The 72,089-nt window shown below is 38.3% G+C and overlaps 1 protein-coding gene across 3 annotated transcripts; it reads left to right on the top strand.

The window, feature by feature from the left end:
• Positions 1-34,840: 34,840 nt before the first annotated feature.
• SLC22A9 (solute carrier family 22 member 9) lies at positions 34,841-69,736 on the top strand. Of its 3 annotated transcripts, none has more exons than XM_054439272.1 (10): positions 34,841-35,510; positions 36,187-36,290; positions 38,671-38,825; positions 38,921-39,089; positions 40,669-40,792; positions 47,220-47,338; positions 65,897-66,111; positions 67,512-67,620; positions 68,077-68,280; positions 69,203-69,736. In XM_054439272.1, exons 1-10 carry the CDS (start codon positions 35,109-35,111, stop codon positions 69,261-69,263), a joined length of 1,662 nt encoding a protein of 553 aa, XP_054295247.1. In that variant the 5' UTR covers positions 34,841-35,108; the 3' UTR covers positions 69,264-69,736. The 3 variants fall into 3 exon arrangements, with proteins under 3 accessions (XP_054295247.1, XP_054295248.1, XP_054295246.1); XM_054439273.2 differs by having other exon boundaries at positions 35,071-35,510; positions 69,206-69,736; XM_054439271.2 differs by having other exon boundaries at positions 35,071-35,510; positions 68,047-68,280.
• The last annotated feature ends 2,353 nt before the right edge of the window (positions 69,737-72,089 follow it).

The following is a 72,089-nucleotide window of genomic DNA, read 5'->3' as shown; positions in this document are numbered from 1 at the left end:
CAAAGGAATATAAATCACTCTACAATAAAGACACATGCACCCATTTGTTTATTGCAGCATTATTCACAATAGCAAAGACATGTAACCAACCCAAATACCCATCAATGATAGACTGGATAAAGAAAATGTGTACATATATAGCATAGAATACTATGCAGCCATAAAAAGGAATGAGTTCATGTCTTTCGCAGGGACATGGATGAAGCTGGAAGCCATTATCCTCAGCAAACCAGCACTGGAACAGAAAACCAAATACTGTATATTCTCACTCATAAGTGGGAGTTGAACAATGAGAACACATGGACACAAGGAAGGGAACAATGCAAACCGGGGCCTGTCAGAGAGGGTCAAGGGGAGGGAGAGCATCAGGACAAATAGTTAATGCATGCAGGGCTTAAAACCTAGATATCAGGTTGATAGGTGCAGCAAATCACCATGGCACATGTGTACCTATATAACAAACCTGCATGCTCAGCACATATATCCCAGAACTTAAAGAAAATAAATTAATTAATTAATTTAATTAAATAAATTTGTGCCCTTAATCACCATGCTATCCTGGCTCTCAGGGCCACAATGCCACCTCTTCCACATCTTCATCTAGCAGCTCATTTGGATCCATTTTTCTAACTAAATCCTGTAATTTCTTCCAGGTTGAAATCTAAAGCAGGAGCAGATTTTTCAGCCAAGTGTTAATGAAACAAAATAACTCATTATCCCATAATGAAGAAAGACTGTCAAAGTATTATGTTTTGTTTGTACTTCCCCAAGAGTTCCATCTACCCTGGCTGGTAGTATTGCTACAAGATGACACTGTCAAGACAGAAGTGCCTGAGGAAATGTAGAGACAACAATTTAGGAAAAGAGGCCAGCCTGAAACCATCTGATAGTTTTTATCTCAGCTTCATGGCTTTTCTCTTATTGTACCTCACCTTCCCCCTGCCACCAAAGCACATTCTGGCTGCATTAAACAATTTTCAGTTCTCTGACCACCGCAAATTTTGGTGCCTCTGGGGCCTTTGGATGAGCTTGTTCTCCCTTTTTCCACATGCTTAGCTCATGGCATCTCCTTGATGATGCATTTTCTGGCCCACCCAGGTAAAAATGACCACTCTTCCTTTGGCATCTACTGTATCCTGTACATTCTTCTATCAACAAACACTTTATTGCACATAGTTATAAACTTGCATGTTTCTGACTTAGCAAGCTACAGACTCCCTAGCAATAGAGAACATTTGTTCATCTCTGCGTCACTAAACGTTTGTGTGTGTACAACTATGATCCTTCATTCCTAAAGGAAATGTCATGCCACATATATATACCATTAAAAATGATCAAACAATGTGCTAACCATGGTTTTCTTTGGGTGGCAGAATTATATGATATTCATTCTTTCTGTATTTCTAGAGTTTCTGTGATAAACACATATAACTTCACAAACAAGAAAACCAAAAATAAAAAAAAACTGACATTAAAACAAAAGATGAATAAGCTTTACAATAAAAATGAAAAAATAAATGAACAGATCAATGCACCAAGAAAACCTTGCTAATCTGATACAGGGTCCCAGATGCTGGTCTTGCATAAGTGTGCTTTTGATGTTCCTGTTTAATTTACAGAAAAACTCTGAAGTAATTTTATCACTCAGTACTGACCCTTATAATCTCACATGCCAACCTCTTCCATGATAGTGCCTGGACCTAGAGGGATTGAGTAGTTTTAATTTCTGGCCCTGTGTCTCCTGAGAACCATTCATTTTTTTCCTTATATTGCCAACTATTGTTTCATTATAAATTAGATATTCTAATAATGGACACTATTAACCTATAAATAAAAATGTGACTTTATAAGTACCAACAGAAATACCAATACATATGAGCTTGTCAAGGGGTCTTAATGAATTAAGAAACTTTCTGCTCAGTATATATTCTATCATAAAAATAAGGAGACATCCTTTGAGAATGCACTGTTCTTTTTTCTTTTTTTTACTTTAACCACATTTACTTATTTTTTTTATTATACTTTATGTTTTAGGGTACATGTGCACAACGTGCAGGTTTCTTACATATGTATACACGTGACATGTTGGTGTGCTGCACCCATTAACTCGTCATTTACATTAGGTATATCGCCTAATGCTATTCCTCCCCCCTTCCCCCACCCCACAACAGGCCCCAGTGTGTGATGTTCCCCTTCCTGTGTCCATGTCTTCCCATTGTTCAATTCCCATCTACGAGTGAGAACATGCACTGTTTGTTTTTTTGTCCTTGTGATAGTTTGCTGAGAATGATAGTTTCCAGCTTCATCCATGTCCCTACAAAAGACATAACTCATCATTTTTTATGGCTGCATAGTATTCCATGGTGTATATGTGCCACATTTTCTTAATCCAATCTATCATTGTTGGACATTTGGCTTGGTTCCAAGTCTTTCCTATTGTGAATAGTGCCTCAATAAACATACGTGTGCATGTGTCTTTATAGCAGCATGATTTATAATCCTTTGGGTATATACCCAGTAATGGGATGGCTGGGTCAAATGGCATTTCTAGTTCTAGATCCCTGAGGAATCACCACACTGACTTCCACAATGGTTGAACTAGTTTACACTCCCACCAAGAGTGTAAAAGTATTCCTATTTCTCCACATCCTCTCCAGCACTTGTTGTTTCCTGACTTTTTAATGATCACCATTCTAACTGGTGTGAAATGGTATCCCATTGTGGTTTTGATTTGCATTTCTCTGATGGTCAGTGATGATGAGCATTTTTTCATGTGTCTGTTGGCTGCATAAATGTCTTCTTTTGAGAAGTGTCTGTTCATGTCTTCACCCACTTGTTGATGGGGTTGTTTTTTTCTTGTAAACTTGTTTGAGTTCATTGTAGATTCTGGATATTAGCCCTTTGTCAGATGAGTAGATTGCAAAAATTTTCTCCCATTCTGTAGGTTGCCTGTTCACTCTGATGGTAGTTTCTTTTGCTGTGCAGAAGCTCTGTAGTTTAATTAGATCCCATTTGTCAATTTTGGCTTTTGTTGCCATTGCTTTTGGTGTTTTAGACATGGAGTCCTTGCCCATGCCTATGTCCTGAATGCTATTGCCTAGGTTTTCTTCTAGGGTTTTTATGGTTTTAGGTCTAAGATTTAAGTCTTTAATCCATCTTGAATTAATTTTTGTATAAGGCAAAAGGAAGGGATCCAGTTTCAACTTTCTACATGTGGCTAGCCAATTTTCCCAGCACCATTTATTAAATAGGGAATCCTTTCCCCATTTCTTGTTTTTCTCAGGTTTGTCAAAGACCAGATAGTTGCAGATGTGTGGCATTATTTCTGAGGGCTCTGTTCTGTTCCATTGGTCTACATCTCTGTTTTGGTACCAGTATCATCCTGTTGTGGTTACTGTAGCCTTGTAGTATGGTTTGAACTCACATAGCATGATGCCTCCAGCTTTGTTCTTTTGGCTTAGGATTGACTTGGCAATGTGGGCTCTTTTTTGGTTCTATGTGAACTTTAAAGTAGTTTTTTCCAATTCTCTGAAGAAAGTCATTGGTAGCTTGATGGGGATGGCATTGAATCTATAAATGACCTTGGGCAGTATGGCCATTTTCATGATATTGATTCTTCCTACCCATGAGCATGGAATGTTCTTCCATTTGTTTGTATCCTCTTTGATTTCATTGAGCAGTAGTTTGTAGTTCTCCTTGAAGAGGTCCTTCACATCCCTTGTAAGTTGGATTCGTAGATATTTTATTCTCTTTGAAGTAATTGTGATGGGAGTTCACTCACAATTTGGCTCTCTGTTTGTCTGTTATTGGTGTACAAGAATGCTTGTGATTTTTGTACATTGATTTTGTATCCCAAGACTTTGCTGAAGTTGCTTATCAGCTTAAGGAGATTTTGGGCTGAGATGATGGGGTTTTCTAGATATACAATCATGTCATCTGCAAAGAGGGACACTTTGACTTCCTCTTTTCCTAATTGAATACCCTTTATTTCCTTCTCCTGCCTGATTGCCCTAGCCAGAACTTCCAACACTATGTTGAATAGGAGTGGTGAGAGAGGGCATCCCTGTCTTGTGCCAGTTTTCAAAGGGAGTGCTTCCAGTTTTTGCCCATTCAGTACGATATTGGCTGTGGGTTTGTCATAGATAGCTCTTATTATTTTGAGATATGTCCCATCAATACCTAATTTATTGAGAGTTTTTAGCATGAAGTGTTGTTGAATTTTGTCAAAGGCCTTTTCTGCATCTATTGAGATAATCATGTGGTTTTTGTCTTTGGTTCTGTTTATATGCTGGATTATATTTATTGATTTGTGTATGTTGAACCAGCCTTGAATCCCAGGGATGAAGCCCACTTGGTCATGGTGGATAAGCTTTTTGATGTTTTGCGGATTCTGTTTGCCAGTATTTTATTGAGGATTTTTGCATCGATGTTCATCACGGATATTGGTCTAAAATTCTCTTTTTGTTGTGTCTGTGCCAGACTTTGGTATCAGGATGATGCTGGCCTCATAAAATGAGTTAGGGAGGATTCCCTCTTTTTCTATTCATTGGAATAGTTTCAGAAGGAATGGTATCAGCTCCTCCTTGTACCTCTGGTAGAATTTGGCTGTGAATCCATCTAGTCCTGGACTTTTTTGTTGGCAAGCTCTTAATTATTGCCTCAATTTCAGAGCCTGTTATTGGTCTATTCAGAGATTCAACTTCTTCCTGGTTTAGTCTTGGGAGGGTGTATGTGTCCAGGAATTTATCCATTTCTTCTAGATTTTCTAGTTTATTTTCATAGAGGTGTTTATAGTATTCTCTGATGGTAGTTTGTATTTCTGTGGGATCATTGGTGATATCCCCTTTATCATTTTTTATTGCATGTATTTGATTCTTCTCTCTTTTCTTCTTTATTAGTCTTGCTAGTGGTCTATCAATTTTGTTGATCTTTGCAAAACATCAGTTCCTGGATTCATTGATTTTTTGAAGGGTTTTTTGTGTCTCTATCTCCTTCAATTCTGCTCTGATCTTAGTTATTTCTTGCCTTCTGCTAGCTTTTGAATGTGTTTGCTCTTGCTTCTCTAGTTCTTTTAATTGTGATGTTAGGGTGTCAATTTTAGATCTTTCCTGCTTTCTCTTGTGGGCATTTAGTGCTATAAATTTCCCTCTACACACTGCTTTGAATGTGTCCCAGAGATTCTGGTATGTTGTGTCTTTGTTCTCATTGGTTTCAAAGAACATCTTTATTTCTGCCTTCATTTTGTTATGTACCCAGAAGTCATTCAGGAGCTGGTTGTTCAGTTTCCATGTAGTTGAGCGGTTTTGAGTGAGTTTCTTAATCCTGAGTTCTAGTTTGATTGCACTGTGGTCTGAGAGATAGTTTGTTATAATTTCTGTTATTTTACATTTGTTGAGGAGTGCTTTACTTCCAATTATGTGGTCAATTTTGGAATAAGTGTGATGTGGTGCTGAGAAGAATGTATATTCTCTTGATTTGGGTTGGAGAGTTCTGTAGATGTCTATTAGGTCTGCTTGGTGCAGAGCTGAGTTAAATTCCTGGATATCCTTGTTAACTTTCTGTCTTGTTGATCTATCTAATGTTGACAGTGGGGTGGTAAAGTCTCCCTTTATTACTGTGTGGGAGTCTAAGTCTCTTTGTAGGTCACTAAGGACTTGCTTTATGAATCTGGGTGCTCCTGTATTGGGTGCATATATATTTAGGATAGTTAGCTCTTCTTGTTGAATTGATCCCTTTACCATTATGTAATGGCTTTCTTTGTCTCTTTTGATCTTTGTTGGTTTAAAGTCTGTTTTATCAGAGACTAGGATTGCAACCCCTGCCTGTTTTTGTTTTCCATTTGCTTGGTAGATCTTCCTCCATCCCTTTATTTTGAGCCTATGTGTGTCTCTGCACGTGAGATGGGTTTCCTGAATACAGCACACCGATGGGTCTTGACTCTTTATCCAATTTGCCCATCTGTGTCTTTTAATTGGAGCATTAAGCCCATTTACATTTAAGGTTAATATTGTTATGTGTGAATTTGATCCTGTCATTATTATGTTAGCTGGTTATTTGGCTCATTAGTTAATGCAGTTTCTTCCTAGCCTCAATGGTCTTTACAATTTGGCATGTTTCTGCAGTGGCTGATCCCAATTGTTCCTTTCCATGTTTAGTGCTTCCTTCAGGAGCTCTTTTAGGGCAGGCCTGGTGGTGACAAAATTTCTCAGCATTTGCTTGTCTGTAAAGGATATTATTTCTCCTTCACTTATGAAGCTTAGTTTGGCTGGATATGAAATTCTGGGTTGAAAATTCTTTTCTTTAAGAATGTTGAATATTGGCTCCCACTCTCTTCTGGCTTGTAGAGTTTCTGTCGAGAGATCAGCTGTTAGTCTGATGGGCTTCCTTTTGTGGGTAACCTGGCCTTTCTCTCTGGCTGCCCTTAACGTTTTTTCCTTCATTTCAACTTTGGTGAATCTGACAATTATGTGTCTTGGAGTTGCTCTTCTCAAGCAGTATCTTTGTGGCATTCTCTGTATTTCCTGAATTTGAATGTTGGCCTACCTTGCTAGATTGGGGAAGTTCTCCTGGATAATATCCTGCAGAGTGTTTTCCAACTTGGTTCTATTCTCCCCATCACTTTCAGGTATGCCAGTCAGACTTAGATTTGGTCTTTTCACTTAGTCCCATATTTCTTGGAGGCTTTGTTCATTTCTTTTTACTCTTTTTTCTCTAAACTTCTCTTCTCACTTCATTTCATTCATTTGATCTTCCATCACTGATACCCTTTCTTCCAGTTGATCGAATTGGTTACTGAGGCTTGTGCATTCATCACGTAGTTCTCATGCTGTGGTTTTCAGCTCCATCAGGTCCTTTAACGACTTCTCTGCAATGGTTATTCTAGTTAGCTATTCATCCAATTTTTTTCAAGGTTTTTAACTTCTTTGCCATGGGTTCAAACTTCCTCCTTTAGCTCGGAGTAGTTTGATTGTCTGAAGCCTTCTTCTCTCAACTCGTCAAAGTCATTCTCCATCCAGCTTTGTTCCATTGCTGGTGAGGAGCTGCGTTCCTTTGGAGGAGGTGAGGTGCTCTGAGTTTTAGAGTTTCCAGCTTTTCTGCTCTGTTTTTTCCCCATCTTTGTGGTTTTGTCTACCTTTGGTCTTTGATGATGGTGATGTGCAGATGGGGTTTTGGCATGGATGTCCTTTCTGTTTGTTAGTTTTCCTTCTGACAGCCAGGACCCTCAGCTGCAGGTCTGTTGGAGTTTGCTGGAGGTCCACTCCAGACCCTGTTTGCCTGGGTATCAGCAGCAGAGGCTGCAGAACAGCAGATATTCATGTATAGCAAATATTGCTACCTGAACGCTCCTCTGGAAGTTTTGTCTCAGAGGAGTATCCAGCTGTGAGGTGTCAGACTGCCCCTACTGAGGTGTGCCTCCCAGTTAGGCTACCTGGGGGTCAGGGACCCACTTGAGGAGGCAGTCTGTCCATTCTCAGATCTCAAGCTGTGTGCTGGGAGAACCACTACCCTCTTCAAAACTGTCAGACAGGGACATTTAAGTCTGCAGAGGTTTCTGCTGCCTTTTGTTTGGCTATGCCCTGCCCCCAGAGGTGGAGTCTACAGAGGCAGGCAGGCAGGCCTCCTTGAGCTGCGGAGGGTTCCACCCAGTTTGAGCTTCCCGGCCACTATGTTTACCTACTCAAGCCTCGGCAATGGTGGGTGCCCCTCCCCTAGCTTCACTGCCGCCTTGCAGTTTTATCTCAGACTGCTGTGCTAGCAATGAGTGAGGCTCCATGGGCATAGGACCCTCTGAGCCAGGTGTGGGATATAATCTCCTGGTGTGCCATTTGTTAAGACCATTGGAAAAGTGCAGTATTAGGGTGGGAGTGACCCAATTTTCCAGGTGCCATCTGTCACCCCTTTCCTTGGCTTGGAAAGGGAATTCCATGACCCCTTGTGCTTCCCAGGTGAGGCGATGTCTCACCCTGCTTTGGCTCACCCTCGGTGTGCTGCACCCACTGTCCTTCACCCACTGTCTGACAACCCCCAGTGAGATGCACCTGGTACCTCAGTTGGAAATGCAGAAATCATTTGTCTTCTGTGTCACTCACACCGGGAGCTGCAGACTGGAGCCGTTCCTTTTCAGCCATCTTGTCTCCACCCCCAGGATTCATTGATTTTTGAAGGGGTTTTCATGTCTCTGTCTCTTTTAGTTCTGCTCTGATCTTAGTTATTTCTTTTATTCCCATAGCTCTTGGCTTTGTTTGCTGTTGCTTCTCTTGTTCTTTTAATTGTGATGTTAGGATGTCAATTTGAGGTATTTCTAGCTTTCTAATGTGCGCATTTAGTGCCATAAATTTTCCTCATGATACTGCTTTAGCTGTGTCCCAGAGATTCTGGTACATTGTCTCTTTGCTCTTATTGATTTCAAAGAACTTCTTGATTTCTGCTTTAATTTCATTTTTAACACAGCAGTCATTCAGGAGCATGTTGTTCAATTTCCATGTACTTGCGTGGTTTTGAGTGAGTTTTTTAATCTTGAGTTCTAATTTGATTCCACTGTGGTCTGAGAGACCGTTATGATTTCAGTTCTTTTGCATTTGCTGAGGGGTGTTTTACTTCCTACTATGTGGTCGATTTTAGAGTAAGTGCCATGTAGCACTGAGAAGAATGTATATTCTGTTGTTTTTGGGTGGAGAGTTCTGTAGATATCTCTTAGGTCCTCTTGCTCCCGAGCTGAGTTCAAGTCCTGAATATCCTTGCTAATTTTCTCTCTCAGTGATCTCTCTAATACTGATAATTGGGTATTAAAATCTCCCACTTTTATTGTGTACGAATCTAAGTCTGTAGGTCTCTGAGAACTTATTTTGTAAATCTAGGTGCTCCTGTATTAGGTGCATATATTTAGTATATTAACTAACTATTTAGGATAGCTAGTTCTTCTTGCTGAATTGATCCCTTTGCCATTATGTAATGTTCTGGTTTTATCAGAAATTAGGATTGCAATCCCTGCTTTTTTCTGCTTTCCATTTGCTTGGTAAATTTTCCTCAATCCCTTTATTTTGAGCCTCTGTGTGTCTTTGCATGTAAGATGGGTCTTTTGAATACAACACACCAATGAGTCTTGACTCCTTATCCAATTTGCTAGTCTGTGTCTTTTAATTGGGGCATTTAGCCCATTTACATTTATGGTTAATATTGTAATGTGTGAATTTGATCTTGTCATCGTGATGCTAGCTGGTTATTTTGCACACTAGCTGATGTCATTTCTTCATAACGTCATTGGTCTGTATATTTTTATGTCTTTTGCAGTGGCTGGTGCCAGTTTTTCCTTTTCATATTTAGTGCTTCCTTCAGGAGCTCTTGCAAGGCAGGCCTGGTGGTGATGAATTCCCTCAGCATTTGCTTGCCTGAAAAGGATTTTATTTCTCCTTTGCTCATGAAGCTTAGTTTGTCCACATATGAAATTCTGTGTTGAAAATTCTTTTTTTAAAGAATGTTGAATATTGCCCATGCCCCACCCCCCCACCCCCCAACACACACATTATCTTCTGGCTTGTAGGGTTTCTGCTGAGAGATTCGCTGTTAGCCTGATGGGCTTTCCTTTGTAGGTAGCCTGGCCTTTCTCTCTGGCTGCCTTTAGTGTTTTTTCCTTCATTTCAACCTTGGAGAATCTGATGATTATATGTCTTGGGCAACCCCAAGACATATCTTCTCATGGAGTATCTTAGTGGGGTTCTCTGTGTTTCCTGAATTTGAAAGTTGGTCTGTCTTGCTAGGTTGGGGAAGTTCTCCTGGATGACATCCTGAAGCATGCTTTCCAATGTGGTCCCATTCTCCCCATCTCTTTCAGGTACTCCAGTCAGTCGTAGGTTCTGTCTTTTCACATAGTTTCATAATTCTTGCAGGTTTTGTTCACGCTTTTTGGTTCTTTTTTCTCTAATCTTGTCTGCATGCCTTATTTTATAAGGATGGTCTTCAAATTCTTATATTATTCCCTCCACTTGATTGATTTGGCTATTGATACTTGTGTATACTTCATGAAGTTCTTGTGCTGTGTTTTTCAGCTCCATCAGGTCATTTATGTTCTTTTCTAAACTAGTTATTCTAGTTAGCAGATCCCGTAACCTATTATTCTGGTTCTTAGCTTTTTTGCAATGGGTTAGAATATGCTACTTTACCTCAGCAAAGTTTGTTATTACCCACCATCTGAAGCCTACATCTGTCAGTTCATCTGAGGACTTTTTATCATAAAGGAATGTTGAATTTTATCACATGCTTTTCTAGCAGCAGTGGAAATGATCATATGGTTTTTGCCCTTCATTCTGTTGGTGTGATGTACCACATTGATTGATTTGCATATGTTAAACCATTCTTGCATCCCTGTGATAAATCCCACTTGGTCATGATGAAAATTCACCCTCAGCCAGGGAGCCCTCCCGAGAATCTCAGTCAACTCAAACCTGAGGCCAGAGAAGAGTCTTCACTTCATCCATCCCATGGCAGCTCTTTCACCTGAATGGGACATTCCTCAACACAGGGGAGACAGACATGGAATCATGTGTAAATGGTTGGGTGTATGACAGAAGCTCCTTTCCGTTCTCCATTATGACTGAGGTAAGAGGCCTTGTTTTCCTTTCATGAGCACTGACCTGAGTGTTTATAAATAGCACAAGTAATAACCATGCTTCCAGCCTTTGGTCACATGTAGATTCTTATTCTTCATTCTTTCAGCAAATATTAAGTGCTACTCTATTAAATGCCAGACACATACATATTTTATGAGGCCAATGAATTCAAAAGTAGAAATGCACCCTGTTATAATAGTGCTTTTGTTCTTGGGCAGACAAAAGTTTAAGCAAGTAATTCATGCCTCTGTTATAAATGTTATGCTAGGTCAGTAAGTCTCAGCCTGTTGTCACAAATTAAAAACATCTGGAAGGTTGATCAAAACCTCCATGCCTAGACTGTACCCACACAGCAGTCATAGGAGAAGGAGTGCAGTGAATTCAGGATTCGGTAAACTTTTAAAGGATCACAAATGTTTACAGTCCATGGTGAAGTTTGAGAACCACACTTACTATGGAGTAAGAGTGATTATTAATATTACCTACAGGTTTAGGGGAAGCCTCTTAGGGAAAGCTATGTTTAAGCTGAGATCTGAGTGATAAAGTTCAGGTAATGACAAAAATGGAAACTAGAGAGGAAGTTACAGGCCTGCTATAATGAAACAATCAGGTCACGTTAAGGAGTTTTTATCAGGTTCTACTAAGGGGTTGTAAGCTGCTGTAAAACTCTACAATTCTTTGTGGGGTGCATGGCAACATATTCATGGCATTTGAGGTTGGGGCATGGAAAAATCCTGAGGCACTGTGTGTATGTTATTTGTGCATGAGAATGAAACTTCTTGACCTTAAAAACAGGATAGGGAGTGGAATGTGTAGTGTGATAAGGAACGCTGAAAACAGCCTCCTGAGAATGCAGTTTGAGTGCTTTTATAAGGCCACAGGTGTCTCACTACCTGACCTCAAAAAAGCCATCTATTGGATGTTTGTGGTTTAACAAGCCCTTTCAATAGATACTTGGCAGATGGGTGCTGGGGTGGACTCTCTTAGAAAAGCCGCTCCTCGCCCTTTGTCAGATGAGAAGATTGCAAAAATTTTCTCCCATTCTATAGGTTACCTGTTCACTCTGATGGTAGTTTCTTTTGCTGTGCAGAAGCTCTTCAGTTTAATTAGATCCCATTTGTCAATTTTGGCTTTTGTTGCCATTGCTTTTGGTGTTTTAGACTTGAAGTCCTTGCCCATGCCTATGTCCTGAATGCTATTGCCTAGGTTTTCTTCTAGGGTATTTATGGTTTTAGGTGTAAAATTTAAGTCTTTAATCCATCTTGAATTAATTTTTTATAAGGTGTAAGGAATGGATCCAGTTTCAGCTTTCTGCATATGGCTAGCCAGTTTTCCCAGCACCATTTATTAAATAGGGAATCCTTTCCCCATTGCTTGTTTTTCTCAGGTTTGTCAAAGATCAGATAGTTGTAGATATATGGCATTATTTCTGAGGGCTCTGTTTTGTTCCATTGGTCTATATCTCTGTTTTGGTACCAGTACCATGCTGTTTTGGTTACTGTAGCCTTGTAGTAGAGTTTGAAGTCAGGTAGGGTGATGCCTCGGGCTTTGTTCTTTTGGCTTAGGATTGACTTGGTGATGCAGGCTCTTTTTTGGTTCCATATGAACTTTAAAGTAGTTTTTTCCAATTCTCTGAAGAAAGTCATTGGTAGCTTGATGGGGATGGCATTGAATCTATAAATTACCTTGGGCTGTATGGCCATTTTCATAATATTGATTCTTCCTACCCATGAGCATGGAATGTTCTTCCATTTGTTTGTATCCTCTTTGATTTCATTGAGCAGTGGTTCTCCTTGAAGAGGAGTTCTCCTTGAAGAGGTCCTTCACATCCCTTGTAAGTTGGATTCCTAGGTATTTTATTCTCTTTGAAGCAATTGTGAATGGGAGTTCACTCATGATTTGGCTCTCTGTTTGTCAGTTATTGGTGTATAAGAATGCTTGTGATTTTTGCACCTTGATTTTGTATCCTGAGACTTTGCTGAAGTTCCCTATCAGCTTAAGGAGATTTTTGGCTGAGATGATAGGGTTTTCTAGATATACAATCATGTCATCTGCAAACAGGGACACTTTGACTTCCTCTTTTCCTAATTGAATACCCTATATTTCCTTCTCCTGCCTGATTGCCCTAGCCAGAACTTCCAACACTATGTTGAATAGGAGTGGCGAGAGAGGGCATCCCTGTCTTGTGACCATTTTCAAAGAGAATGCTTCCAGTTTTTGCCCGTTCAGTACGATATTGGCTGTGGGTTTGTCCTAGATAGCTCTTATTATTTTGAGATACGTCCCATCAATACCTAATTTATTGAGAGTTTTTAGCATGAAGGGCTGTTGAATTTCGTCGAAGGCCTTTTCTGCATGTATTGAGATAATCACGTGGTTTTTGTCCTTGGTTCTGTTTATATGCTGGATTATGTTTATTGATTTGCATAGGTTGAACTAGCCTTGCATCCCAGGGATGAAGCCCAATTGATCATAATGGATAAGCTTTTTGATGTGCTGCTGGATTCAGTTTGCCAGTATTTTATTGAGGATTTTTTCATCGATGTTCATCAGGGATATTGGTCTAAAATTTTCTTTTTTGGTTGTGTCTCTGCCAGGCTTTGGTATCAGGATGATGCTGGCCTCATAAAATGAGTTAGGGAGTGTTCCCTCTTTTTCTATTGATTGGAATAGTTTCAGAAGGAATGGTACCAGCTCCTCCTTGTACCTCTGGTAGAATTCGGCTGTGAATCCATCTGGTCCTGGACATTTTTTGGTTGGTAAGCTCTTAATTATTGCCTCAATTTCAGAGCCTGTTATTGATCTATTCAGACAATGAACTCAAACAAATTTGCAAGAAAAAAACAAACGAAAAGTGGGCAAAGGATATGTACAGACACTTCTCAAAAGAAGACATTTATGCAGCCAGCAGACACACGAAAAAATGCTCATCATCACTGGCCATCAGAGAAATGCAAATCAAAACCACAATGAGATACCATCTCACACCAGTTAGAATGGCAATCATTAAAAAGTCAGGAAACAACAGGTGCTGGACAGGATGTGGAGAAATAGGAACACTTTTACACTGTTGGTGGGAGTGTAAACTAGTTCAACCAGTGTAGCGATTCCTCAGCGATCTAGAACTAGAAATACCACTTGACCCAGCCATCCCGTTACTGGGTATATACCCAAAGGATTATAAATCATGCTGCTATAAAGACACATGCACACGTATGTTTATTGTGGCACTATTCACAATAGCAAAGACTTGGGAACAACCCAAATATCCAACAACAATAGACTGGATTAAGAAAATGTGGCACATATACACCATGGAATACTATGCAGCCATAAAAAATGATGAGTTCATGTCCTTTGTAGGGACATAGATGAAGCTGGAAACTATCATTCTCAGCAAACTATCACAAGGACAAAAAACCAAACACTGCATGTTCTCGTTCATAGGTGGGAATTGAACAATGAGAACACATGGACACAGGAAGGGGAACATCACACACTGGGGCCTGTTGTGGGGTGGGGGAAGGGGGGAGGGATAGCATTAGGAGATAAACCTAATGTTAAATGATGAGTTAATGGTTGCAGCACACCAACATGGCACACGTATACATATGTAACAAACCTGCACATTATGCACATGTACCCTAAAACTTATAATATAATTTAAAAAAAAAAAGAAAGAAAAGCTGCTCCTCACCCCACTCAGCTGGAATTGTCTAAGAACTCATTCTTGGCATTCACTGCAAGCTATAAGCTCTGCAAATGGTGGCCCTGACATGATAGCCTTAAAGTAACACCTGAAAGAGAAAAGCCCCATACTATTCTAGTTTCTATTTCTTCTTGTGGAAGCTGGTATGTGCCTCTCAGTCACTGAATTTAGTGGCTAAATTCCTATTCATGGCTGGAATGACTGTAGGAGGCATCCTATATGGCCATTTATCAGACAGGTGTGCATCTCTGTTTCACATATCTCTTTATTAGTGCATATTTCCATTAGCTTATGAATCGTTCATTAATTTAAAAATATTTATTGTAAATCACACTGTCCTAAGGATACTCTGGTCCTCAGGGATCTAGAATTATAGGTGGAGAATTACAATCTGTAGGGTCAGGGCTATTTTGTCAGCACTGAATGCTATGCACAAGACACAGAAATGGCATCTCCATTAGACCTGGAAGCATTTCAGGCCAGGGTTTGGAAATGCACTACCACAACATATGGTTTAGAAAGATGAGAATTGTTACTGTCTTAGTCTATTTTCTGCTCCTATAACAGAAGGTCACAGACTGGGTAATGTATTAAAATAATAGAAGTTTATTTGGCTAATGGTTCTGGTGGCTGAAAGGTCCAAGAGCATGGCGCCAGCATCTGGCGAGGGACTTTGAGTTGTGTCATCCCTGGAAGAAGGTGGAAGGGTGAGCAATGGCACAAGACAGAGAAAGGATGGGGGCTGAACTTCATTCTCTTATTAGGATCCCCTCCCATGATTACTAACCCACTTTCAGGTTAACTCTGTTAATTTATTCATGAGGGCAGAGCCCTGTCACTCTCAAAGGTCCTACCTCTTAGTACAACCACAATAGCAATTATATTTCAACATGAGTCTGTAGGGGATATCCAAACCATAGCATTTACATATGGGAACTGAGAAGAAGATGTTTTATGACATGGGATTCAACCTGTTTGAAGATGCAGATACGGAAAACAATGTTGTAGACCTTTGCCAGATGTACCATGTTTAGTCTTTCCTTAACCGTGTGAACTGAAGGCTTATGGGTGCCAGAGAATGACCATCACATTATAGTTGCCCAAGTGTGATGGGTAGACATTCCTGCAAAACCAGTAGGATCATAGCAATGTGTCATTTATGATATGTTAAAAATTGATGCTAATATTCTTAATTTTTGTTTTTGAAAGAGTAGCTTTTTAAAGTTAAGTTTTGTAATTATGTAAGGTAATCAATATGAAAGCTACTGTCACAGTTGTTAGAAATTTGTAGTATCCTGTGGCTAGCAATATATCTTTGGAAGTAGGCAGCCAACCATTACCATTATCCAAGCATATAATCCCTGAGCAACATGGGAGAATTAAGGTGCTTATCATCTGCTAGCATCACATTATCTGTTGCCTCAGCCATAAACTGTGATCTCCACAGGTGTGACAGTAAATGTAATTTATAAGAGTTCAGAGTCATAGTGTTCATTTCTAGCAATTCAGTAACTTAGCACTCTGTGGGAGCATTATAAGAAAATGCTGATAGGTCAATTTTGATGGATCATAAGGTAGTGGAAATGGAGGATTAGGGCAAGAGATGGCAGCAGAGAACAAAATTAATCGAATGGTTAAGATAATCTAAGAATTTTGAACTTCATTGGAAATGAGAGGGCCACAATCAAATTGATATTTTTTAAATAACATACTCAACTATTTACAATATTCTAAAGCTAACAGCAGTCTAGAATTCCATTAATTATAGAATGGATAAAAAAGATACAGATTATTCACATAATGGATTTTTATACACTAAAGGTAATAAATAAGCTCTCTGTGCATTAACGTAGATGAATATAAAAATCATTTTGTTAAGCACCATAAGAACAACAAAAATGATTGTATATTATACCATTCCACTTACGTAAAAGTCAAAAATAAGGAACTACGTTATGGTGTTGGGAGTCAGAAAAGGAGTTCTTTTTAGGATTTTTATTAAAATTACATTAAATGTATACAGCAGTTTAGGTAAAATTGCCATTTTTTAAATATTGAATTATCTGATCTATGAATATGATAGAGCTGTTCCTAAATTTAAATTTTCTTTAATTTACCATGCAATGTTTTCTATTTGTTAAAAAAAAAAAGTCATGGGTTTTCCATTAAATTTATTCCTAATAAATCTAGTTGAGGCTCTGAAGTTGGTTTTTATAATTTTAATTTTTGATTAGTCATTGCTACTACATACAAATACCAATTGACTTTTACATATTAATCTTACATTCTGCCACCGTGACGAATTCACTTATTAGTTCTAGTACATTATTGTGGATTCCTTAAAGTCTTCTATTACACAATTATATCATCTGCAAGTATGGATAGTTTTGCTTATTATTTTCCTATCATTTGCCTGTTTCTTTTTCTAAAAGCACGTAGGACTTTTAGTACAATGTTAAGTAGTGAGACCTAATATCCTGACCTTGTTCTCTGATCTTAGATTAGAAGTAAAGCTTTCACAATTACAAATGATTTAAGTATAGTACTATTTTTAGATGCCCTTAATAATGGTTGAGAAGTTTCCTTGTATTTATAGCTTTCTGAATGTTTTTATTGTGAAGTAATTTTGACATATAATAAACACTAATTTTTATAATACCATATTTTTACTGTACCTTTTCTGTGTTTACATATGCCTAGATATACAAGTGCCATTGTGTTTCAATAGCCTATATTATTCCTTACACTAGCGTGCTATACGGGTCTATAACCTAGTAGCAATATGCTATACCATTTAGCTTAGGTGTGTAGCAGGGTTTGTGTAAGTATATTTTATTATGTTCATACAACAAAAATTTGCCTAACAATGCGTTTCTTAGAATGTATTCCCGTTAAGTGATGCATGATCATATGAGACTAGGACATATAGGTCTTCCTTATATTCAGAAAAAAGGAAATCAATGGGGATTATCTAACCAGATTGCACAATTAATAATTAATGAAACAATAGTCTTTACATTTAGCACAACACAAATTTCTCTTCTTTGGGATATTAAGCAAGTACAACCCAATTATCATACTCCTTATTGTATGAGAGAGTGTCCTCATTAATTTGGCCATGAATTCCCTTTATGTATGTATGGCTCTGTTTCTGTTTTTCTTCATGCCTTAATACCATTTTCTACTTCATAACATAGGAATCGGTATACAGTATTAACTACCTATACTTCTTTAAATTTATATATATTTTTTACAAAATTAGTGACACTGTTTGGTTTACATATCTTTTAATTTACATGTCATGTAAATGTCTTATCTCATTATTTTTCTTTTATGGACACTCCATTCTGTTTTTAAAATACATATACATTCCTATGTGTGCTTCTGATTCATTTTCTAACTGCTACACTTTGCTCCACAGTGGAGATCCATTATGATGTCCCTAATATCTTTCTTAGCAATGGACAACCAAGTTGCCATCAAAGGTTTGCCACTCCAAAATATCACCACATTTAACAACCTTACACACACGCACACACATATGGCCACAGATGTGCATATGGAATTATATCTAGCATAGCTCAGACACTTAATTTTTCAATTGTTGAATATATATATGCTTTGTGGGGTGCTAAAAATCTCCCACTATTACTGTGTGGGAGTCTGACCACATAATTTTTGACTGACCAGGCTTTCCAATAATTCCTATTTCATTATTTTATTAATTATAACACTTTTTACATAGATTCTATTCCATTATGAATTGAAGTACAAATTTAGAAATTGAGCATATATTGTGTAAACACCCAGAATATATGACTTAATAGTCATATTACAATGTAAATATGCTGTGAGAGTAGCAAAGATTGCAGAGCATCTGCCCAATCCCAGTATTTTCCCAGTGGTATACATTATTGGTCATATAGAATCACCACCACACATCATTTTGTCTCCCCAAAATCTTTGAAACAGAAAATTCCTTTTTCTTTGCTTTTTAAACCCTCTGATTCTCTGTTTCCTCAGCTTATCTTACCTAATGCTTTCCTCTTCAAACTATGTATAAGTTCCCCTGTCTGAGTTATGACTCCCTGGTATCCTGTTGTAGAAAACATACATTATGCAAGGCCTACAATCAAACTAGGCAGAGAGGGGCTCTTATGAAATCCATTAGCAACTTGATGTATTCTTCTACAGATTGTCCTTTCGAATTAGTTTAGACTTGGCCTGCATGGTCCTAGGATCCCAAATGCAGATTTAGATCCTGTATTAATTAGCTGGGGCTACCATAACAAAAATTTGTGTTTTTGTGTAGCTTAAACAAAAGAAATTTACTTTCTCACAGTTGTGGATGCAGGGAAGTCAAAGATCAAAGGACTAGCTAATTCTCTTCCTGGTCTGCAGTCAGCCACTTTCTGCTGTCTCTCCATAGAGGTGAGAAAGAGAGAGAGAGAGAGAGAGAGAGGGAGAGCAAAAGCATGCGCAAGAAAGTTCTCTCGAGTATCTTCCCATTAGGGAACGTATCCCATTATGAGGGCCCCACCCTCATGACATCATCTAAAGCTAGTGACCTCTGAAAAGCCCCATCTCCATACAGAATCTCATTGGAGGTTAGGGATCAACATAGAAATTTGCAGGGGACACAGTTTTGTCCATAGCAGAGCACCTGTATTCTGCACACCAAACAGAGTCTTTCTTCACTCTACTAAATACACGTGTTAGTACAAGGGACATTTATGATGTGTAAAACCGAGTCTCTTCATGCTAAGTGCATGTGTTAATACAAGGGACATTTATGATGTGTAAAATTTTCCAAGATTGTAGCCTGTCTTACACGGTTTCAATTAATCTCAAAGATCAACTTGTAACAGATTAAAGAAGAATCTCTGATGTGCTCAATATCTAGTTAAAAACAGGGAACATCACCTCTGAGAAGAATCGCTATTGATTATCTGTTGATGCTTTAAGGTTTTGAATGCAAAGTTTCACTGGTTAAAGCAGCCCTTAAATTTCAAAGTATGCTTTTCTACCCTTGACTTTTATTTTAGATATAGGGGAGATAATGTGCAATTTTGTTACGTGGGTATGTTGGACTCAGGTAGTGAGCATATACCCAAGAGATACTTTTATGATCCATGCCCCACTCCCTTGACCTTATAGTAGTTTGCCATGGATATTGTTCCCATGTTTAAGTCTATGGGTGCTCAAGTTTAGCTCCCAGTTATAAGTGAGAACATGAGGTATTTAGTTTTCTGTTTCTGCATTAACTCACTTAGGATTTGGGACTCCAGTTCCATCTATATTGCTGCAAAGGACATGATTTCAATATTTTTTAAGGCTACATAGTACTCCATGGTGTATAGCACCACATTTTCTTTATCCCATCCAACATTGATGGGCACCTACATTGATTCCATGTCTTTGTTATTGTGAACACTGTAGCAGTGAACACATGAGTGCATGTATTTTTTTATATAATGATCTATTTTCCTTTGGATATATATCCAGTAATGGAATTGCTGGGTCAAATGCTGACTCTGTTTGAAGTTCTCAATTAATCTCCAATCTGCTTTCCACAGTGGCTGAACTAATTTACATTAGTACATTTTACCTTATTACATTTTTCTCTGAAGCTTTGTCAGCATCTGTTACAACTCACTTTGTACACAGAATTAAAAACAAAAACCATATGATCATCTCAATAGATGCAGACAAAGCCTTCAATAAAATCCCACATCACTTCATAATATAAAAAACCCTCAACAAACTAGACATTAAATGAACATACCTCCAAATTAATAAGAGGCATGTATGACAAACCCACAGCCAACATCATAGGCAAAAGCCAAAAGAATTTCCCTTGAAAACCAGAACAAGACAAGGATGCCCATTCTCACTACTCCCATTCAATTTAGCACTGGAAGTCCTGCCAGATCCATCAGGCAAGAGAAAGAAATAAAAGATATCCAAATAGGAAAAGAACAAGTCAAACTATCTTTTCACTGACAATATGATTCTATGCCTAGAAAACCCTAAAGACTCTGCCAAGTGGCCACTAGAACTGACAAACGATTTTAGTGAGGCTTCAGAATACCAAATCAACGTACAAAAATTAGTAGCATTTATATACACCAATAATGTCCAGGCTGAGATTCAAAGTATGCTTTCTCCTTTCTGAGTTTCACAAGTGGTTGTTGTTCCCATTATCTAACCTGTCTCTGTTTCTCAGGTTTGGGAGGAGGTTAATGTTCAGATGGTGTTAGCTCCAGCTCGCCATTTCTGACACCTGTGCAGCCTTTTCTCCCACTTTCCTCATTTACTGCTTGTTATGTTTCTTGGCTGGGATTTCTACCATGACCATCCCAGCAAATAATGTGTGCTGAGTAAGTCAATGCTTTGGATCTTGACATTTTCCAACACCTGACTTTGGCATTGAAATTCCACCTTCATTTGAAGTCAAAATCCTATTTGTGTTTTTTGTCAGTTGTGCAGTAAACAGCATGCCGATTCAGAGTCATGGGAATGACACTGACATTTGGTATTGTTTCTTTTATTTAACTTTTATTTGAAGTTCAAGGGTACATATGGAGGGTTTTTTTGTTTGTTTGTTTTGTTTTGGAGACGGAGTCTCGCTCTGTCCCCAGGCTGGAGTGCAGTGGCGCAATCTCGACTCACTGCAAGCTCCGCCTCCTGGGTTCACGCCATTCTCCTGCCTCAGCCTTCCGAGTAGCTGGGACTACAGGCGCCCGCCACCACGCCTGGCTAATTTTTTGCATTTTTAGTAGAGACGGGGTTTCACCGTGTTAGCCAGGATGGTCTCGATCTCCTGACATCGTGATCCGCCCACCTCGGCCTCCCAAAGTACTGGGATTACAGGCATAAGCCACCACGCCCAGCCGATGTGCAGGTTTGTAATATAGGCAAACCCCTGTCATGAAGGTTTGTTGTACAGATTATCTCATCACCCGGGTATTAAACCTAGTACATTATTTTTCCTGATTCTCTCCCTCCTCCAATCCTTTACCCTTCCAGCCCCAGAGTCTGTTGCTCCTCTCTATGTGTTCATGTGTTCTCATCACTTAGCTTCCACTTATAAGTGAGAACATGTGGTATTTGGTTTTCTATTCTTGCAGTAGTTTGCTAAGGGCAATGGCCTCAAATTCCATTCATGATCCTTCAAAGGACGTGATCTCCTTCTTTTTTATGGCTGCATAATATTCCATAATGTATATGTATCGCATTTTCTTTTTTTAAAAAATGTGTTTCATTTTCAGTTCTGGGATACATGTGCAGGACGTGCAGGTTTGTTACACAGATAAACGTGTGCCATGGATATGTATCACATCTTCTGTATCCATTGATGGGCATTTAGGTGGATTTCATGTCTTTGCTATTGTGAATAGTGCTGCAGTGAACATCAACATTCACGTGTCTTTATGATAGAATGATTTACATTCCTTTGGATATATACCCAATAATGGGATTGCTGGGTTGAATGATAATCCTGTTTTAAGTTCTTTAAGAGATTGCCACACTGTGTTCCACAATGGCTAAAGTAATTTACATTCCCACAAGCAGTGAATAAGCTTTTCCTTTTCTTAACAATCTTACTAGTATCTGTTATTTTTTTACTTTTAAATATTAATAACAGCCATTCTGACTGGTGTGAGATGGTATCTTATTGTGGTTTTGATTTGCTTTTATCTAGTGACTAGTGAGGTTGAGCATTTTTTCATGTGCTTGTTGGCCACATGTATGTCTTCTTTTGAAAATTTCCTATTTATGTCCTTTGCCCAATTTTTAATGGGGTTGTTTGTTTTTTGCTTATTAATTTTTTAAGTTCCTTAAAGATTCTGGATGTTAGACCTTTACTGTATGCACAGTTTGCAAATATTTCTCCCATTCTGTAGGTTGTATGTGTATTCTGGTGATAGTTTCTTTTGCAGTGCAGAAGCTCTTTAGTTTAATTAGGTTCCATTAGTCAATTTTTGTTTTTATTACAATTGCTTTTGGGGACTTAGCCATAAATTCTTAGCTAAAACCTTTGTCAATAAAGGTATTTCTTAGGTTTTCTTCTAGAATTTTTATAGTTTGAGGTCTTACATTTAATTCTTTAATCCATCTTGAGTTGGTTTTTTCATACAGTGAAAAGTTGTGGTCCAGTTTCATTCTTCTGCATATGGCTAGCTAGTAATCTCAGCTACATTTATTGAATAGGGAGTGCTTTCTCCATTGCTTATTTTTGTTGATTTTGTCAAAGATCACATAATTGTAGGTGTTTGAGTTTATTTCTGGGTTCTTTATTTTGTTTCACTGATTTATGTGTCTGTTTTTGTACCGGTATTATGCTGTTTTGATTATTGTAACCTTATAGTGTAGTTTGAAGTCAGGCAATGTGATGCCTCCAGCTTTGCTCTTTTTGCATAGGGTTGCTTTGGTTATTCAAGTTATTTTTGGTTCTAAATGAATTTCAGAATAGATTTTTCTAATTTCGTGAAAAATGATATTGGTATTATTGATAGTGATAGTATTGAATCTGTAAACTGTTAAGGAAAGTATGGCCATTTTAACTACATTGATTCTTTCAATCTGTGAACAGAGTATATTCCACTTATTTACATCATCTCTGATTGTTTTCAGCAGGGTTTTGTAACTCTCCTTGTAAAGATCGTTCACCTCCTTGGCTAAGTAAATCCTAGATATTTCATTTTATTTGTGGCTATTGTAAATGAGACTGTGTTCTTGATATGATTGTCAGTTAGAATATTATTAGTGTATACAAAGGCTACTCATTTTTATACCTTTATTTTGTATCCTGAAACTTTACTGAATTCATTATCGGTTCCAAGAGCTTTTTGTTAAAATATTTAGGGATTTCTAGATATAGAATCATATCACTGGAAAAGAGAACTAGTTTGACTTATTTTCCTACTTAGATGTCTTTCTTTCTTTCTCTTGTCTGATGGCTCTGGCTAGGACATTCAGTACTAAGTTGAGTAGATGTGCTGGGTGTGGGCATCCTTGTCTTGCTCCAGTTGTTAAGGGGAACGGTTTGAGCTTTTGCCCACTCAGAGTAAGTTTGGCTGTGTGTTTGTCGTAGATGGCTCTTATTATTTTGAAGTATGTTGCTTCAATCCATAGTATGTTGGTTTTAATCATAGAAGGATTGGATTTTATGAAAGGATTTTTCTATGTCTATTGAGATGATCATATGGGTTTTTAATTCCTTTTGTGTGAATTATATAATTGATTTGCATATATTGAACCAACCTCGCATCCCAGAAATAAAGCCTACTTGATCGTGGTGAATAAGCTTTGTGATGTGCTGCTGGATTCAGTTTGCTAGTATTTTATTGAAGATTTTTGCATCAAGGTTCATCAAGGATACAGGCTTGATGTTTTCTTTTACCATTGTTCTCTGCTGGATTTTAGTATCAGGATGCTGCTGCCTCCATAGAATGAGTTAGAGAGAAGCCCCTTCTTAATTTTTTTGAAAAGTTTCAGTAGGATTGGTAGCAATTATTCTTTGTACATCTGGTAGAATTTGGCTGAGAATCCATGCGGTCCCGGACGCTTTTTTTTGGTAGGGTTTTTTATTACTGATTTAATTTCCAAACTTATTGCTGGCTTGTTAAGGTTTTCCCTCTCTTCATGATTCAGTCTTGAGAGGTTGTGTGTTTCTAGTAATTTATCCATTTCCTCTAGATTTTCTAATATGTGTGTACAGAGATATTCATAATAGTCTCTGACGATCTTTTGTATTTCTGTGGGATCAGCTGTAATGTCATCTTTCCATTTCTAATTATGCTTATTTGGATCTTCTCTCTTTCTTTTCTTTGTTAACCTGCTAATGCCCTATGAATCTTGTTTATTCTTTTGAAGAACCAACTCTTGGTTTCATTAGTCTTTTGTATGGACTTTTGGGACTCAATTTCTTTCAGTTCTTCTCTAATTTTAGTTATTTCTTTTTTTCTACTAGCTTTAGTATGGGAGTATTCTTTTTCTCTAGTTCCTCTGATTGCCATGTTAGGTCATTAATTTGAGATCTTTTTAATCTCTTAATGAAGGCGTTTAGTGCTATAAATTTTCTTAACACTGCTTTAGCTGCATCCCAAAGGTTTTGGGAAATTGTGTCTCTATTTTTATTAATTTCAAAGCATTTTTTAAATTTCTGTCTTAGCTTTGTTGTTTACCCAAGATTTATTCAGAAGCAAGTTGTTTAATTTCCATGTTTTTTTAATAGTTTTGAGATATCTTTTTGGTACTGATTTATATTTTTAGTGCACTATCGTCCAAGAGTGTGTTTTGTATGATTTCAACTTTTTTAAATTTATTGAGACTTGCTTTATGGTTGAGCATGTGGGCAATCTGAAAATATGTTCTGTGTGCTTATAAGAAGAATATATATTCTATGATTATTGGGTGGAGTTCTTTGTAGAGGACTATTAGGTGCAATTTTGTCAAGTGTCAAGTTTTAGTCCAGAATTTCTTTGTTAGTTTTCTGCCTTGATGACTTGTCCTAACACTGTTGGCGGGGTGTTGAAGTCCCCTACTATTATTGTGTGGCTGCCTAAATATTTTCGTAGGGCAAGAAAAACCTGTCTCATGAATCTTGATGCTCCTTTTTTGGATTTTTATAAATTTAGGATACTTAAGTCTTCTTTTTGCATTGAACTCTTTATCATTATGTACTGCCTGCCCTCCTTTGTCCTTTCTAATTACTGTTGGTTTAAAATCTGCTTTATCTGATATAAGAATAGAGATTCTTGATCTTTTTTGTTTTCCATTTGCCTAGTAGATCTTTCTCCATTCCTTTACTTTGAGCCTGTGGTTATCATTACATGTGAGATGCATCTCTTGAGGACAAATGACAGTTATGTCTTGTCTTTTCATCCCACTTGCCACTCTATGGCTTTCAGGTGGGGCACATTTAAACCATTCATATTTAGGGCTAGTATTGATATATGGTATTGTGATCCTGTTATCACATTGCTGGCTGTTTGCTTTGTAGACTTGATTGTGTGATTGTTTTATGTAGTCTGTACACTATGTTCTTGAGTGTATTTTTGAGGTAGTAAGTTTCAATCTTTTGTTTCCATGGTTAGCACCACCTTAAGGACATCTTGTAAGGGTGGTCTACTGGTAATGAATTCCCTTTACGCTTGCTTGTCTGAGAGGGATTTTGTTTCCCCTTTGCTTATGAAGCTTGGCTTGGTAGAATACGATATTCTTGGTTAGAATTTCTTTTCTTTAAAAATGTTGAAAATAATCCCTCAATCTCTTCTGGCTTGTAAGTTTTTTTCTGAGAGGTCTGCTGCTAGCCTGATGGGTTTCTCTTTGTAGGTGACCTGACCTTTCTGTCTAGCTGCTTAAATTTAAGAATTTTTTCTTTTGCATTGACAGTGAATCTGATGACTATGTTTCTTGGGGATGGTCATCTTATGTCATATCTCCAAAGAGTTCTCTGTATTTCCTGAAACTGTATGTCCTCTTCTCTAGCAAGAGTGAGGAAACTTACGGACTATATCATCAACTATGTTTTCCAAGTTGCTTACTCTCTCTCCTCTTTCAGGAATGCCAATGAGTTGTAGATTCGTTGTCTTTACATAATTTCATATTTCTTAGAGATTTTATTCCTTTTTAAAAACTCTTTTTCTTCGTTTTTTTGTCTCACTGAGATGATTTGATGAACCAATCTTCTGAGATTCTTTCTTCAACTTAATGTATTCTGCTGTTGCTCCCTCTGATTTTATTGTAAAATTATTGAGGTGAATTCTTCAATTACAGAAGTTCAGTTTGGTTCTTTCTTAAAATGGCTATTTCATCTTTCAGCTCCTGGATTATTTTACTATACTCCTTCGATTCCTTGGTTTAGGTTTCAACTTTCTCCTCAATCCTGATGAACTTCCTTGCCATCCAGATTTTGAATTATATGTCTGTCATTTCAGTCATCTCAATCTGGCTAAGAACCATCCCTGGGAGCCTTGTGTGTTTCTTTGGAGGTAAGGGAGCACACTGGCTTTTTGAGTTGCCAGAGTTCTTACATTGATTCTGTCTCATGTGTGAAGGTTGGTGTGCCTTTAATTGTGATGTAAGTTGAGTATAGTCAGTTGGCTTCATTTCTAGGTATTTTCAGAAGGCCAAGACTCTGTGCAGAATCTTTATTTGTGACTGGATCTTTGCATTAGTTTTGCAGGTGCTATATACTGGCACAATATTTTGGTGTTGTATTTTGGGCTGCAATCCAGTTGGTGGCACTTAAGAGTGTTGGCTAGCAGATAAGCTCTTAGTCAGACAGCTTTTTTGTATTTTGGTGCAGTTGGCAGTAGTGCTCTGTGGTGTGGGGGACAGAGATGACTCCCTCACCTGATCTACTCCTGGGTCTTGGAGGAGCCCTCTACCTTCACTGGCTCCATGTCTGCATTTCCTTTGTTAGGCTTCCTGGTCCACAGGGCTCCCTCAGGCAGGGGCCATTGTTGGCAGAGAGACCATACCCTTCTGGGGTTTTTTTTATTATTATTATACTTTAGGTTCTAGGGTACATGTGCACAACGTGCAGGTTTGTTACATATGTATGCATGTGCCATGTTGGTTTGCTGCACCCATCAAGTCGTCATTTACATTAGGTATTTCTCCTAATGCTATCTCTCCCCCATCCCTCCACTACACGACAGACCCCGGTGTGTGACGTTCCCCGCCCTGTGTCCAAGTGTTTTCATTGTTCAATTCCCACCTATGAGTGAGAACATGCAGTGTTTGGTTTTCTGTCCTTGTGATAGTTTGCTCAGAATGGTGGTTTCCAGCTTCATCCATGTCCCTACAAAGTACATGAATTCATCCTTTTTTTATGGCTGCATAGTATTCCATGGTGTATATGTGCCACATTTTCTTAATCCAGTCTATCATTGATGGACATTTGGGTTGGTTCTAAGTCTTTGCTATTGTGAATAGTGCCACAATAAACATACATGTGCATGTGTCTTTATAGTAGCATGATATATAATCCTTTGGGTATATATCCAGTAATGGGATCGCTGGGAGAGACCATACCCTTCTCAGTCCAGCCCTATGGAGGGAGTCACACCCTTCTCCTCCCAGGTGGCTCACCTCTCTCAGTGTTCTGAGAGTGAGGGCTCCTCACTGCTTGGGTCCTGCCTAAGCTGATATGTCCTGCTTGACTAGAGCAGTGGGAGTGGGTATAGTTGCCCAATCTACTGTCCAGGTGCTTCCCATAGGAACACAGAGCTGCACCTACTGGCAGAGTTCAGGCAGAGGTGGGTCCTCTGTGTTGGAATCCCCAACTGGTGTGTCCTGCCCAGGTAGGAGGAGGAGGGGTTGGCATGGTGGCCCAATCCACTGTCTGGGTGCTTCCCTAGGGAATTCGGGGCTGCACTTGCCAGCAGAGTTCAGGCAGAAGAAAGTCTGCTGTGCTAGAAGCCCCAGCAAGCATGGCCTGTCTGGCTGTGAGCAAGCAGTGAAGTCACCTACCCTGCATCCAGATATTTCCTGGGGGAAAACAGGGCTGCAACTGCCCACAGAGTTCAGGAGAAGCAGGTCTGCTGTGCTGGAAGTCTGTCTGGTTACAAGCAAGCAGAAGGAGTGGGTGGAGTAGCCCACTCTGCCAGCCAGATGTTTCCCAGGGGAACATGGGGCTGCTTCTGCCTGCAGAGTTCAGGCAGAAGTGAAGCCACTGTGCTGGAAGATGTCATTGAGCCTTGTATGGAAAGGGGATGATGGGGCAGTCTTACTGCTCCTGGGCACTGCATCTGTGGTGCCTACTGGGGCTATGGCAGTACTCTATTGTTTCAGGGTCCAAGCCTTTATAGAGGCCACTGTGAACTTGAGTGTTGCCTCTGCAAAACCTCTGGCTGTTTCTCTCTAACAGTCTAGAGGCCTTACGGGGTAGAAGGATTTTCCCATTTCCAAGCTTTCAAAGGTCCCTGTGGAAGGTGTGAATCTTCCAGGGGTGCTCACTCACCCTTTCCCCATAGTGGGAAACTTGTCCTGGCTCCACACCAATCCAAGATGGGCTGCTGCCCATTTTCTCTCTTCTCTATTCTCTGTGTCCCCTTGCTACTGTGATGGAGCCTATTGTGGATTCCTAGTTTATAGACTTGCAGGGTCAGTATTCACTACCTTCTTGGTCTCCTCTCCATGAGAGCAGCACACACTAGCCACTTTTAGTCGGCCATTTTGATCCCCTCCCTCAACAAATAATTTTTATATACATATGTTCAAAATATTCCATGGGATATAGTTTACTAAAGAATTATTTACTATTTGTTTGAATTCAAATTTAACTAGACACACTCTATTGTTATTTGCTAAAACCAGTAACCTCCCCTGAGCCAATATGACTCCTAGTCTGCATTCCCTGCAGTGAAGGTATACTGCATGGAAAGTCATCTTCATATTCACCCAGTAATGGCACAAGAGGACGTAAATTTATATTTCCAGGTATAACTGAACAAGTGCTAGGCATTAGATGAGAGAGGAAAGGTATTGCAGGATAAAGGTTATGTGAAAAATGAGTAAGTGAGAGTTGACTGGACCTCCATCTGCTTCTTTAACCAGGTGACTGGCAGCACCTGCTCAATGGCTGATCATCAACAACAAACCAGAGGAGGGCTTAAAAGAACTCAGAAAAGCTGCACGCTGGAATAGAATGAAGAATGCTGGAGACACCCTAACCATGGAGGTGAGCAGGATGGGAGCTGGATATAGGATGTGGGGAAGACATAACTTGCATTCATACTATCTAGTGTCCAAGGTGCATAAAGCATGGGAACACAGGTCTGATATGGCTCTTATCTCACCTCACTGTCCTGGTTCTCAAGGGGTGTTGCCATTGTTTGGCTTAATGTTGAAAGAGAATATGTTGTTACTGAAAGAAATGGACACAGATACTTAGTAGAGACAGAGGGCACTTAGTATGAAAACTATCCCATTCCTTCCGGCTTAATATTCTTTGGGCTTTTTTTCAGGGCATAAGCCAGCAGAAGGAAGGGTTAGTGAGCATGCAGAATAGAACACCAAGAGGTTCACTTATTTGTTTATTCACTCACACACTCGTTCATTCATGTATGTTTTCTGAGTGCCCATGTGTGTCAGGTTCTGGTCTATCCCTGGAAATACCACAGCAATCATAAAGGTCAAAATCCCTGTTGTGTGGAGTTTACATCCTATTATTTATTAGATTTAAGGGCATGACTAAGTGGAAATGCCTCAGAGAAAGTTTTCTCTTTTTTGCACTTAAAGGTAGAAAACACAGATATTGCTGTGGATCATAAAGTAAACCATTTATCATATTATGCACATATTAAACTGTGTTGAAAAATTATAGTAGGCTAGGCATGAAGCTTGATCATGAATAACAGTATAAATAAGGGTCCCAGGCTTCAAGGAGCTTTTATCTTAATAAGAGAAAGTAAAAGTAATAGTTTCTTTAAATGTTTTATTCTGGTCTAAATCAGTTAAAATGACACCTGCTCTCTTAACAAATGTTTAAGTGCATAATACAATATTGTTAACTATAAGTACAAGGTTGTACAGAAGGTCTCTAGAATTTTTATCCTGTATCACTGAAACTCTATACCTATTGATCAGCAGTTTCCCATTTCCCCTTTCCTCCAGCTTCTGAAAATCACCATTAGGGATATTGGTCTAAAATTCTCTTTTTTTGTTGTGTCTCTGCCAGGCTTTGGTATCAGGATGACGCTGGCCTCATAAAATGAGTTAGGGAGGATTCCCTCTTTTTCTATTCATTGGAATAGTTTCAGAAGGAATGGTACCAATTCCTCCTTGTACCTCTGGTAGAATTTGGCTGTGAATCCATCTGGTCCTGGACTTTTTTTGGTTGGCAAGCTGTTAATTGTAGCCTCAATTTCAGAGCCTGTTATTGGTCTATTCAGAGATTCAACTTCTTCCTGGTTTAGTCTGGGGAGGGTGTATGTGTCGAGGAATTTATCCATTTCTTCTAGATTTTCTAGTTTATTTGTGTAGAGGTGTTTATAGTATTCTCTGATGGTAGTTTGTATTTCTGTGGGATCGGTGGTGATATCCCCTTTATCATTTTTTATTGTGTCTATTTGATTCTTCTCTCTTTTCTTCTTTATTAGTCTTGCTAGAGGTCTATCAATTTTGTTGATCTTTTCAAAAACCAGCTCCTGGATTCATTGATTTTTTGAAGAGTTTTTTTGTGTCTCTATTTCCTCAAGTTCTGCTCTGATCTTAGTTATTTCTTGCCTTCTGCTAGCTTTTGAATGTGTTTGCTCTTGCTTCTCTAGTTCTTTTAATTGTGATGTTAGGGTGTCAATTTTAGATCTTTCCTACTTTCTCTTGTGGGCATTTAGTGCTATAAATTTCCCTCTACACACTGCTTTCAGTGTGTCCCACAGATTCTGGTATGTTGTGTCTTTGTTCTCGTTGGTTTCAAAGACCATCTTTATTTCTGCCTTCATTTCATTATGTATGCAGTAGTCATTCAGGAGCAGGTTGTTCAGTTTCCATGTAGTTGAGCGGTTTTGAGTGAGTTTCTTAATCCTGAGTTCTAGTTTGATTGCACTGTGGTCTGAGAGACAGTTTGTTATAATTTCTGTTCTTTTACATTTGCCGAGGAGTGCTTTACTTCCAACTATGTGGTCAATTTTGGAATAAGTGCAGTGCGGTGCTGAGAAGAATGTAAATTCTGTTGATTTGGGGTGGAGAGTTCTGTAGATGTCTATCAGGTCCACTTGGTGCAGAGTTTAAGTCCTGGATATCCTTGTTAACTTTCTGTCTCATTGATCTGTCTAATGTTGACAGTGGGGTGTTAAAGTCTCCCATTATTATTGTGTGGGAGTCTAAGTCTCTTTGTATGTCTCTAAGGACTTGCTTTATGAATCTGGGTGCTTCCGTATTGGGTGCATATATATTTAGGATGGTTAGCTCTTCTTGTTGCATTGATCCCTTTACCACTATGTAATGGCCTTCTTTGTCTCTTTTGATCTTTGTTGGTTTAAAGTCTGTTTTATCAGAGACTAGGATTGCAACCCCTGCCTTTTTTTGTTTTCCATTTGCTTGGTAGATCTTCCTCCATCCCTTTATTTTGAGCCTATGTGTGTCTCTGCATGTGAGATGGGTTTCCTGAATACAGCACGCTGATGGGTCTTGACTCTTTTGCAAAAATCCTCAATAAAATACTGGCAAACCGAATCCAGCAGCACATCAAAAAGCTTATCCACCATGATCAAGTGGGCTTCATCCCTGGGATGCAAGGCTGGTTCAACATACGCAAATCAATAAACATAATCCAGCATATAAACAGAACCAACGACAAAAACCATACGATTATCTCAATAGATGCAGAAAAGGCCTTTGACAAAATTCAACAGCCCTTCATGCTAAAAACTCTCAATAAATTAGGTATTGATGGGACGTATCTCAAAATAATAAGAGCTATCTATGACAAACCCACAGCCAATATCGTACTGAATGAGCAAAAACTGGAAGCATTCCCTTTGAAAACTGGCACAAGACAGGGATGCCCTCGCTCACCACTCCCATTCAACATAGTGTTGGGAGTTCTGGCCAGGGCAATCAGGCAGGATAAGGAAATAAAGGGTATTCAATTAGGAAAAGAGGAAGTCAAATTGTCCCTGTTTGCAGATGACATGATTGTATATCTAGAAAACCCCATCGTCTCAGCCCAAAATCTTCTTAACCTGATAAGCAACTTCAGCAAAGTCTCAGGATACAAAATCAATGGCAAAAATCACAAGCATTCTTATACACCAATAACAGACAGAGAGCCAAATCATGAGTGAACTCCCATTCACAATTGCTTCAAAGAGAATAAAATACCTAGGAATCCAACTTACAAGGGATGTGAAGGACCTCTTCAAGGAGAACTACAAACCATTGCTCAATGAAATCAAAGAGGATACAAACAAATGGAAGAACATTCCATGCTCATGGGTAGGAAGAATCAATATCATGAAAATGGCCATACGGCCCAAGGTAATTTATAGATTCAATGCCATCCCCATCAAGCTACCAATGACTTTCTTCAGAGAATTGGAAAAAACTACTTTAAAGTTCATATGGAACCAAAACAGAGCCCGCATTGCCAAGTCAATCCTAAGCCAAAAGAACAAAGCCTGAGGCATCACGCTACCTGACTTCAAACTATACTACAAGGCTACAGTAACCAAAACAGCATGGTACTGGTACCAAAACAGAGATATAGACCAATGGAAAAGAACAGAGCCCTCAGAAATAATGTCACATGTCTACAACTATCTGATCTTTGACAAACCTGACAAAAACAAGAAATGGGGAAAGGATTCCCTATTTAATAAATGGTGCTGGGGAAACTGGCTAGCCATATGTAGAAAGCTGAAACGGATCCCTTCCTTACACCTTATACAAAAATTCATTCAAGATGGATTGAAGACTTAAATCTTAGACCTAAAACCATAAAAACCCTAGAAGAAAACCTAGGCAATAGCATTCAGGACAAGGACTTCATGTCTAAAAGACCAAAACCGATGGCAACAGAAGCCAAAATTGACAAATGGGATCTAATTAAATGAAAGAGCTTCTACACAGCAAAAGAAACTACCATCAGAGTGAACAGGCAACCTACAGAATGGGAGAAAATTTTTGCAATCTACTCATCTGACAAAGGGCTAATATCCACAATCTACAATGAACTCAAACAAATTTACAAGAAAAAAACAAACAACCCCATCAACAAGTAGGCCAAGGATATGAACAGACACTTCTCAAAAGAAGACATTTATGCAGCCAAAAGACACATGAAAAAATGCTCATCATCACTGGCCATCAGAGAAATGCAAATCAAAACCACAATGAGATACCATCTCACACCAGTTAGAATGGCAATCATTAAAAAGTCAGGAAACAACAGGTGCTGGACAGGATGTGGAGAAATAGGAACACTTTTACACTGTTGGTGGGACTGTAAACTAGTTCAACCATTGTGGAAGTCTGTGTAGCGATTCCTCAGGGATCTAGAACTAGAAATACCATTTGACCCAGCCATCCCATTACTGGGTATATACCCAAAGGATTATAAATCATTCTGCTATAAAGACACATGCACACGTATGTTTATTGCGGCACTATTCACAATAGCAAAGACTTGGAACCAAGCCAAATGTCCAACAATGATAGACTGGATTAAGAAAATGTGGCACATATACACCATGGAATACTATGCATCCATAAAAAAGGATGAGTTCATGTCCTTTGTAGGGACATGGATGGAGCTGGAAACCATCATTCTCAGCAAACTATCACAAGGACAGAAAACCAAACACCGCATGTTCTCACTCATAGGTGGGAATTGAACAATGAGAACACATGGACACCGGAAGGGGAACATCACACACCTGGGCATGTTGTGGGGTGGGGGGATGGGGGAGGGATAGCATTGGAGATACACCTAATGTTAAATGACGAGTTAATGGGTGCAGCACACCAACATGGCACATGCATACATATGTAACAAACCTGCACGTTGTGCACATGTACCCTAATACTTGAAGTATAATTTTAAAAAAAAGAAAAAAACATTATGTTGAATGAATTAAGCCAGATATATGGAGTCAAGTATTTTATGATTCAACGTATAAATCAAATGTCCACAATAGGCAAATCTATAGAAACAGAAAGTAAATTGGCGGTTGCTAAGTGGGATGTGTGAATAAAAATGGAGAGTTACTGCTAATGGGTATGGTTTCCTATGTGGTGATTAAAATGCTCTGTAATGATATAGTAGTGATGATTGCACAACTCTTTGAATGATCAAAACACATTCAATTGTATACTTTAAAAGGGTAAATTGTATGGTAAATGAATTATACTTCAAGGAGGTTTAAATTTTAATAGAAATTTTAGTCCTAATCAAGGTGAGATTTTCTCTCATATTTTGCCTCCAATTCTTCCATAGCACATAGTGCATCTCACATAATATTTATAATGTTGGAGTGCAATTGTTTATGTACTCTCTCTTACTTACTCAACTATAAGATCCTTGAACTTGTCACACACGTTACTTTAGGAACTAGCATGGAAAAGGTCTTCACAAATACTATCTGAAAAAATAATAAGCCAGTAAAAGTAAACCTCCATATGAGCTTACTCCTCTGCTTTTCATCACCATCTATTCTGTCCACATTTCTAGCAATGTATTTCCAGTGTGAATTTGTGGTGTGATTTGACATGAAGGAGAACATCAGTCACCAAAACGAAAGGATTGCACCATAGTACCCTTATTTTAGTTTAACTTCGACTTTTTTAGGTTAACTCTTAATCAAAAATTGGTACTTAACAAGGAAAAACTTGCCTTCTGTTGTTTTCAGAGAAGTAAAAAAGCACTTCACCTTTGAGTCGCCAAAATTATGCTTCCTGCAATGACCGCATACCATGTAGCAGGTTTATTTTAGTTTGTTTACAGAAAAGTGTAGACCAAAGTCCAGTGCTGATTTTGGGAGCTACTAAAGACATGAAAAAGTAGAACTTTAAACACATTTCATTGTAAACGACTGGGAGTATCTGAGCAAATTATTTCTTATGTGACTTTAAAGAAAACGGCTACCTATCTGACCCCAAAACGACTTGAGGAAACTGTTTCCACGGTCCTGCTGCAGAGGGGAAGCACAGTCGTCAAGAAGAGAGTGGGGTCAGGATCAACACACATTTAGTGTGACTTAGGGAAAGAAAACATTTTCCCTCTTTGAACCTCTCTACAGTCATTTTGCCTCTACTTGGGGATCAACTGTTCAACCTCAATGGCCTTTCAGGACCTCCTGGGTCACGCTGGTGACCTGTGGAGATTCCAGATCCTTCAGACTGTTTTTCTCTCAATCTTTGCTGTTGCTACATACCTTCATTTTATGCTGGAGAACTTCACTGCATTCATGCCTGGCCATCGTTGCTGGGTCCACATCCTGGACAATGACACTGTCTCTGACAATGACACTGGGGCCCTCAGCCAAGATGCACTCTTGAGAATCTCCATCCCACTGGACTCAAACATGAGGCCAGAGAAGTGTCGTCGCTTTGTTCATCCCCAGTGGCAGCTCCTTCACCTGAATGGGACCTTCCCCAACACAAGTGACCCAGACATGGAGCCCTGTGTGGATGGCTGGGTGTACGACAGAACCTCCTTCTCATCCACCATCGTGACTGAGGTAAGAGGCTCTGTTCTCCTCTCATGAGTATGTGACCTGGGTGTTTAGAATAATACAAGTAATAATCATGCTTCCAGCCTTTAGTCACATGTAGGTCCTTAGTCTTCATTCTTTCAGCAAATACTAATTGCTTCTTTATTAAATGTCTGACACCTACACATTTTGAGTAATGAATTCCAAAGTAGAAGGTATCCTGCTATTATAATGCTTTAAGTCACAGGGAGACCAAAGTTTAAACAAGCATTTATATATAATATGTTAAAATGTTCTGCTAGGTCAGTGATGCTCAGCCTGTCATTGCAAATTAGAAATATCTGGGAAATTAAGAAAAGCCTCCATGCCCAGAGTATACCCTAAAACAATCATATGAGAAGGTCTAAGAAGGAAATTTAGGTTTCTAAAAGTTTTTAAAGGTCCTCAAGTGATTGCACCGTGTGGTCAAGTTTGAGAACCATTTAGTATGAAATAAAAACCTATAGGTTTAGGAAAGTTTTCCAAGAGAAAGTTATGTTTAAGTTGAGACTTGAATCATAAAGGTCAGGTAATGCTGAAAAAGGAAGCCGCAGAGGAAGTTAAAGACTTAATATTAGAAAACTTGCAGATCATGCTAAGAAGTTTTGATCAAGTTACACTGAGGGGTAATAAGCATTGATGTGCTGGCTTCCTTCTCTTCCAGTGGGATCTGGTATGTGACTCTCAATCACTGACTTCAGTGGCTAAATTTGTATTCATGGCTGGAATGATGGTGGGAGGCATCCTAGGCGGTCATTTATCAGACAGGTGAGTGCGTATGGATCACAGCTCTCTTTAAGGACATTTTTATCAACTTATGAAACATTATTTCATCTAGAATTACTTACTGCAAATTACACTCTCCTGAGGCTGCCTTGATCCCCAAACAGAAAAGGAAATTTTTAGTCCGTGTTTTGAGTGCTATTTTTAAAATTTGAGCTCTGTATGCAGGACACAGAAATGATATCTCCATGTGAACTGGGGGTGTTTCAAGACAGGGTTTAGAGAGAAGATACCACAACATGTGGTTTAGAAATATGAGAAAGCGTTAACTAAGGGAATAGAAAGGAAGACGTTTCATCACATAGGATTCAGCCTTGGCCAGGAGTACCAGGTCCAATCCTACCTGGACACTGTGAGCTGATGGCTTGTGCCCAGAGAATGGTCATTATATCATAGTTCCAAGTGTGATGAGCACACATTCCTCTAAAACCTGTAGGGTATATTTGAAGGTATCATTGGTGGTGTGTTGAAAAATTATGTGTAGAAAGTTGATTATTGTCTTTGCAAAAACAGCTTTTTAGAACATTGTGAGGTAAGTAATCCAAGGATAATACTATCACAGTCTGTGGTGTGAGAAGTTTGGGGTATTCACCTGCTGTATGTCTCCTGACATGGCAGGGAACAATTACCATCACCCAACCATGTCTCCCTTGATGGCGATGAGGGACTTGAAGTGCCCCTTGCCATCCACCAACATCATGTCTTCTGGTGTCTCACCTGAAAATTTGAACCTCGAATGTACTACAGGAAATGGAATGTAGAATGAGCTAAGAGTCAGAGGGTTAATTTCCGATAGTTAGTCACCCAGTCCTCTGTGATACTGTCCTGGGAAAATGCAGATAGACCAATTTTAATAGATCACAGGGTGGTAAAAGAAGGGGTAGGAGATGCCAGGCAGGAGATGACAGTGGAGAATCAGCTGAAGACGAAGCGACAAGATAACCTAAGGATTTTGATATTTCTCACAAGCCTAAGTGGAAATATTACGTGATTATATGCAGAGTAGGCTACGATCAAACTGATTGTTCTGAAATAACTCACTCAACTGTTTATGATATCTTAAAATCGGAAATAATCCATATCTCATTAATAATAGGTTAATAAATAAGCAGATATTCACATAATGAATTTTTACAGCAAAGGGAATGAATAAAGTACTGTCTGCAATAAGATGAATTAACATCAAAACCATTTGGTTAGGTACCACAAGACCAACAAAAAGATTACATACTATAGTGTTCCACCAATGTAAAAGTCAAAAACAAGGAACTACATTATGATGTGAGAAAAGGGAGAAATCTAATTTTCTTTAGATTTCTATTGGAATTGCATTAAATCTAAACAGCATTTTGGGTAAGACTGACATTTTTTAAATATTGAATTTTCTGATCTATAAATATTGCTTTTCATTAAGGTAGACTTTTGTTTAATTTCCCTTTGCAATATTTTGTAGTTTATGATAAAGTCATGCATTTTTTATTAATTTATTTCTAATTCATATGTAAAGATAATTTACATGTAAATTATGTACATATATGTAAAGATAATTAACTTTTTCATAGTAAACTTACATCCTGCCAACTGGATAAATTTATTAATTCTAGTAGCAATTTATAGATTCCTTAAAATTTCCCAACTTGATCATATCATCTGCAAGGTGGAATAGTTCTAATCATTAATTTTTATTTTTTCCTTTTAATCTCTTTCCAGCAGTAGCTAAAACCTTCGATACAATGCCAATGACATTGGTGAGAGCTGAAATCCTGCCTCACCACAGGCTATATTGTTCCAGTTGTCTACAGAGAGGACTCCTTTCCCAGAAAACAGTAAAAACACTAAATTCCCTTTTTCTTTTCTTTTTTTTTTTTTTTTTTTTGGCCCTCCCCTGCAACACTTCAGCAACTTTGATGTGTTGTTCTATGGATGTTCCTTTCACATCAGTATACCCATAGCCTGCACTGTCCTAGACTTCTACATCTAGATTTAGATGTCTTATAGGCTATGCCCTGCTCAGGCTCTCTACTATGCTAAAGTACATAGGAGACACATTGTGTTATTAGTGTTAGTACAAGGGACTTCTGATATTTTAAAATGTCCAATATTCCACCCTGTCTTATGTGGTTTCAATTAGTGTCAAAAATATACTGCTGAGAGTTTGGAAAATAAACTTTGATCTACTTGGTATTTATTTAGAAACAGGGAACATTGTGTCTGAGATCTGCCATTGATTACTGATTCTTTAATGCTTCAAATGCAAAGTTTCACTTGTTAAACATCCTTTAAATTTCAAAGTGTGCCTTCTCTTTGCTAAGTTTTTCCACTTGTTGTTATTGTTGCCATTATCTAACCTGTTTCTTTTTCTCAGATTTGGGAGAAGGTTCGTGGTCAGATGGTGTTACCTCCAGGTCGCCATTGTTGGCACCTGTGCAGCCTTGGCTCCCACCTTCCTCATTTACTGTGCACTACGCTTCTTGTCTGGGATTGCTGCAATGAGCCTCATAACAAATACTATTATGTTAAGTAAGTCAACACTTTGGATCCACATTTCCCAAACTGTGACTTTGAAATTGAAACTCCACCTTTGAAGTCAAAGCCTTATCTGTTTTTTCTTCCAGTAGCCGAGTGGGCAACACACAGATTCCAGGCCATGGGAATTACATTGGGAATGTGTACTTCTGGTATTGCATTTATGACCCTGGCAGGCCTGGCTTTTGCCATTCGAGACTGGCATATCCTCCAGCTTGTGGTGTCTGTACCATACTTTGTGATCTTTCTGACCTCAAGGTATGAGTTTGTTTCTTCTTTTATCTTAATGAGATACTGGAATGAGAATGTACATGGAACTAGGACACCTGAATTTTTTTTTTGTTCTTTGTATAAACCTGAGAGCACATCCTCTCATAATCTGTGCTTGATGTCCAATACGAGAAGCAGAACACATAGAGTTTCCTGATAAAACTGAGGACAATCAATGAAATTTCAACATAAGGTAACCAACAAATATTTCTCTAAAATTGTATCTCAAATATTGTAAGAGACATAATTTACTCAAAATCATTTATCATTTATATGAAATTTCATTCACCTGAGAGTTCTTTTATTTACATGAATAAAACATAGGAAGTCCCATTAAATTCAAATTTCAGATAAGGGATGAATAATTTTTAATATAATTATGTCCAAAATATTGCATGAGACATGCTTATACTAAAACACTTTCCTGCTTAATAGAAATTCAAATGTATCCATGCCACTGTGTTTTCATTTGCTAAAACCAGCAACCCATGAGATGGGGAATAGCAGTGAATCATTGCCTGGACTTCTTAGTGTCCCTGGATATCTTCGCCTTAACAAATATTATGGAAACAGAATTATTACAAAAATGTTTTCCCCAATACAGGAAAACATTTGAGGAGCTATCTTCCATGGTAGTCTGTGTTTTTATATATATCTTTGGAAAAAAATACATGATGGAGAAGTTTGGGATTTTTTTTCTTAATTATTGTAGGTGATATTGGATGAAAAGAAGGTGCAGCAAATTTACTTTCATAACTAAAGAAAGAGCTGCATGGTTTCTTCAATTAAAATATGAAGGCAAAATGAATAATTTACCTCATTTGTCAGTGTTCCATCTTCCTTCTATTAGCTTTGCAAACACTTTTAGATGGTTAACTATACTCTCCTCTTAAAAAGGCCAGTTCAGTGAAAGACATCTATTTGGACTTTACCTTAGAGAGATGATTACAGATGTAATACAGAGAGAAGAGTTCAGATAGAAAAGTAAGCAAACTCCCTGTCAGGCTCATCCATTCATTTATCTTATCTCCATAACAGCCCTAGAAGGTAATATTCTCCCCATTACATAGATGAGAACACTGAGGAATATTTAGGTACATAACTTGTTAATATGTCCAGATTATTCACAGATGATATGACCAGGAGTGATTCTAGTTGTATGAGGCGTTAAGCATGCATAAATTATTTGAGGGACTTTACTTTAGGGAAAAGAACACATTAAGAATAGACATAAGTTATGACCTCACTAGGAACTTGGCAGGCATCTATCTGTACAAGTGATGGTCCTTCATGCTGCAGTGTCAGGAGCTCCAAGGTAAATTTGCCGAGTAAGAGAGGAGCCAGTATGATTCCAAGTCTGCATTCCCAACAGTGAAATGTGTACTGGATGGAGGAGTCATCTCACATTTTTCTAGTTATGGTCAAAGAGAATGTGAGTTTACATTTCCTGGTAAAACCAAACAAGTGGTGGATATTAGCTTGGAGGGAGAAGACATCTTAAGAAAAAACTAATGTAAGAAATGAGCAAGTGAAAGTTGACTGCCCCTCTGTTCTCTTCCTTGGTCAGTTGGCTGCTAGAGTCTGCTCGGTGGCTCATTATCAACAATAAACCAGAGGAAGGCTTAAAGGAACTTAGAAAAGCTGCACACAGGAGTGGAATGAAGAATGCCAGAGACACCCTAACCCTGGAGGTGAGCTGGATGGGAGCTAGATATGGGATGTAGGGAAGACATAACTTGTCATCAATACTTAGCAGTGTCCATAAGGTAAAAAAAGGAGAGAAACACAGGTATGGTTATGGGCTGTATCACCTCGCTATAATTTTTAATGGGCTTCAATATTGTTTGGGTTAACATTGAAGGGGAATATGCTGTTGCTAAAAGGATGAGACATAGATATTTTACTCAATGGAGGCAGAGGCACAAAGTATTAACTATTGTAAAGATTTTGCATTGAACTCATTCTAACTGTGTAATAGGAAGTAACCAAAACTAGTTCATTCCTTCCCATTTATTATTCTGTGGGTCTCTTTCAGGGTAGTAAAGCCAGAGGAAGGGTTAGTAAGCAAACAGAATATAACATAAAGAGGTTCATTCATTTGTTCATTCAATCATACATTCTTCCATTCATGATACATTTAGTGAGGCACTACCTATGCCAGATTCCATCCTTCCTTGGAAATATTGCAGTGCCCATATCAATCCAAATCCCTATTTGTCTGGAGTTTCATTATACTTACTTACTATAAGTTCCTAAAGCATGACTAAGTGGAAATGCCTGTGAGAAGCCTTTCTCATTTTAATCCACCCCAGATCTTAAAGATAAATGTTGTCATGGATCTTTAAGTTAAATATTATCCATGTTATACACATATATAAAGTATTAATCTTAAAATGTGGTATGCACAAATGATACTAGGTCTTGAATAACAGAATAAGTCAAGGTAACAGCCTGAATGAAGCTTTTGCTATGACAGAGAATATCAATGGACAGATTTAAATCCAAATATTGGAAATGATATGGGAAAGGAAAGAATGCTACTTGGAACAATAAAAATACATTTTCTCTCATTTTATTGAAAACGGAGAGGATTAAGAGCAAGCCTCTTAATATCCTTACATATTAATATTAACCTTAAATGTAAAACATCACACTTAAAAGACACAGAGTGGCAAGTTGGATTAAAAAAAAAATACACCCAATTGTATACAGACTTCCAGAGACACTCACATGCAGTGACACCTATAGGCTCAAAGTGAAAGGATGAAGAAAAATCTAACAAGCAAATGGAAAACAAAAAAAGAGCAAGGGATGCAATTCTAATTTCAGATAAAACAGACGTTAAACCAACAGTGATCAAAAAATGCAAAAGGAGAATTACATGATCCAGGGTTCGATTCAATAAGAAGATTTAACTATCTTAAATATATATGCACCCAACACTGGAGCACCGAGATTCATACAACGAGTTCTTAGAAATCTACAAAGAGACTTAGATAAATCACACAATGATAGTTGGAGAATTCAACACCCCACTGGCAGTGTTAGACAGATTATAGACACAGAAAACTAACAAAGATGTTCAGGAACTAAACTCAACACTTGACCAAATGGACCTAACAGATATCTAAGGAACACTCCACCCAACAACAGCAGAATATACATTATTCTTATCTGCACATGGCACATACTCTCAAATCAACCACACATCAGCCATAAAACAATCCTCAGCAAATTCAAAAAAAATAAAAGAAAGAAAGAAAGTAAACCAACCACACTCCTGGACCACAACACCATAAAAGAGAGATCAATATGAAGAAGATCTCCCAAAATCGTAAAATTACACGGAAATTAAACAACCTTCTCTTGAATGACTTCTGGATAAATAAAGAAATTAAGGCAGAAATCAAGAAAACCTTTCAAGCTAGTGAAGACAAAGATATAACATACCAGAATCTCTGGGACATGGCTAAACACATATTAAGAAGGAAACTTATAGCACTAAATCCCCACATCACAAAGTTTGAGGTCAAATTAACAACCTAACCTCAAACCTATTGGAACTAGAAAAACAAGAGCAAACAAAACCCAAAGCTAGCAGGAAAGAAGAAGTAACCAAATCAAAGCTGAACTGAGTGAAACTGAGGTGTAAAACAAACAAACAAACAAACAAAATATATATATATATATATATCTCAACAAAACCAAAGATTGGTATTTTGAAAGAACACATTAGATGGATAGACTTTCTTAAACTAATAAAGAAAAAAACAGAGGATTCAAATAAATGCAATTAGAAATGACAAAGGTGACATTACCACCACCAACATAGAAATACAAAAAACACTCAGAGACTATTACAAACACCTCTATGCACAGAAACTAGAAAACCTGGAAGAAATAGATAAATTCTTGTAAACATCCAAACTCCCAAGATTGAATCATAAAGAAATTAAAACCCTGTATAAACCAATAACGAGTTTCAAAACTGAAACAGTAATAAAAAGCCAATCAACCAGAAAAATCCCTGGGTCACATGGATTCACAGCTAAATTCTACCAGACATGTAAAGAAGAGCTTGTACCAATCCTACTGAAATTATTCCAGAAAATTGAGGCAGGGAGACTCCTAACTCATTCTACAAGACTAGATTCATTCTGATACCAAAACCTGGCAGAGAAAAAATTTAAAAAAAAAGAAAAACAAGACTAAAAACAAAACACATTATCATCCCAATAGAGAGAGAAAAGGCTTTTAATAAAATTCAACATTGTTCATATTAAAAACCCTCAACAAACTAGGCATCGAAGGAGCGTACCTCAAAATAATGAGAGCTATCTATTGACAAACCCAAGCCAAGATCATACTGAATACACAAAACCTGGAAGCAGTCCCCTTGAGAACCAGGCAAGACAAGGATGTCCACACTCACCGATTCTATTACGCATAGTATTCAAAGTCCTAGCCAGAGTAATTAGACAAAAGAAAGAAATAAAAGGCCACAAAATAGGAAGAGAGGAAGTCAAAATATCTCTCTTCACATACAAAATGATCTTATACATACAAATCCCTGTAGTTGTAGCCCAAAAGCTCCTTGATCTGGTAAACAATTTTAGCAAAGTTTCAGGATATAAAATCAATGTACAAAAATCAGTAGCATTTCTATACACTGACATCATTAAAGCTGAGAGCCAAATCAAGAATGTAATCTCATTCGCAATAAACACAAAATAATAAAATACCTAAGAATATAGCTAGCTAGGGAGGCAAGAGTTCTACAATGAGAACTACAAAGCAATGATGAAAGAAAGCAGAGATGACCAACAAATGCAAAAACATTCCATGCTCATGGATAAGAAGAATCAATATTGTTTAAATGGCCACACACCCAAAGCAATTTACAGACTGAATGCTGTTCCTATCAAACTACCAAAGACATTTTTTATAGAATTAGAGAAAACTATTCTAAAATTCATATGGAACAAACAAAAAAAAAGAGTTTGAATAACCAAAGCAATCCAAAGCAAAATGAACAAAACTGTAGGCATCACACTATCTGACTTTGAACCATACTACAAGAACACAGTAACCAAAACAGCATGGTACTGGTACAAAGACAGAAAGGTAGACCAATAGAACAGGTTAGAGCACTGAGAAATAATGCCATACCTCTACAACCATCTGTTCATCAATGAAGTCGACAAAAACAAGCAATGGGGAAAGGATTCCCTATTCAGTCAATGGTGTGATAACTGACTATCCATATGCAGAAGACTGAAACTGAACCCCTTCCTTTCACCATATACAAAACTCAAGTCAAGATAAAGACTTATGCTGAAGACCTAAAACTATAAAAATCCTAGAAGAAAACATGGAAGATACCATTCTGGACAAAGACCCTGACAAAGGTCTCATGACAAAGACTCCAAAAGCAATTGCCACAAAAACAAAAGTTGACAAATGGGACCAAATAAACTAAAGAGCTTTTCCACAAAAGTTATCAACAGAGTAAATAATGAAGAGTGTAAACAGAAAACCTATAGAATGGGAGAAAATATTTGCAAACTGTTCATCCAACAAAGGCCTAATATTCAGAATCTATAAGGAATATGAACAAATTAAAAAAGAACAGACACCCCATAAAAAATGGACAAAGGACATGAACAAACAGTTGTTTTTGTTTTGTTTTGTATTGTTTGTTTTTGAGATGGAGTCTCGCTCTGTCACCCAGGCAGGAATGCAGTGGCGTGATCTTGGCTCACTGCAGCCTCCACCTCCAGGGTTCAAGTGATTCTCCTGCCTCAGCCTTCTGAGGAGCTGGGATTACAGGCTTGTGCCATCATACCCAACTAATTTTTGTATTTTTAGTAGAGATGGGGTTTCACCATGTTGGCCAGGCTGGTCTCGAACTCCTGACCTCAAGTGATCCATCAGCCTTGGCCTCCCAAAGTGCTGGGATTACAAGCGTAAGCCATCGTGCCTGGCCAAACAAACACTTTTCAAAAAAAGACATATACACAGCCAACAAGCATATGAAAAAAAAATGCTCAACATCACTAATCATTAGATAAATCAAATCAAAACTACAATAAGATACCATCTCACACCTGTCAGAATAGCTATTATTTAAAAGTCAAAAAATAACAGATGCTAGTAAGACTGCAGAAAAAAGGGAACACTTAAAAACTTTTGATGGAAATATAAATTAGTTCAGGCACCGTGGAAAGCAGTGTGGAGATTTCTCAAATAACTCAAAATAAAATTACCATTCGACCCAGCAATCTATTACTGGGTGTATACCCCCAAAATACAAATCTTTCTATCATAAAGGCACTTGCATATGTAGGTTCATCACAGCAGTTTTCACAATAACAAAGACATGGAATCAACCTAAATGCCCATCAACAGTGGACTGGCTAAAGGAAATGTAATGCATATACACCATGGAATACTAAGCAGCCAAAAAAAGAGGTCACGTCCTTTGCAGCAACATGGATAGAGATGGAGTTCATTATCCTAAGCCAATTAATGCAGGAAAAGAAAGCCAAATGCCACATGTTCTCACTTATATGTGGGAGCTAAACATTGGTCCAAATGGAGCTTTGTATATATACACACAAAGAAGAGAACAATAAACACCAGAGCCTACTTGGGAGTGGAAGATGGAAGGAGGTAAGGAGGTGAGGATCAAAAGAACTACCTATTGGGTACTGTGCTTATTAACTTGGTGATGAAATAATCTATACACCAAACCCCCATGAAACACAATTTATCCATGTAACAAACCTGCCCATGTGCCCCAAAGCCTAAAATAAAAGTTGGAAAGTAAAAAACAAAAAACAAATAAAAGAGCATTGGAATCAAAAAAGAACAATGCATTATTAAACTAAATGGCAACTGATGGTCCCATCAGTTCCCCAGGGAAAAAAGAGAGCATTGCTTATGAGATGCAATTGAAGCTTGGTATGGAAAATGGATTTTATACATGACTGGATACCTAATGTTGTCTAAATTTGAATTTATTATTTTGTAATGATTATTCATAAAGGTCTGGTCTTAGTCCTGTTTTAACCTCCATCTCACAGGTTTCCTAATGCACCTGTTCTAGACAACCCTCTAACCTAAAGCTGCTCCACATTTTATCAATATCAATCCATTAATTACTCCAGTCGTATGGGTCTGGGAGCCCAGTAAATAACATACATCTCCTCTGCCCAGATCACATATAACCCAGAGATATTTAAAGTGGTTAGGAACATGAAGATCAAAAATTTTAGGTTTTTTACTACTGTGAGAACTGGAATAGAGGATGTGACTTTCAATACCTACCACCAACATTATTTCTAATGCTTCATTCCATAATTGAACTTACCTGTCCCAGTTTTTTTAACAGGTACAAAACCTAACCTGACAAATATAGGGTGCAGCCCAGAAAGCAGACCTTAATGTGATCTCTTTCTAAAAGCGTTCTGGGCACTTGAGAATGCCTATGGCATTCTCCCACACTCACCAATCAAATAACTCAGTTCTTTATGGGTAGCTGAGGGTATGTACAGAAGGGCCAGGATAGTCTCTTTTGAGAGTTATTCCTCATGGAAGCATGAGATTCGGGAGAAAGCAGCCCCTCCTTCCCCAACCTTCAGTATTTCTGAGCCAAGAACCAAAATGAGTTCTCTCAGGAAATTTTGCTCCTTTCTGAGGCAAACTGTTTTTCACCAAGGGCAGTGAGCTGAGAACCAATGTCCACGTCTTTGGGGCTCATGTGGTCCAAATGGAGCTTTGGACTATAATCCAATTTGGCCTTCATTTGGACTGTAATCTTTATTCAGTCCCCATCACGGTCTGATTCTCCAACATACATACCCTTTCCAATGCTCTGCAGCCACTTGGATCTCTTGTCTAAAATATCCTTGATACATAATTTCCTGGAGGCTGCTTTAATATCCTAATTCACTTTTCACATCATTTTTACACATATCATTGCATTTTAAGGCTTATATTTTCTACCAGACAAAAAGGGCAGTCATCTCACTTCTCATCTGTGGGTTGACCAGTGCCCCTACAGTGCCTACTCTTTTCTGACAACTGTACAGTTTATTGTTTCTGCTATTGTTGAAGATTTTGAAATCCACCATGAAAAAAGAACTGGAGGCAGCACAAAAAAAAAAACCTTCTCTGTGTGAATTGCTCCACATGCCCAACATATGTAAAAGGATTTCCCTCCTGTCCTTTACGAGGTAAGCTTCGTGCAGTGTTTGAGGGTAAGTTACAGTACTGGAGACATGAATCTTGTTCTCATTTCAAGTAGTACAGCATGTTGAGGAAACAGATTTGCACATAAAAGATGAGAAAGTCGTAAAGAGAATTGCTGTGTTTGAATGTAGTAAAAGAGTTGTGAAAAGTCTGACATGGAATTAATTTATGCAATAGTTTTTGTTTATCACAACACCCTATCAGGCTCTTCACTGGACACCAATGCTGAGAACTTCAATTACAGTATATGCTTTGGCTTGAAGTTTCTTAACGTGTTTGTTTCCAGTTTTAATGAGGTAAATTACAAAGAGAATTTTGTACACAAATATATACAGCTCAATGAATATTTCTATATTTTGATACGTAATTTAGATCAAGATACATAAAAACCTCTAAAACACTAGGACATGATCACAAGCACAGAAAAATCATAAATAGGAAGTCCTACCTGTTAATCCCCCACAGAAACATTGATTTAACAATGATTGGATCCAAATACCCCTATGAGATTTCCAAAATAGAGGTAAGATGTTGTAAAACCATAGATGAGCACAAACCCAAGAACAGTTGCACTGAAATGGGTAAAAAGAGTAATTTCACCTGACCCATGACAACCCCTTCCCAAAGTTGTTTCAGCTCAGTGCCAAGAGAGAACACCCTGGCCTACAGGAAGGAGTGGAGCATTCATACACATCTGGGCCTTTTGACACACTGTGTGAGGAACTGGTGTTTGTCTCAACTCACTCAGAGCACTTATGGAACTTGCATATTGGGATGTTTGGGTCACTGAATAGAAGGTGAGCACAAAGAAAATCTGTGACTGGTACAGCTCAGTGCAATAAAAATAAGACTGGCAATTTTAGATTTCTCCCTCAGGAGGGAGGGAAGGGAGTGCAGTATGTGTCCAACATTCTAATTTTTCAGGGAGATGCCCAAGAAATGTGTTTTTGTCTTTCCCACCCAGGATGCCAATGGGACTCCAGATAATCTAGATATCTTAGGAACAAAACATGATAAAAAACATCTGACTGTCATCCTGCTGCATCAGAGAACTCCTAGTATAGCAGACAGACACCACGGGGAGCCAGATTACAAGATATTTTAAAACAGAAACCAGTAGATCTCTCTGATCAGAAATATACACACACAAATACAGATAAGACACTTTACAGAGAAGGTTTGACAGGCTCCTAGAATCTCTGTTTGGGTTGATTGGTGAAGGTCTTTCCCTATAAAAGCTAGTCTGGGAACACAGGGAGAGGGAGCTGTTTCTTCAAACGTGCATACACCAATGCAAATCTTCAAAGAACATGAAGAAACAGAGAAACATGACTCAAAAGGGAACAAAAAAATCCCCAGAAACTGACCATAAAGAGACATATATGAATAATGTGATAACAAATTAGAAATAGCTACCATAACAATGCACACATAAGTCAAGATAAAAATGGATGAACAGGCCGGGCACAGTGGCTCACACCTGTAATCCCAGCACTTTGAGAGGCTGAGGCAGGTAGATCACAAGGTCAAGAGATCAAGATCATTCTGGCCAACATAGTGAAACCCTGTCTCTACTAGAAATACAAAAATTAGCTGGGCATGGTGGCGCACACCTGTAGCACTCCCAGCTACTTGGGAGGCTGAGGTAGGAGAATCGCTTCAACCTGGGAGGCGGAGATTGCAGTGAGCCGAGATCGTGCCACTGCACTCCAGCCTGGCGACAGAGCGAGACTCCATCTAAAAAAAAAAAAAAAAAAAAAAGAGGAACAAAGTGAGAAATTCAACAAAGAAATATTGTAAATATTTCAAATGACCAAAATAAATCAGGGAGTAGATGAAGACAATGACTGTGCTGGGGTACATGTACAGGATGTGCAGGTTTGTTACATAGGTAAACATGTTCCCTGGTGATTTGCTGCACCTATCAACTCATCACCTAGGTATTAAGCCCAGTATGCATTAGCTATTTTTCTTAATGTTCTCCCTTCCTGCACCCAACGCCCAACATGTCCCAGTGTGTGTTGTTTCTCTCCCTGTGTCTATGTGTTCTCATTGTTCAGCTCCCACTTATAAGTGAGAACATGCAGTGTTTGGTTTTCTGTTCCTGCGTTAGTTTGCTGAGGATAATGGCTTCCAGCTTCATCCATGTCCCTGCAAAGGACATGATCTCATTTTTTTTATGGCTGCATAGTATTTCATGGTGTACATGTACCACATTTTCTTTATCCAGTCTATCATTGATGGGCATTTGGGTTGATTCCATGTCTTTGCTGTTATGAATACTGCTGCAATGAACATACATGTGCAAGTATCTTTGTAATAGAATGATGTATATTCCTTTGCGTATATACTCAGTAATGGAATTGCTGGGTCAAATGGTATTTCCGGTTCTAGATATTTGAGAAACCACCACACCATCTTCCACAGTAGTCAGACTGATTTACCTTCCCACCAACAGTGTAAAAGCATTACTGTTTCTCCTCAACCTTGCCAGCATGTTATTTCTTGACTTTTTAATATTTGCCATTCTGATTGGTGTGAGATGGTATGTTATTGTGGTTTTGATTTGCATTTCTGTAATGATCAGTGATGTTGAGCTTTTTTTCATATGTTTGTTAGCCACATGAACGTATTCTTTTGAGAAGTGTCTGTTCATGCCCTTTGCCCACTTTTCAATGGGGTTTTTTGTTTTTTCCTTGTAAATTTAAGTTCCTTGTAGACTGGATATTACATCTTTGTCAGGTGGATAGGTTGCAAAAATTTTTTCCCACTCTGTAGCTTGCCTGTTCACTCTGATGATACAGTTTCTTTTGCTATGCAGAAGCTCTTTAGTTTAATTAGATACCATTGCCAATTTTTGCTTTTGTTGCAATTGCTTTTGGTGATTTCATCATGAAATCTTTGCCCATCCCTATGTCCTGAATAGCGTTGCCTAGATTTAGGATTGTCTCAGCTATATGAGCTCTTTTTTCGTTCCATATAAATTTTAAAACAGATTTTTCTAATTCTTTGAAGAATGTCAATGGTAGTTTAATGGGAATAGTATTGAATCTATAAATTGTTTTGGGCAGTATGGCCATTTTCACGATATTGATTCTTCCTATCCATGAAGATGGAAGTTTTTCCATCTGCTTGTGTCCTTTCTGATTTCCTTGAGCAGTGGTTTGTAGTTCACCTTGAAGAGGTCCTTCATTTTCCTTGTTAGCTGTATTCCTAGGTGTTTTATTCTCTTTGTAGCAATTGTGAATGGGAGTTTATTCATGATTTGGCTATCTGCTTGTCTGTTGTTGGTGTATAGAAATGTTTGTGATTTCTGCATATTGATTTTGTATCCTGAGACTTTGCTGAAGTTGCTTATCAGCTTAAGAAGCTTTTGGGATGAGTCAATAGGGCTTTCTAGATACAGGATCATGTCATCTGCAAATGAAGACAATTTGACTTCCTCTCTTCCGATTCAAATACCCTTTATTTCTTTCTCTTGCCTGATTGCCCTGGCCAGAACTTCCAATGCTATGTTGAATAAGAATGGTGAGAGAGGGCATCTTTGTCTTGTGCCAGTTTTCAAGGGGAATGCTTCCAGCTTTTGCCCATTCAGAATGATATTTTCTGTGGGTCTGTCATAAATGGCTCTTATTATTTTAAGGTATGTTCCTTCAATACCTAGTTTATTGAGAATTTTTAACTGAAGGGATGTTGAATTTTATTGAAGGCCTTTTCTGTATCTATTGAGATAATCATGTGGTTTTTGTCTTTAGTTGTCTTTATGTGATAAATTACATTTACTGATTTGCTTATGTTGAACCAGCTTTGCATCTGGGGATGAAGCCGACTTCATCGGGGTTGATAAGCTTTTTTGTGTGCTGCTGGATTCAGTTTGCCAGTATTTTATTGAGTATTTTTGCACTAATGTTCATCAGGGATATTGGCCTGAACTTTTCTTTTATTGTTGTATTCCTGCCAGGTTTTTATCCCTACCAGGTTAGCATGATGCTGGCCTCATACAATAAATTAGGGGGGAGTCCTTCCTTTTCAATTGTTTGGAATAGTTTCAGAAGAAGTGGTACCAGCTCCCCTTTGTACCTCTGGTGGAATTCAGCTATAAATCCACCTGGACCTGGACTTTTTTTTTTTATTTTGTTAGTAGGCTATTAATTACTGCTTCAATTTAGAACTTATTATTGGTCTATTCAGGGATTCAACTTCTTCCTGGTTCAGTCTTGGGAGGGTGTATGTGTCCAGGAATTTATCTATTTCTTCTAGATTTTCTAGTTTATTTGCATAGAGGTGTTTATAGTATCCTCTGATGGTAGTTTGTATTTCTGTAGGGCCAGTGGTGATATCCCCTTTATCATTTTTTATTGTATCTATTTGAGTCTTCTCTATTTTCTCCTTTATTAGTCTAGCTAGCAGTCTATATATTTTATTAATTTTTTCAAAAATCTAGCCTCTAGATTCATCAGTTTTTTGAAGGGTTTTTTTTGTTGTTGTTGTTGATGATTTTGTTTTTTTGTTTTGTTTTGTTTTTTGTTTTTTGTATCTCTATCTCCTTCAGTTGTGCTCTGATCTTGGTTATTTCTTGTCTTCTGCTAGCCTTGAGGTTTGTTTGCTCTTGGTTCTCCAGTTCTTTTAGTTGTGATGTTAGGGTGTTGATCTGAGATCTTTCTAGCTTTTTGATGTGGGCACTTAGTGCTATAAATTTCTCTCTTAACACTGCTTTAGCTGCAACCCAGAGATTCTGGTATGTTGTCTCTTTGTTCTCCTTGGTTTCAAAGAATTTGCAGAAGGATTTTTTTTAACTTAATGTAATCCCATTTGTTCACTTTTGCTTTGGTTGCCTGTGCTTCTGGGGTATTATTAAAGAAATCCTTGCCCAGTCCAATATCCTGGAGAATTTTCCCAATTTTTTCTTGTAGCAGTTTCATAGTTTGAGGTCTTAGATTTAAGCATTTAATCCATTTTGATTTTATTTTTGTATATGGTAAGCGATAAGGATCTAGTTTCATTCTTCTGCATATGGATATTCCATTTCCCCAGCACCACGTATTGAAGAGGCTGTCCTTTCCCCAATGTACATTCTTGACACCTTTCTCAAAAAGAAGTAGACTATAGATGTTTGGATTTACCTCTGGGTTCTCTATTCTGTTACACTGACCTATGCATACACTAATCTCTTACTTTTCATTCTTTGTGTACCTGTTGTATGTTTTTCAATTTGAGGTTATCGTGAGGCTTGCAAATAATATCTTTAACCCATAATTTTAAACCAATGACAATGTAACAGTAATTGCATAAACAAACAAATTAGCAAAGAGAAAACTAATAAAATGTCTACACTGTAACTTTGTCTCCTGGCTTTTTAACGTTTTCTTGTTTTTATTTATATCTTACTGTATTTTCCATGTCTGAAATTTATTCATTATTTTTTATTGTTTCATCTTTTAATCTTCCTACTCAAAATACAAGTAGTTTAGGCACCACAATTACAGTGTTATACTATTCTGTGTTTTTCTGTGTACTTACTTTTGCCATTGAGTTTTGCACATTCAGATGATATATTCCTGCTCATCAATGTCATTTTCTTTCAGATTGAAGAAATTCCTTTGACATTTCTTGTAGGACAGGTATGGTGTTGATGAAATCCCTCAGTATTTGTTTTTCTAGGAAAGTCTTTATCTCTCCTTCATGTTTGAGGCTATTTTTTTTTTTTTTTTTTTTTTTTTTGCTGGATATACTACTCTAGGATAAAAGGGTTTTTTTTCTCCTTCAGCTCTTAAAATATATCATGCTTGTCTCTTCTGGTCTTTAAAATTTCCACTGCAAAGTCTGTTACCAGATGTATAGGAGCTCCACTGCATGTTATTTGTTCCTTTTCTCTTGCTGCTTTTAGAATTTTTTCTTTATCATTGGCTTTTGGGAGTCTATTAAAAGCCTTGAGGAATTCTCTTTTTTTGCGACACTTGCTGATATACTGTAGTTTAATAAAAACATAGCTTATACAGTTCATTGAAAAAGTATTTTAATACAAACACCACTTTTGCACAAAACCAAATGTTGATATTCTCATTTTTTTAAATTGTTGGTTTCTTTAAAACACTAAGATGATACCTCAATAAAGGTTGCTTCACATTTTCCAGTTTCTTGATCTGTGCATGTCACAAGTAAAGATCCAGATTTGTTCTTTTTGCGTAGTCTTGCTTTGGCCATGCGGGCTTTCTTTTGGTTCCATATGAATTATAGAATTGTTTTTTCTAATTCTGTGAAGAATGATGGTTTTATTTTCATGGGAATTGCATTGAATTTGTAAATTGCTTTTGGCAGTATAGTCATTTTCACAATATTGATTCTACCCATCCATTAACATTGGGATGGGTTTTCATTTGTTTGTGTCATCTATGATTTCTTTCAGCAGTGTTTTGTAGCTTTCCTTGTAGGGGTTTTTTGCCTCCTTGGTTAGGTTTATTCCTAAGTATTTTAATTTTTTTGCAGCTATTATAAAAGGGGTTGGGTTCTTGATTTGATTCTTCACTTGGTCTCTGTTGGTGTATAGAAGAGCAACTGACTAGTGTACATTAATTTTGTATCTGGAAACTGCTGAATTCTTTTATCAGTTCTAGGAACTTTCTGGAGGAGTCTCTAGTGTTTTCAAGGTAAACAATCATATCATCAGCAAACAGTGACAGTTTGACTTTCAGTAATATGCTGAAGAGGAGTGATGAGAGTGGGCATCCTTGTCTTGTTCCAGTTCTCAGAGGGAATGTTTTCAACTTTTCCCCATTCAGTATTATGTTGGCTGTGGGTTTGTCATAGATGGCTTTTATTACAGTGATGTATGTCCTTTGTATGCCAGTTTTGCTGAGAGTTTTAATTACAATGAGATGCTGGATTTTGTCAAATGCTTTTCCTGCTGTTGGTCTGATGGGCTTCCCTTTGTGGGTAACCCGACCTTTCTCTCTGGCTGCCCTTAACATTTTTTCCTTCATTTCAACCTTGGTGAATATGATGATTACGTGTCTTGGGGTTACTCTTCTTGAGGAGTGTCTTTGTGGTGTTCTCTGTAGTTTCTGAATTTGAATGTTGGCCTGTCTTGTTAGGTTGGGGAGGTTCTCCTGGATAATATTCTGAAGAGTGTTTTCCAACTTGTTTCCATCCTCCCCATCACTTTCAGGTACACCAAGCAAACGTGGGCTTGGTCTTTTAGTCCCATATTTCTTGGGGACTTTGTTCATTCCTTTTCATTCTTTTTTCTCTAATCTTGTCTTCATGCTTTATTTCACTAAGTTGATCTTCAATCTCTGATATCCTTTCTTCCGTTTGATCAAGTCAGCTATTGATACTTGTGTATGCTTCACGAAGTTCTCGTGTTGTGTTTTTCAGCTCCATCAGGTCATTTATGTTCTTCTCTAAACTGGTTATACTAGTTAGCAATTCCTCTAACCTTTTTTCAAGGTTCTTAGCTTGAGATGTGAGGTATCATTCCAGTCATGCTATTTGTCACATGTATACCTTGGTTTTTTTTTTTTCTTTTTTTTTTTAAATTCTATTTTTGTTTTATAGGTCCTGTGAGTTTTAGGCTTTAAAGAGGTTCTATTTTAATGTGTTTCCAGGATTTGTTTCAAGATTTAGAGGTCCTTTTAGCAGTTCTTGTAGGGGTGGCTTAGTAATGGTGAATTCTCTCAGCATTTGTTTATCTGAAAAAGACTATCTTTCCTTCATATGGGATGCTTAGTTTCACTGGATACAAAATTCTTGGCTGATAATTGTTTTGTTTGAGGAGGCTGAAGATAGAACCCCAATCCCTTCTAGCTTGTAGGGTTTCTTCTGAGAAATCTTCTGTTAATCTGATAGATTTTCCCTTATAGGTTACCTGGTGCTTTTGTCTCACAGCTCTTAAGCTTCTTTCCTTCATCTTAACTTTAGATAACCTGACAACAATATGCCTAGGCGATTATCTATTTGAGATGAATTTCACAGGAGTTCTTTGTGCTTCTTATATTTGCATGTCTAGTTCTCTAGCAAGGCTGGGGAAGTTTTCCTCAATTTTTCCCCCAAATATGTTTTCCAAACTTTTAGATTTCTCTTCTTACTCAGGAACACCAAATATTCTTAAGTTTGGTGGTTTAGCATAATCCCAGACTTTTTGGAGGCTTTGTTCATATTTTCTCATTTTTTTATTTTTTATTTTTTGTCTTTGTTAGATTGGGTTAATTTGAAGATCTTGTCTTCGAGCTCTGAATTTCTTTCTTCTGCTTGTTCAATTCTATTGCTGAGGCTTTCCAGAGCATTTTGCATTTCTATAAGTGTGTCCAATGTTTCCCAAAGTTTCTTTTGCTTTTTCTTTATGCTATCTATTTCCTTGAATATTTCTCCCTTCATTTCTTGTATCATTTTTTACTTCCCTGCCCTGGGCTTTGCCTTTCTCTGGTGCCTCCCTGATTAGCTTAATAACTAACCTCTTGAATTCTTTTTCAGGTAAATCAAGAATTTCTTCTTGGTTTGGATCCATTGCTGGTGAGCTAGTGTAATGTTGGGGGGTTGTTTAAGAGCCTTGTTTTGTCATTTTACCAGAGTTGGTTTTCTGGTTCCTTCTCATTTGGGTAGGTCTAGGGCTAAAGGCTGTTGTTCAGGTTATTTTGTCCCACGGTGTTCCCTTGATGGAGTACTCTCCCTTTTTCTAGGGATGTGGCTTCCTGAGAGCTGAGCTGCAGTGATTGTTATCTCGCTTCTGGGTCTAGCCATCCAACAAGTCTACCAGACTCCAGGCTGGTACTAGGGATTGTCTGCACAGAGTCCTGTGATTTGAACTGTCTATTGGTCTCTTGGCCATGGATACCAGCACCTGTTCTGGTGGAGGTAGCTGGCGGGTGAAATTGACTCTATGCAGGTTCTTAGCTTTGGTGGTTTAATGTTCTATTTTTGTGCTGGTTGGCCTCCTGGCTGGGGGTGGCACTTTCCAGAGAGCATCAGCTGTGGAGAGAAACCAGCAGTGAGTGGGGCCCTAGAACTCCCGAGAATATATGCCTTTTGTCTTCAGAAGTTGGGTAGGGAAAGGCTATCAGGTGGGGGCAGGACTAGGCATGTCTGAGCTCAGACTCTCCTTGGGTGGGTCTTACTGCAGCTGCTGTTGAGGATAAGGGTGAGGTTCCCAGGACAAAGGAGTTGTGTATTTAGGAGTATTATGGCTGCCTCTGCTGAGTAATGCAGGTTGTCAGGGAAGTGGGGGAAAGCCCACAGTCACAGGCCTCGCCCAGCTTTCATGCAATCCAAAGAGCTGGTCTCACTCCCATTGTGTCCCACTAACAGCACCGAGTCTGTTTTCCAGGCAGTGAGTGAGCAGGGCTTTAGAACCTTCCCCAGGCTACCCACCTCCCAGCTGCAAGAGAAAAGGGCATTAGTTCTTTCTCTGCCTGTGGAGTCTGCAGGCCAAATTCGCATTCTTTCCCAAGTTCTGGCCAGGAGGCTTCACACATCCAGTTCAAATTATTACAAAGTTCAGCTGGAAATGTCCTTCTTCCCGTGACATTTTTCTGCCTCTGTCCACAGCCCCCCACAAAGATCCCTGTAGTGCCAGGCAGGAATGGCCAGCTTGGGGGCCCAGCAAGCTCCCAGGGCCTTTCCTGCTGCTTCCTCTACCCCTATATTTCTTTAGGCTCTCTAAATTAACTCAGCTCCACATAAGGTCAGAAACATCCTGCAAACTAAACCTTCAGTTTCCCCAGTTGGGGTGTGTGTTTGGGGGTGGAGGATCTCCCTTTTCTACTTCTGCAGTTTGGGCACTCATAGTATTTGGGATATCTCCTGGCTCCTGCAGGAGCAGTCTGCTTCCTTCAAAGGGTCTGTGGGTCCTCTCAGGATTCCCGTTTTGTTCCTGCAGTCGTTCTGAAGCTAAAACTCATGACGCAAGCCTCCAAACACTGCTCTTCAATTGCATTTTCAACTCCAAAATTTCTGCTTCATCATTTTTAATTATTTCAATTTCTTTGTTAAATTTATCTGATAAAATTCTGATTTTTTTTCTCTGTGTTATCTTTAATTTCATAGATTTTCCTCAAAAGAGCTATTTTGAATTCTCTGCGTGAAAGGTCACATATCTCTGTCTCTCTGGGATTGGTCCCTAGTGCCTTATTTAGTTTACTTGGTGAGATAATGTTTCCTGGATGGTGTTGATGCTTGTGGATGTTCATCAGTGTCTGGGCACTGAAAACTTAGGTATTTATTGTAGTCTTCACAGTCTGAGTTTGTTTGTACACATCTTTCTTGGGAAAGTTTTCCATGTATGCAAAGGGACTTTGGTGATTTGATCTGTTTTTCATCACTGCAGACATATATTCATTAGTAGGGACCCCAAGGCCAGTAATGCTGCAGTTCTTGCAGACTCACAGATATACTGACATCATGGCCATGGATAACATCCAGAAGAATTATCTGGATTACCAGGCAGATACTTTTGTTCTCTTCCCTTACTTTCTCTGAAACAAATGGAGGTTTTGTCTCTACACTGAGCTGCCTGGAGCTGGGGAAGGGGTGACACAAGCACCCCTGTGGCCACCACCACTAGAACTGCACTGTATCAGACCTGAAGCCAGTATAGTACTGGGTATCACGCAAGGCCCATAGTAATCACTGCCTGGCTATGCCTAGGTTTGCCCAAGGCCCTAGGGGTCTACAGTCAGCAGGTGTCAAAGCTGGCTGGGTTCATATTATTCTCTTCATGGTCACAAGTTCCCCACAACCACAGGTGGGTCTATAGATGCCATACAGCAACCAGGGCCTAGAGTCAGAAACCTTTGAAATCTATCTGGTGTTTTATTCTACTGTGGCTGAGCTGGCACCGGAGGCACAAAAGAAAGTCTTTTCCATTCTTCCCACCCTTTTCCACAAGCAGAGGAGTCATCTCATGGCCACCACCACCCCAGGTTTATGGTAAGTACTACATGGTTATTGCCGATGTGCACTCAAGGTCTAGGTGTTCTTCAGTCAGCTTGTGGTGAATGCTGCTTCCAGGCCTGAGAATTACCTTTCAGGGAAATGGGCTCCCCTCTGGCCCAGAGCAGGTCCAAAACTGCCATCCAAGAACCCAGGCTTGGATTTATGGACCCCAAGACCCCTCTTGGTGTTCTATCCTACTGTGGCTGAGTTGGTACCTAAGTTGCAAGACGAAGCCTCCTTTAATCTTGCCTCTTCTTTTCTCAAGTAGGAGTGTCTCCTCTTAATTACCACAGCTGGAAATGTGCCAGGTCACACCTGAAGCCAACACAATACAGAGTCTCACCCAAGGCCAATCGTGTGAACTACCTGGCCACCACTGATGATTATTCAGGACCCAAGTTTTTTTAGTCAGCAGGTGATGAATCCTGTCAGGCCTGGGTCTTTCCCTTCAAGGTAGTAGGTTCCCTTCTGCCCCTGGAGATGTCTGGAGATGTCATCTGGGAGCTACATCCTGGAATGCAGGCCCCAGGATCCTATTCTACTGTGGCTGAAATAGTATCCATGTTGCAAGACAAAGTCCTCTTTATTCTTCCCTCTCCTCTCCTCAAGTCAAAGGGAGAATTCTCTCCTGGAGCTGCAAGCTGCTGGGGTCTCACTAGATCACAGGTCCCCCGAGTTCACTGACCCCAAGCCCAGCACAGCACCAGAGTTTGCCTAGGAATAGCAGTCCTTGTAGCCAAGACTGTCTTTTCAGTTTATTTAAGACCCCATAGCCCTTTAGTCCATGATGGTGAGGCTTGCCAGAACCCAGATTCTGACCCACTGGGATGGGCGATTCCCCTCTGGCTAGGGCTGGTCTGAATGCTCCCTCCATGGTTGCTGGCTGAGTTCTGTCTGGTGCTGGTTTCCTCTGTGACAGGGCAGCACTGATTTCCAATGCAAAGTCCCACAATCACTGTGCTCTCTATCCCCCAAGCACACAAAGATGCCCTGCACTAGGCAGCCACTGCTGGGAGATGGGCAGGGTTGGCATTGGCAATTCAAGACAGTCTTTCCTATCCTCTTCAGTGTCTGTTTCAGTGATATGAAATTAAAACCAAGTACTGAGATCTCTCACCTTATTTTTGCCTCTTAAGAAGCTGCTTTTTGTGTATAGATAATTGTTAAATTTTCTGTTTCTGTGGGAAAGATGACCTTAGAGGCTTCTACTCAGCCATCTTGCTCCTCCTCCTCGTTCTGTATTATTATTCCCTCAAAGAAACTTTCTACCTCAGTGTATGCATCCTTATTAAGGCAAATAACTCAGACTTTAAAATAATGTATCATCAGGTATTTTTGCAGGCCTCATATTAACCACAAAGCAAATAGTCTCTAATAGATACATAAAAATGAAAAGCAAGAAATTAAAACATACACCACACAAAGTCCTTATACACAAAAAAGAAAGGAAGAAGGTATATAGAGGACTTACAAAGTAACCACAAAACAAATAACAAAATGGCAGTTATAAATGCTTACCTATTAATCACATTGAATGTATATGGACTAAATTCTCCAATTAAAAGATATGGAATTGCTGAATGGGTTAAAAAACAAGGCCCAACTCTAAGTTCCTACAAGTAATATACTTCACCTGTAAAATTACACCTGCACTAGAAATAAATGGACGGAAAAAGACATTCCATGCAAACAGAGGCCAAAAAAGAGCAGGAGCTGCTATGGTGAGAATTCTACCAAACATTTAAAGAACTCATACCTATTGTACTCAAACTATTTGAGAAAATAAAGGAGGTGGGAATACTTCCAAACTCATTTCACAAGGCCAGCATTACCCTGATGCCAAAACCAGAAACAAACACACACAAAAAAGAAAACATCACTGATGAACATAGATGTAAAAATTCTCAACAAAATAGTAGCAAACAAAATTTTAAAACACATTAAAGAGATCATTCATCACAACCAAGTGTGATTCATCCCAAGGATGCAAGAATGGTTCTGCATAGGCAAGTCAATAAACATAAAACATAACATTAGTAGGATCAAGGACAAAAATATATAATCATTTCAACAGATGCCAAAAGCATTTGATAAAATTCAAATTCTCTTTATGATAAAAGCTCTCAACAAACTGAGCATAAAAGGAAAATACCTCAAAACAATAAGATCATATGTAACAAACCCACAGCTAACATCATAGAGAATGGGGAAAAAAATGAAAGCTCTTCTTCTAAGATCATGCAGAAGACAAGTATGCCCACTTTCACCACTTTTACTCAATATAGTAGTGGAAGTCCTACCCAGAGCAACTAGGCAAGAGAGAAAAATAAAAGGAATCCATATTGGAAAGGAAGAAATCAAAATGTCCTCATTTGCATATGATATGATTTTATATTTACAAAAACCTAAAGACCCTCTCAGAAATCTATCTGAATAAACAAAAAATTCAGTAAAGTTGCAGGATACAAAATCAACATAAAACATAATTAACATAACTATATTTCAATAAAGAGCAATCCAAAAAGGAAATTAAGAAAGCAATCTCATTTGCAATTCGTTACAAAAAGTAAAATACCTAGTAATAAACTACACCAAAGAACTGAAAGATTTCTACAATTAAAACAATAAGCTGATACAAAAAATAGAAAGACATCCCATGTGCATGGATTAGAAGAATCAATATTGTTAAAATGTCGCTATTACCCAAAGCAATCTACAGATTCAATGCAATCTCTATCAAAATACCAATGACATTCTTCACAGAATTTTTTTTAGTCCTAAAAGTTACACAAAATCAAAAAAGACCCATAAATCCAAAGAAATCCTAAGCAAAAAGAACAAAGCTGGAGTGGCTGAGCTAATTTGCATTCCCACCAGCAGTTTACTAGTGTTCCCTTTTCTCCACAACCTCACCAGCGTGTTAATTTTTGACTTTTTAATAACAGCCATTCTGACTGGTGTAAGATGCTATCTCATTATTGTTTTGATTTGTATTTCTCGAATGATTAGTGATATAAGTTTTTTTATATGCTTGTTGGCCATGTGTATGTCTTCTCTGGAGAACCGTCAGTTCATGTCCTTTGCCCATTTTTAATGGGTTTGTTTGTTTGTGTGTTTGTTTTATTGTTGCTTTATTTGAGTCCCTTATAGATTCCAAGCATTAGACCTTTGTCAAATGCATAACCTGCAAATATTTTTTCCCATTCTGTAGGTTGTCTGTTTACTCTGGTGTTAGCTTCCTTTGCTGTTCAGAAGTTCCTTGGTTTAATTAGTTCCCGCTTTTCAGTTTTTGGTTTTGTTGCAATTGCTTTTGGAGTCTTTATCATAAAATCTTTGCCAGGGCTGATGTTCAGCGTGGTATTTCCTCTTTTCTTCTGTGTTTTTAACAGTTTTACATCTTACATTCAAGTTTTTCATCCATCTTGAGTTGAATTTTGTATATGGTCAAAGGAAGGGGTCTAGTTTCAAAATTTTGCATATGGCTAGCCAGTTATCCAAGCACCGTCTGTTGAATAGGGAGTCTTTCCCCATTGCTTGCTTTTGTCAGTTTTGTCGAAGGTCAGGCAGTTGTAGGTATGTGGCTTTATTTCTGGGTTATCTAATGAATGTGTTGCATTGGTCTACGTATCTGTCTTATGCCAGTATCATGCTGTTTTCATTACTGTATCCTTGTTGTGTAGTTTGAAATCAGGTAGTGTGATGCCTCTCACTCTGTTCCTTTTGCTTAGGATTGATTTGGCTATTTGAGCTCCCACGTAACAAACCTACATGTGTACCCCTAACCTAAAATGAAAGTTCAAAAAAAAAAATAAAGTTTTTTAACTAAATGTAAAATTATGTTTTAAAAGATCACATAATTAGTAAATGGTACAATCAGAACTTGAACACTAATCTGACATTAAATCTTGCACTTCTAGCCATTATACCATATTACTTTCCTTTTACACTATACTGTCTTCACTCAATATGCAATTATTTTGGAAATTAAGGACACTAAAATTCCCATAAACACTAACATTTTTAGAATACTTGTATGTTTGCTCACATTTCACCATTTTTTGAAGTTCACACATATACATGCTCATCAACTTTTGTTTCAGCTTCCCTGAAGGAAGATTTAAGAAGAAAAACACTTTCCAAAATATAGCAATACAAAAGATTGTTATAAAAAGTCCATGACATATAATTGACAATTGGATAAATGGACAGATTCTAAGAATTTCAGACTATTAAGTGAAATTAATATAGTCAGAAGACTAAAAGCCAAATAAATATATAAAAGTAAAAAAGAATTCCATATTAATCCATTTTCCAATTAAATTATCAAAGAAAAGAGAGAATTTTGAAAGCAGCAAGATAAAGTGACTTGTTACATACTAAGAGAATGTCCTCCATAAGATGATTGGGGGATGGCAGTTTTCTGCATAAACCTTGTAGGCCAACAGAGAGTGGGATGATATGTTCAGAGAGATTAAAAAATAAAATGCTAACAAAAATTACTGTATCTTGCATACCATCCCTCAATAATGAAAAGAAATACTTTCCCACACAAACAAAAGTTGAGTGAGTCTGTCAGCACCCTATGTGCATTATTATTATTTCCAAAGGGAAACCTTGAACTTTAAAAAATGGCACTAAAGAGCAGCATGAGAGCATATGAACGTATAAAGCTCACTGATAAATGACTAATATGCAAAGTCCAGTACTAATATTATACTCAACAATAGAAAACTGAAAACTCTTCCTTTAAGATCAAGAACAAGATAAGGATTCTACTCTCACCACTTCTATTCAATATAGTACTTAAAATCCTAACGAGCAATTAGGGAAGAAAAAGAGATAAAAAGATAAGAAAAGGAGATAAAATATGAACTCTTTTATGGAGGATTAAACACATAAAAAAATGAAATAGTATCTTATACCTATTAGGATTATCATTATCAAAAATAAATAAATAAATAAACAAGAAATAATAAGTGTTCAAAGGATATGGAGAAATTGGAACCCTTGTATACTGTTGGTGGCCATATAAAATGCTACACCCACCATGAAGACACTACGGAGGTTAGAACTACCATATGATTCGGTATTCTCACTTATGGGATCTCAATTCTTCAAAAAAGAATTGAAATCAGTATTTGGAAGAGAGATTTGCACTCCCGTATGCTCACTGCAGCATTATTCACAATTGCCAAGATATGGAAGCAACTTAACCATTCATTTACATATGAATGAATAAGCAAAATTGTTATATACATATAATGGAATATTAACCTCAAAAAAGAAAGAAAAAGGTCATACCCAACATGTATGAACCTTGGGCTAGCACAGAAGAACAAACACTGTCTGATTTCACTTACATGAGATACCTGAAAAAAGTCAACGCATAGAAGCAGAAAGTAGGATGGTGGTTTTCAGGGACAGGGGACAGAGGGGAATAGGGAGTTGTCATTTAAGGGCATAAAGTATCAGTTATGCAAGATGCAAATGTCTTGGAAATCTGCTGTACAACATTATGCTTACAGTTAATACTGTACTGTACCTAAAAATTTGTTAAGTAGGTAAGTCTCTCAGCTTAAGGAGATTTTGGGCTGAGATGATGGGGTTTTCTAGGTAAATCTCATGTTATGTATTTTTATCACAATATTTTAAAAATAAATAAGTGTTTTGAGAGCCCCCAGCTAAATTTGGATTTCAGTACCAGAGTGGTTAAAAACCATGCTCTAAAAAGAAAATGAATGGGAGCTGGGTGTAGGGGTTTACAGTGTTCACGCAATACCTTTCCTTCAGTGGATGGCCTGATGCCTAGTTGTTTGACCCTTGACCAGGGGAACCTTCACACAGGAAGCTTGTTTATACTGGCAGATGCCCTTGGGGCTCTTATCTGACCCATGTCCAGTTTATGTCTGCCTGACAATTGCTCTGGCACTGGTTGCCTGACATTGTGTTCTCACTGCGGTCCTAGGGAAAACCCAGCCTGAAACAGCCTGAAACTGTCTGTTTTTCAGACAGAAAGCGTAAATTCAGTACACCACCACAAGAGGAAGCAAATTCAAAGACATCTACTTACAGATCCTGGGAAAGGAGAGAATAATGAATTGGGAGGGCAGTGTTCTGTCTCCAGGTCAGATGAGGCAGAAATGAAGAAACTGGCAGAGAGACCAAAATCTCAGAAATCACCACTAAAGAACTTATCCATGTAACCAAACACCACCTGTTCCCCAAAAGCTATTGAAATAATAACAATAATAATAATAAAAGGAATACATGGCAACTAGCAGTTTATATAAGGAAATCAGGTGTGGGTCACTTAAAGTTTGCAGGAAAATGCCTGAATAGTTCACTTAAAGGAAGCAACAGGAAAGCAGGGAACCCAATCCGCTAAGCAGGAGAGATGACTCTAAGTTATCGCTGGCTTCTGGCTTGAGCCATTTGGAAATGGTGTGAGAACTAGAAACTGTGTCAAGGGCAACTAAGCCCTGCTGTGGTGTGAGAAAGTTAAACTTGTAATCAAAATGAACGATGAGACAACATAAAATTGTAAGAATTCCCTCTAATAAGATACATATGTATTCTGAAAATGTAATAAGAACTATTGACTCCTTTCTATGCTGATAAACAAAACCATCACGAGGTTATATGCCATTAAACATAAGTAATATAAAAATAGGTTTCCTTGTTCCATTCTGGATTTACTACCCAGGACCACCTACACAGTGAATGCGGTGGATATACAATCTGTCACTCAATAAGTTGTACACTTTAGTGACATTTCTGATTGTAATGGAGGTAAATGGACATTTCAGCTCCTGAGGTACTCACTGGGAGTTTGACTAATATCTGTAAATTTTTACTTTTAATTTTATGGCCCTCAGGATAGTGAATTGTCTTGCAGTGGTTTTTGTTGTCATGTGAGCAAATTGGCTTTAGAATACTAATAAAAGCAATTAGTTATAATAAATAAATAAATAAATAAACCACAGGCCCCATAGTTTAATCCTCCATAAAACACTTGCTGTCTTCCAAAAAAGTAATGACAGTTATGACCATCATCATCCTAACATCATTTTATGGTAATTTAAAAATCAACATATTGTGGTATCTTCAGTTCTCTTTGACACTTATTTTAGCTTTGAGAGACAGGACTTGGTGGTTGAAATATGAGTTTGAGACTTGGTTTGCTTTTGCGGAGGAAGGTGGCAGCATTTTCAAATGGAACTCTCTTCTTTTCCCACACTTGTAGTCATCATCTTTGTAGGTAGTATTATACTTTTGTCTCATTTTTATCAAATAGAAGCTACTGAAGGTACCTTTGAAAAGTCTTCAGAAATTATCCTGCTTCATAAGACGCAGTCTGTATCTCTTTCTGAACATATTTAAGCATCTAACTTCCAGCCTCTTCTCTAGTATTAATAACTTCTTCACAAAGAGTTCTGTAAAGTTATCATTATCACTTAATAGATTTTTTTAAATCATATTGCAAGAAAATATTCCACAAAATAGACCCAGGCTTTATACTTTAAAAATCCCTAGCTGCCTGGGCCAATATTATTCTCATTTGTAGGATGTAGGCTCCACAGATTATAATATGTGCCTTTCCTTTTTAATCATCACAGATTTGCAAACTTCATGGCCTATTTTGGCCTTAATCTCCACGTCCAGCATCTGGGGAACAATGTTTTCCTGTTGCAGACTCTCTTTGGTGCAGTCATCCTCCTGGCCAACTGTGTTGCACCTTGGGCACTGAAATACATGAACCGTCGAGCAAGCCAGATGCTTCTCATGTTCCTACTGGCAATCTGCCTTCTGGCCATCATATTTGTGCCACAAGGTGAGAAAAGATCACAGGTGGAAGAAAGAAAATGCCTTTCCCTCTTTTCTCAGGGATTGTACTGATCACACCTATCTGAAGCCAGAAGGAAAGGGAGAATTGGGTTCTCAGGATTTCCTGACACCAATCTGGGGATTTGGGACAGATTCTGCCACAAGTTGCTGGAAAACGAGTCAAAGATGAGTAAAGGTTGGCTCTATTATATGGTTGTCCTCATCATATTCAACAAATACTAAGAAACTGAAGCCATTTATTTCTGACAGTTTCTCTACAACAGCAATCAATTACTTACTCTTTGGCCAATCAAACTTTAAATGAGTATTGAGGTATAGGCCTTGTCATTGTTTCCCAACATGAGGACATAATACTGCTACTTGCTCTGTCTGAGCTCTTTCTTACTACTACAGCTTCAGTGACAAAGTATTCCCTAATTCCCATGTGTCTACTTGTGTGCCTTGTATTAGGTCACCATAACTGCAATCCTGGTTTAGGGGAGTCATCTTGACTTCAAGGGAACAAAAGTGCCCCATCTTTATGTAAAGAACTGTACATTAGAAATGAAGAAATTGTCAGTTAATAGCCTCTTGTAGATTCTATTTTAAGAAACTAACTGATCATATGTAATAAGTAAGGGAACCCAGGTGGCCACCAGTCTTCACCTAACTCTTAGTGTAGTAGTGTATTTAACAGGATCCCAGATTGGTGTGCTCCACTCCCCCTCTTGAATGCCAGCAATGATCCAAGTGTGCTACAAAGCAACAGCACCCTCCAATGTCATGAGGCTGTGACAGGATTTCTTCAGTTGGATAGAAACAAGCCTCTGAAACTTCCCTTCAGTGCTTTCCAAAGTCTGACTTTTTTTCCTCTTTTCGAGGTCCTTATTCCTAATCCTTAAAACATTAATACTCTCTAGCTTCTCTTCTAACATAGACCCCCTGATCTTTTATGACTCTCTTCTGCAACCCTAGCCCCATGTCAATACTGTGTATGTACCTAGGTTTTAACGGCCAGGAGAACATGGATGGGTCTTATACTCCCAAGTATTGCCCACATGACAGTCCTATGTTCTACCAGGTAGGCAGAGGAGTCTCTGGATGGAATAAATGAAAAATCATTCAGCTCAACTCACACACCTCTCTCTTGCTATGGCATATCTCTGATATATAGTGAGAAGTGAAGTAATAGCTCAGATCCTTTTTATGCATTATTTAAACCAAGGTGAAGATAAATCACGTTTCTCAGCTATCAGCCACTGCACATTCTTTGCCTCTATGCAGTTTCCCTACAGTACACTTTACCCTTGCAAACACCTCCAATACAGTCCTTTTCACTTCTACCTTGGGGGATGCTGATTCCTTCAGCTCAGATTTCCTGAGGCCTTGTGTTCTTCCTTTCTCCAGAAATGCAGACGCTGCGTGAGGTTTTGGCAACGCTGGGTTTAGGAGCGTCTGCTCTTGCCAATACCCTTGCTTTTGCCCATGGAAATGAACTAATTCCCACCATAATCAGGTACAAAACCTTATGTATGCCCTGTCAGGTTCAAAATGGACCTTTCTCAGATAATTGACACTTTTTGCGGGAAGAAATCTAAGACTGGTTCATTAAGAAAATAAATTGTAACAGTCATAAACACAAATAATTGTAGACCAACTTTATCTCAAGCTGACTTTTTGCCACTATATTAAGTCCTTTGATGTATTACAGTATCCTACATAACCTTCTGAGCCACCTGAGAGGTTGGTGCTAAGGATAGCAGTATTTCCTAAATGATGGAAATGCATCTAATGCACTTGTGAACTGAAAAAATTAATTGCTAGCAAATAAAAGTGAAAATTTCAAACACAGGAGTATTTCATCACCTCTGTGTGTCTAAATGTTCCCCCATAATTAGAGCAAAATGATAAATCACAAATTGTCTGTGTGGATTTTTAACAGATATTCTTGTATTGCTGTTTCCACTCAAAGGGCAAGAGCTATGGGGATCAATGCAACCTTTGCTAATATAGCAGGAGCCCTGGCTCCCCTCATGATGATCCTAAGTGTGTATTCTCCACCCCTGCCCTGGATCATCTATGGAGTCTTGCCCTTCATCTCTGGCTTTGCTTTCCTCCTCCTTCCTGAAACCAGGAACAAGCCTCTGTTTGACACCATTCAGGATGAGAAAAATGAGTGAGTAAATAGCCCGGTTGCCCCTCAGAAGATCTGTGTGCTATAGGTCTGTGCTGAGGAAGGCAAAATACCATTTAGGGCCGCTGTCCTCTCAAAAGGCTTAGACTTAGGATTTTCCCATGTAATCAGTGCCTTAGGTCTAGGTACAGCCTCATGCTTTCCCACAGTGACCTCAGACATCCCCTGAGGCTCTCCAGATCACACAGACCAGCTCTGCCCAGCTTGTCAAAGGAGGCTTCATAGCGAAGAAGCCAAAATTAGGTCTCCTCTTCCCTCCCTGCCCTAGTGTGATATGCACACTCTTGAAGGTATTTTACAAATATGCAGAGATCCAAACACCAGATTTTCATCCCTGGGGAACCCTCAAACCAGTGGGTACCTGTAAGCTGTCTGAGATTGCCAGTGCTTACAGGCCTGACTACCAGGCCACTGAAGAATTTGTGGAAGAGTCTGCAGATGCAGGGGTATCCAATCTTTTGACTTCCCTGGGCTACAGTGGAATAAGAATTGTCTTGGGCCACACATAAAATACACTAACACTAATAATATCTGATGAGCTAAAAAAAAATCACAAAAATATCTCATAATGTTTTAAGAAAGTTTACAAATTTATGTTGGGCCACATTCAAAGCCATCCTGGGCCACAAGCAGCCCGTGGGCCATAGGCTGGACAAGCTTGCACCAAGGTGTCCAAGGATGACAAATAGAAGGTATCCGAGCTGCCTTCCCAGATCCTAGTCTGGGAACTTCATCTTTTACTTCACAAGGTTTACTCAATCCCTTGGGGGCAAAGATATGGTTTTTACCAAAGCTAATGGACAAAGAATCAACATGCCCTAAAGAATGCAGGACTTATATGTTTAGTCCATGTCTTTTCATTTTTGTGATTTTTTGTTTGTTGGTTTCTTTGTATTTGTTCTAGGAGAAAAGACCCCAGAGAACCAAAGCAAGAGGATCCCAGCATGGAAGTGACGCAGTTTTAAGGAATCCCAGGAGCTGACTGCTGATCAATGAGCCAGATGAAGGGAACAATCAGGACTATTCCTAGACACTAGCAAAATCTAGAAAATAAGTAACAAGGCTGGGCGCGGTGGCTCGCACCTGTAATCACAGCACTTTGGGAGGCTGAGGCGGGCAGATCACGAGGTCAGGAGATTGAGACCACCCTGGCCAACATGGTGAAACCCTGTCTCTACTAAAACAAATATAAAACTTAGCTGGGAGTAGTGGCACATGCCTTTAATTCCAGCTACTTGGGAGGCTGAGGCAGGAGAATCACTTGAACCCGAGAGGTGGAAATTGCAATGCGCCAAGATTGGGCCACTGCACTCCAGCCTGGTTGCAGAGCAAGACTGCCTCAAAAAAAAAAAAAAAAAAAGAAAAAAAGAAAGAAAGAAAAAAGAAATAATAACAAGATATAGTGAATAAGTAGATTCACTTCACAATTGTGGTACTAAATGACTAAATATAAGCTATCAACAAATAATTGTAAGAAAAAGTTTGAAGAAAATTATATAACACTTTAAAATAAATCATAATAGACTATTTATATAGTTGTAGGTCCCTAGCAAGTTTCTGGATAGGAAGATTAAATAATATTAAACACAATTATTTGATAGAGTAACTGGTGGGATAATTACAATGAAAAATCTGATACTTTTACAAAAACTTGAAAATAAATTCAAATTTATCTAGGAATTAATAGTAGACATTTGGTTCAGAAAAAAGAAGATCAGGGAGTGAAAATGTGGCTGTCAGGTAAGTGGGGTAGCGTGCACAGAACTTTATCATAAGTTGTAATATTCATAACATTATTAGCAGATGCATTTACAAAACAAAGAAATTCAAAAGTAGACTTTAGTATGTATAACATTTAATGTGTAACAATTTCAGCATTGTACATTCTTAGAGGAAACACCTAATTATGGAATAAATAGCATTAGCCAACTAATCAGAAATAAATGACTAACAATTCAACTTTATATCCTGTATTAGTCAGGGTTCTCTAAAGGAAGAGAAATAATAGGATATGTGTGTATATGAAAGTGAGTTTATTAAGAGAATTGACTCACACAGTCATAGGATGAAGTCCCACGCTAGGCCATTTGCAAGCTGAGGAGCCAGGAAGCCAGTCCAAGTCCCAAAACCCCAAAAGTAGGGAAGCCGACCGTGTAGCCTTCAGTCTGTGGCCAAAAGCCTGAGAGCCCCTGACAAATCACTGGTGTAAGTCCAAGAGTTCAAAAGCTGAGGAACTTGAAGTCAGATGTTTGAGGGCAGGAAGTATCCGGCATGGGAGAAAGATGAAGGCTGGAAGACTCAGCAAGTCTGCCTTTTCCATCTTCTGCCTGCTTTATTCTAGCTGCACTGGCAGCTGATTAGATGGTGCCCACCCAGATTGAGGGTGGGTCTGCCTCTCCCAGTCCACTGACCCAAATGTTAATCTCCTTTGGCAACACCCTCACAGACACACCCAGGAACTATACTTTGCATCCTTAAATCCAATCAAGTTGACACTCAATATTAACCATCACATTTCCTAAACAAATATACCAATTATTGATTATGATTATGGCAATCATTTCACATTGTATACATACATGTATCATCACACCGTACATCTCAAATATATGCAAGTTTTATTTGTCAATCATACTTCAATATAGCTGAGAATAAGTTAAATGGAACAAATAAACCATGATTTCAAAGGAGTCTTGGCTACCAAAATTCGAAGAAGAAAAACATGTTATTAATAGGAAAGTAAATTCCAAATAAACGTATATATACTTGACTACTCATTTAAGCCTTCTGTGAAGAAAACCCAAGAAATTATGGGAGAAATCTATAAAAATATACAACAAAATGATTAAAAACATTAAATTTTCATGGCAGACCTCAAAGTTATTTAACTGTCTTCTTTGTAATTGTATTCTAAGTTGAAGCAAGGAATATACAACAGCTTAAAATTTTATAAACTATATAATTTTTTCACAGAATTCAGAAAAACAATTTTAAAAATCACATGGAACCAAAAAAAGAGCCTGCATAGCCAAAGCAATAGTAAGCAAAAGGAATAAATTGGAGGCATCACATTAACCAACTTCAAATTATACCACAAGTCTATAGTAACCAAAACAGCATGGTACTGGTATAAAGGTAAACACATAGACCAAAGGAACAGAATAGAGAGCCCAGAAATAGAGCCCTATACTTACAACCAACCTATCTTCAACAAAGCATACAAAAACATAAATTGGAGAAAGAACATCCTGTTCAATAAATGGTGCAGGGAAAACTGGATAGCTACATATAAAAGAATAAAACTGAATCCCTATCTCTTGCCATCTACAAAAATCAACTCAAGATGGATCAAAGACTTAAGTTTAAGTCCTAAAAATTCTAGAAGAAAATCTGGCAAAAACATTTCTGGACGTTGGTCTAGGCAAAGAATTTATATCTGAGACCCCAAAAGCAAATGCAACAACAACAAAAAATAAATAAATAGGATCTAATTAAATTTTAAAAAAAGATTCTTCACAGCAAAAGAAATAATCAGAAGAGTAAACAGACAACCCACAGTGTAGGAGAAAATATTCACAAATCATGCATCTTACAAAGGACTAATATCCAGAATCTACAAGGAACTCAAATCAGCAAGAAAAAACAATCTCCTCCAAAAGTGGGCAAAGGACATGAATAGACAATTCTCAAAAGAAGATATATAAACAGCCAACAAATATATGGAAAAGATGCTTAAGTGCAAGAAGGGCCATGGTTAAAATGTCAAAAAAAACCAGATGTTGGCATGTATG

Source organism: Pongo pygmaeus, chromosome 9, assembly GCF_028885625.2.
Source record: "Pongo pygmaeus isolate AG05252 chromosome 9, NHGRI_mPonPyg2-v2.0_pri, whole genome shotgun sequence".
Lineage (NCBI taxonomy): Eukaryota > Metazoa > Chordata > Mammalia > Primates > Hominidae > Pongo > Pongo pygmaeus.
Note: the sequence above shows the minus strand (reverse complement) of the source record. Positions and strands in the feature narration are given on the sequence as shown.

Excerpts from the sequence above, each read along its gene's own strand:
- SLC22A9 (XM_054439271.2), top strand. The coding sequence starts at position 35,109 with ATGGCCTTTCAGGACCTCCTGGGTCACGCTGGTGACCTGTGGAGATTC. Across the intron at positions 38,826-38,920 it reads AACAAATACTATTATGTTAA|TAGCCGAGTGGGCAACACAC; the intron begins GTAAGTCAACAC and ends TTTTTCTTCCAG. Across the intron at positions 39,090-40,668 it reads GTGATCTTTCTGACCTCAAG|TTGGCTGCTAGAGTCTGCTC; the intron begins GTATGAGTTTGT and ends TTCCTTGGTCAG.